Source organism: Eleginops maclovinus, chromosome 18 (genome assembly GCF_036324505.1).
Source record: "Eleginops maclovinus isolate JMC-PN-2008 ecotype Puerto Natales chromosome 18, JC_Emac_rtc_rv5, whole genome shotgun sequence".
NCBI classification, from domain to species: domain Eukaryota; kingdom Metazoa; phylum Chordata; class Actinopteri; order Perciformes; family Eleginopidae; genus Eleginops; species Eleginops maclovinus.
Genome location: NC_086366.1, coordinates 26,375,737 through 26,434,238, shown reverse-complemented (window position 1 = coordinate 26,434,238; position 58,502 = coordinate 26,375,737). Strand labels below are relative to the sequence as shown.

At 39.8% G+C, this 58,502-nt stretch overlaps 3 protein-coding genes across 5 annotated transcripts; 2 read left to right on the top strand and 1 right to left on the bottom strand.

The window, feature by feature from the left end:
* Positions 1-14,879: 14,879 nt before the first annotated feature.
* zgc:154093 (uncharacterized protein LOC777623 homolog) lies at positions 14,880-23,910 on the top strand. Its single transcript, XM_063907714.1, has 2 exons — positions 14,880-15,066; positions 20,608-23,910. Exon 2 carries the CDS (start codon positions 21,087-21,089, stop codon positions 21,972-21,974), a length of 888 nt encoding a protein of 295 aa, XP_063763784.1. The 5' UTR covers positions 14,880-15,066; positions 20,608-21,086; the 3' UTR covers positions 21,975-23,910.
* Positions 23,911-24,467: 557 nt separating this feature from the next.
* Positions 24,468-35,301, top strand: ercc2 (excision repair cross-complementation group 2). Its single transcript, XM_063907787.1, has 23 exons — positions 24,468-24,617; positions 24,961-25,060; positions 25,674-25,751; positions 25,854-25,916; positions 26,102-26,215; positions 26,471-26,587; positions 26,719-26,835; positions 27,167-27,290; positions 27,790-27,886; positions 28,236-28,369; positions 28,495-28,663; positions 28,870-28,988; positions 29,737-29,806; positions 30,769-30,838; positions 31,259-31,360; positions 31,546-31,609; positions 31,802-31,923; positions 32,643-32,735; positions 32,930-33,002; positions 33,116-33,186; positions 33,722-33,865; positions 34,013-34,156; positions 34,584-35,301. Exons 1-23 carry the CDS (start codon positions 24,613-24,615, stop codon positions 34,674-34,676), a joined length of 2,283 nt encoding a protein of 760 aa, XP_063763857.1. The 5' UTR covers positions 24,468-24,612; the 3' UTR covers positions 34,677-35,301.
* Positions 35,302-35,460: 159 nt separating this feature from the next.
* On the bottom strand, positions 35,461-48,595 carry klc3 (kinesin light chain 3). 3 transcript variants are annotated; one of them, XM_063907276.1, is made up of 14 exons: positions 48,387-48,595; positions 45,822-46,082; positions 45,196-45,261; positions 44,565-44,729; positions 43,865-43,940; positions 42,757-42,902; positions 41,970-42,052; positions 41,496-41,583; positions 41,096-41,197; positions 40,407-40,580; positions 40,140-40,239; positions 38,912-39,092; positions 38,655-38,721; positions 35,461-37,802 (listed from the first exon to the last, which is right to left on the bottom strand). In XM_063907276.1, exons 2-14 carry the CDS (start codon positions 46,029-46,031, stop codon positions 37,719-37,721), a joined length of 1,542 nt encoding a protein of 513 aa, XP_063763346.1. In that variant the 5' UTR covers positions 46,032-46,082; positions 48,387-48,595; the 3' UTR covers positions 35,461-37,718. The 3 variants fall into 3 exon arrangements, with proteins under 3 accessions (XP_063763346.1, XP_063763348.1, XP_063763347.1); XM_063907278.1 differs by having other exon boundaries at positions 45,822-46,070; positions 48,387-48,588; XM_063907277.1 differs by lacking the exon at positions 48,387-48,595 and having other exon boundaries at positions 45,822-47,372.
* Positions 48,596-58,502: the final 9,907 nt, after the last annotated feature.

Below are 58,502 nucleotides of genomic sequence, written 5' to 3'. Positions count from 1 at the left end.
GAAACGAGAGCCCAGTCTGCTCTGAATGGTTACCTGGCCGGCTCTGTTGTGATTGGTCAACCGCTTAGAGCTGTCCCGCCCCTTAGCCCACGTACAATGTGTTGGAGAAGCACGAGTGTTACATGGTGATGTCATTATGTTCCTGAAGTAAACAAAGGAGTCCAATTCGGGCCTGCATAGGAAATGAAGTATCCACTGTTGACATGAACCTTGGGAAATCCTACATTGTTCGTGGTCAAAACATATTCATCTGAAAAGTAATTGAAGCCGACTTAAGAAAGTAGTTCAATTCAATACAGTACAATATTAACTTATGACATTGTGAAGAGTACAAGTAAAAATTGTCAAAACATGGAAACTCTCAAGTAAAGAACCTCACATTTTTACTTTAATACAGCTCATGAGTTAATGTAATTAGCAGATCTTGTACTTGAGTAAAAGTAGAAGTACTCAGGTCTTGTACTTGAGTAAAGTAAGAAGTACTCAGATCTTGTACTTGAGTAAAAGTAGAAGTACTCAAATCTTGTACTTGAGTAAAAGTAGAAGTACTCAGATCTTGTACTTGAGTAAAAGTAGAAGTACTCAGATCTTGTATTTGAGTAAAGTAGAAGTACCAGAGTGTAGGAATACTCTGTCACAGTAAAAGTCCTGCATTCTAAATGTTCCTCCAGTGAAAGTAGAAAGTACTCTCATCTAAATGTACTTAAAGTAGAGACAGTAAAAGTAGTCATTGTTTGATTGGTCCATTTCAGAATAATATCTCTGATATGTTTTATAATTATTGATCATTAAAGTGTTCTCAGAGCTGGTAAAGGTGCAGCTAGTTTGAATGGCTTTGTATACTGCAGGGTAGCTGCTGGATTTACTCCAGGTGAACTAAAGTCTGATTTAAGGGCTGATTATATTTACCATCATTAATCCAGATCTGTAAAGAAACTAAAGGGATTAAATACATGTAGTGGAGAAAAAGTACACCATTTACCTCTGAATTGTAGTAGTAAAAGCACAAAGTGGCAACAAATTGAAATACTCAAGTAAAGTACTGTCACTTCCCACCTCTGGTAATTAGTCATGTGATGATAACTGAGAACCTGATTATCCAAACTAACCTATAGTGTGTGATACAGGATGAGGTCACATGTGTGGACAGGTTTAACCTCATACTGTACCTGCCTTATGAATCACTTCCTTCCCCACAAACTAATCCTGGATAAATCTGTAATATACGTTCAGTCGGTGGATTCCTGTACTGTGCAACCATCAGACCCTCTGTGAGCACATCATATGAGGAATAGTTTTGCTTTGAGTCAAACTCCACCATGTTTTGACTAGAACTCTGTGCGGGTTCATCATCATGTTCTAATGGTTTAGTTAAATCTCTTTTATCACAAAGAGTCTGTTTTTTCATTTTATTTACTAAATCATGAGGAACAACATGCTCAAAACATACAGGAGACAACCATCATGTGTGTATAATCGCACATACAAACACATAGTCACTGCAGTCAAACTAAAACAAGTTACAACTACTTTTTTATTAATGTTTGAGTATGAGTCTAAACATGTGACAAACATTTAACAGCTAAAGTTTATTGTCACCCCCCCTCCATGAAAAAACAAAAAAAGATAGTGCCTGCCGGAGGCTTATGCAATAGATAAAACAGAGCGCCAAAAAAAAACACAAGACAAAAGAAACACAAGACAGTAGAACATGAAACCGTTTATTAAAACAAAGCAATAAAGAGGAGCACAGGAACATTCAGAAACTACACTAAAGATCAGTGTATAAATCCTCTAAGTGGTTTATACACTTTACCACCCCCCCCCCCTCCTAAAGGGCATCCACTGTTTTTTAACAGCAAATATTTAACATCATTATCATTTTAATTGCGACAAATTAGTTAGATTAATCTCAAAATAGGACATCTTCTATCTGCCACAGCTGTATTTATTTATTTAGTTCATATTCTGTTCACATTTTAAAACAGCGTAGCCTTTATGCATGTCTTTCCCGTCACTTCCATTCATCTCCCAGGTGTTGCCCCCAGATAAAGACTGTAGCCAAACGATGTTAATAAAAACTAAAAACGTTCAGTTTAATGTTGTACTTTTAATATACTGTATGTTATACTTTAGTTTCTCCAGTAACAGACATTCAATTTTAGACAGCAGTGTCTCACAACTGTAGATCACAATTAAAGCATGACAATAACTGTAACATTGGGAAGTGTGTGCCTGGACAACGTTGGGAAACGATGTGAAACACTCCTGGGCCCTGCGCTGTTTCACTCCTGGTGTTTCCCTGCCGGAGTCCAGGGTGTTCATGGCATGTCTCAACAGTAATCTGCTTAGCTCATGTCCGGGGAGGCTACCTGTGTTGAGGATATATTTAGAAGAAGTGATCCTCTTAGAGGACGACTTCAGCTGGGATTTGGAGATTGCCGCCTGTCTGCTGCATTTGTGGGGGCGCCATGTGAGAATACCAACATCAATGGATGGGATTTATTTTCCATTTAAATGATGTGTCTGTGTGACTCATGTCCCTGGGAATCATTGCTTAACAAATGACGGCTTTATGGAAATAATGGAGATTTATTCCACTTAAGGCTTCCTCTGCTCGTAAACAATTAAACAGCATTTAACAGCAGCTCATCTCATCTGCGTCAAACAGAAAACAACAGCAAAGCCCACAGTGTTTCCTGTCATAGTTTGCTCGGCCCGGCGCCCACGCTGTCCGGACTAGGAGTCTGTCTGTCTGACTATGAGTTACTTTATGCAAGCTGCTCCAGATAAGAGCGTCTGAAAAATGTACAACTGTTGATTCCCACTCTGTCTCTGTCTTATTACACACGAGCTGACAAGCTCACTTCACTGTAACATAACTGACCTTCAAATCCAGAGAAACTGCATCATCAGTTTGCTGAAATATATCTCACCCTGTGTTTTCCTGTACCATTTCTAAATAATATTTAGGATTTTTTATCACTCTGTTTTGTAGGAACAGTATGTGCCGGAGCTGACATCCCAGCAGATTAAGCAGCACATACATCACTGTGTTATCAGAGATAGAAGTTATATTAGTGTGTGTAGCTGGAGAGGACCTCAAATGGCAGCTTTTTTGCTGTGTCATGTAGCCTGATTGCTTTTTTGAATGGCAATATGTAATAACATTTATTCAGTCAGAAATGTACCCCACACCAATTACATCTTTTGGTGAAGCAGTCTGGCAGAAATACATTTAATGTTATATTAGAATGGACCAGATTAAGAGTAAAACTTTTAAAATTGTTTATAATTTCACGCCAGGTCTCTACAGTTGTATCCATCAGGGCAACATTTTGTGGTTGAGGCTGTTAGAAAGTCGCATCAATAAGATGTGTTTCAGTCTGCCCTTATTTTGGATTCTGCTCTTCTGAGAAATGCACAAAGTTTTTCTTACAGTGTAAAAGTAAGCTTGTTTTGATATCCCTTTGTCTGCAATAATAAAGCATCAGTGCAAATAAAACGTTGACCTCAGCACAGCCTGTCTGCACAAACACTTCAGGGTCAGCTGTTATATTCAGGGAGAGATACACAGTTTACTGTTACCATGCAAGCATCCACACACTCTGTATCAAATCAATCACATTAGGACAAACTATTGAGTTTTACAAGGCAAGTTTTCAGATTTGAAAGTCTTAAGAACCTTAGCAACCAAAGACCTAGTTAGCGTGAATACTGTTTAAGTTTGGAATATACCTCAGTTTTTAAACGTTGTTTCCTGACTTTTCAGAAGATCTGACTTTTGATCACCTGAAAATAGTTTGTCCATAAAGTGCAGGTTCACAGATTGAGAATCAGAAATCCTTCATTTGACCCACGGTGGGGACATTAACAGTGTCACAGCAAAGGGGACAGTGCAGATAAAAAAGGCTATATAAAATGAGTAGAGTAACACGTTAGTAAAATCAAAATTCGAATAGGTACACATCCAAGGTGATAATAAATTATTAGCAGCATTATAAAAGTTAATGATGAAAGGTATTGAAGTAGCAGCAAGTAGTACCAAAACCTGAGTTTTCAATCAAAAACATGGGATGCTTTTCTCTGTTGCTGCCTTGCTTTCTTCTGTAAAAGCATTTTTACTCACAATTCTCTCCTTCTCGTTACATTGTCTTCTTTTCTGTATAAACTTGAACCATTGTTTCAAACAACACAGAGTGTTTACAACAAAACAAGGTCAGCCCTTATTCTTTTATTTCATACAAAAAATATCAGACAACAAAATGAAACAAATGAATAAACCAATGTCAGTATCTAGGAGTGGCAAAACACTGACCTTACTGGCAAACACAGGCAAGAAAATGATTTTATTGACTACTGATTTTGTTTTACAATGGCTCTATATTCTAAGATCATTGTAAACAGTACATTTAAAGTATTTGTTGTATTATTTGCATTTTTGGTGTTCTATTTAGAAGTATTTGGTGTGCTTGGGGTTGATTCAGTTTCACAGAACCTCCCACGTCATCCTGATCCAGAGAACAAATGATTGTTTGCTGCCTGAGACGCAGAAATGGGAGTTTACTGACCTTGAGAAACTGGGATAGAGAAAACCTCTAGTCAGTGTTCAGCGTGGCCTTCAGCTGCAGAGCTCTGATGAATAGATCGGCAGTCTGAGGTTGGGGTGTACAAACTGACATCACTGTGTTGGTATGTATCTGCTCCACATGTGACAGGGGCCTTTGTGGTAGCCTCATGCTTGCGGTGCCTGTGTGAGTGCCTGTGTGAGTGTGTGTACATGACATATTCCTATAAGTCTGTGCTGCTGTGTTGAACCTCACACAATTCAGTGTTTTTGCCTGCTGTATGTCTGTTTCCATCCTGCCATTTTACAGAAAATACACCTCAATCTTTTCCTATCAAAGCAACATGAACGTGTCATTTTACACCAATCAAAAGTATTTAATGAGAAATAAACATCTATTGAAATACAACTTATTCCTGACAGCAGTTAGAACGTTGAAAAAGAGAGGACTGTAATAAGTCTGTCCATTCAAGCAACAGCCTGTCTACTTACTGTCCCCCCGCATTCAAGTTCATAACAATAACTTTAGAATAGTTGTGCCAACTTCACAACTATTTTCATTGGAAAAGAGTTATAAAATTTGAAGAGTGATTCAGTAAAAATCTAGCTTACTTTAGCTGGCTTCTTCAATATTACTTCTTGAGCATTAAATGGAGATAACTACAAAATCCTGCCATTGACCAACAAATGTCTTAACAATGTGAGCCACTATGGCAAGGACGCACTGTGAAGTCCAAAACAAAAGAATCTTATGTTTGAGCTGATGATGCATCATGCAGATCTTATCAGATAATTTAAATTGCAGTGCAAAGCCTTTTGATGGGGTTCCCTGCATGTTTTGTCAGTGTGCTTACATATTTGGGTATTTTCAAGTTCGGGTTCAAGATCATTTTATACTTGTATGTACTGTACTTTTTACATTGCATTGACGGTGTTATACAGCTTAAATTTCTTTATAAATTACACTTTGTACGCACAAAAGATATATGAAGTATGATGTTTGATGTAGATTAAACTGACCCAACATTATTTGAGAACATAAAATAATGAGTTGACAGAAAATTATTTCCCTATAATATGACGTGTGTAAAAAATATTCAACAATTCCAGCTTCTCAAATGCTGCTAATCATTTAAAATATTATTATAATTATTTATTTATATTTTTGCGTTTTTTCTGCAATTACTACTTTTACTCGAATATGTTAAGTATATTTTGCTGATCATACTGAAATAATTCTGCTATTCTAACATGTACAATTCTACAAATATTATTTTTACAGGTTATGGAGTATTTTTACACCGTGGTATTAGTACATTTACTTTTGAGGATCTGAATCGGTCATCCAGCACTGAAAATAAATGTATATATCCTGACATGTGAACGGGTTGTAACCAGTGGGAAACATTCATCTTTGTTTATCAATCAAAATCAGGAATTAAAGCAGCTTTAATCAATGCATTTATTATAACAATGGAACACACAACTCTTTGTAAAATAGTATATTTTAATGTTTTAGTGAAGAAGTCACACATAAACACACTTTTTTATAGCAGCTTTTAGCTCTGTTTGGTTCACTATTGCAACTCTGATTATGGTTTGCCTGTGTTTTCAGCCCAAAAACTCAATGAAACCGCTTTATGCTTCTTGATCAGTAGAGAAGAGCAGAGATCTAAAAGAGAGTTCATATTTTATGGCTACATTCACCAGTTTGACATAAAACTTGTGTTTGCATTCCCGATGTGCTCTTCCAGTTTGCATTTAAAACCCCTGAGTAGAAATGCAGAATATCCTTGAAACAGTGCCATGTTTTTGCTCGGCTGAGGAGAGACTGTTGTTGTATTTTTTAGAGCAAAGTGTTATTTAGCTGTGTGAATTTAACAGCATGATCACTTTGGCCAAAAGAAAGTCAAGTTCCCATGTGGACCCCCCCCCCCTCCCACACACACACACACACCCTGCTTCCTGTCCATGCTGAAAGAATTTCAGCCATCCCTGCTCTCATCCTGAGAAGACTCCTCCTTTCCTTTCCTTTCCTTTCTTCAAAATCCCTTCCCTGTCCTGTCCTTTTCCTCTCCCTCCTTTCCTTTCTTTCTCTTTTCACTGAGGTTACTTTAGTTCAGGTCCATTGCTTCCACTCCAGGCTTGGTGATCACTCTCATGGCTTTCATCAAAACAAATTCTTTCCATATCTCCTCCTGTTTTCCTCTTCATGCTCTGAGCTGGTCAGAGTGGGATAACCCATTTCTCCTCCTTGATGGATCACTTTTCTAACAAACTAAACAATACTGTGCTCTACTGTCAAAAGTCAAAAGGAACATTATACTCTTAGTCAGTCTGCAGGGAAACATAGTTCCCTTTCCCTTTGTATATCTACAATCATCTATGAATTGATAGTTAATGTCGTCATTCCAGTGTTGAGGGTTTTTCAGCGTCCTGAACTGGTGAAACCTGCTAAAATCCTGCAGAAAATGTTCAGAAACCTCAGCATGACACACTATTTCTATGTTTCTGCTGCTGCTGTTGCACCACTTGGTTTTGATGGGTCAGTAAAAATTCATCTTGCGTAACTTGTTTTTATTCGAAGGTTATTCTTTGGTTGGATGAAGTCAGTTTATTAACATCTGGTGAGTGTAATACGAGAGGATTTATTTGATAGTGGCTCCGCTGGTGTTCATGCTATTTTCTTAATGTTTATCTACAAAGTAACAGTCGACAGAGCATGCTCAGAAAAACTGTAATTTCCAAAGAATCAAGGGAATGTTAATTTTCCAGAATGAGTCCACAATAAGTAAGAGTAAAACAAGAATTAAAACAAATATGTGTTATCCTTAATTTAGAGCATGATTCCCCCTCGGAAATGAGCCATTCTGGCCATGCTGCTTCTTGCGTTGCTACACTGTAGTATCAGGCTGCTACTTATATGTTTCTCAAACTGAGATTAAGTTTACCCACTGGAGGACTCAGTTTAGTAAACTCAGGGGAACAATTTTCGGTGACATTGATGCAGCTTGTGGTGTGCCGGGCCTGTGGTCGTCCTCCGTTCCCAGAGACTCCCAAAATCAACAGCTTGACTTCCTGTTGTGGAGCGGACTGAACCAATCCATGGGACAAATTTAAAGCTGCCATGTTCCCTAAATACACATTTAGTTGGAATTACCTTCAGTGAGTGTTATTTAACAATGGGCATGCACACTTTACACCCATTTTTAGTTCACAGAGCAGGGGCCCGATGTGTACTGTACACACACACACACACACACACACACACACACACACACACACACACACACACACACACACCTCATCCCTTTTGGAAGTTTTCCAGCATCAACGAGGCATGAGTTGGATGTTTGTTTGTCCTGCAGTTTGGCTGTTAAGGTTCCCAGGTCTAATCTGTCTGTCAATCACTCGCACATAAACACATGTGTTTGTACTGCCTCCCCCCGCATATTAACTAAGTGACCTTAACCCTTGAACCAAATCTTAAAGGAAAAGTTCCACATTTTGAGAAATACACATGTTCACTTTCTTGAATTGTAATGGAAGAATGAAACCTAGATGTGCAGTTACCAATCAAGTGGTACAACTGGCAATAACTGCGTATCTAGATAGAGGATAGATATCTACGTATCTAGATGTGCAGTTACCGGCAGCAGTCATCAGCTAATTTAGCTTAGCATAAAGACTGGAAGCAGGGGAAAACAACCAGCCTGGCTACGATCACCTCAACGCTCCCGAACCATCTCGTATCCTGCTGAATCTGTACAAAAAAAATATGCTTACAAACAATTCTGTCAGACAATGTTTGGTATGTACTAATAACTATTTGCAGTTTCTGCTGGTTGTGGGGCAGTAAATCCCCTGTAAATGTATATTTTCTGACTTAAAAAGAATACATATTTTATATATATGTAAATGTATTTGTTTTAAAGGTATACGGATGGATTTAGTTTCTTTAGATAGCGTCAGGCTAGCTGTTTTCCCCTCTTATCAGTCTTTATGCTGGGCTAAGTTAGCTTCTGGGGTTTGCTAATATTTAGCCTACCAGACAGATATGAGGGTCATGATTGAATCTTCTCCTTTACCGTCCCCCAAAGTGTTGTACTATTACTTAAACCATAAAACAGTGCTGCAAAGACAAAATCCTACTAGTTTCTACTTTCCAAACCATCTTCCGCTCTAAAGATACAGACTGTGTCCCTGCTTGTTTCAGACTCGGTGATAAGTAAGAGGTGATCATCCGGCCACGTCCCTTCCTCCCTTTCTCTGCCTTTGTCTATTTCTGTGTGTTTGTTCCAAGCAGGGCCAGGGCTCTGACCCTCCGTAGGACCCATGAGCCTTGACAGAGAGGAGGGGGGAGGCAAGGAAGTAGAGAGGAAAGAGAGAGAGAGATACAGGGAGGCCAGAAGAGAGGAGGGGAGGATTGTGGGAACGGAAGGAGGCTAGAAAGTTTGGAGGATCAGCCTGGATGGGGACGATGAGGAGGGACGGGTCGGAATGGGTTAACCATGTTGATATTGTGCATCTCTAAATGTGTTGGTGAATGTCTTAACCTTTGCATGCTTTCATTTTTGTTATAGCCTTCCATAAAGGCAGATGGGGAAGTGAATCGGTGCTGTTTACATGTGAGTGTTTATGTCAAAAGCAAGTATTTTAAGGCTGGCCTGACACATTTACGGTGTCCTGTGTTATTTTGCCCTCGGCCCTCTTACATCACTCATTGTTTTGCTTTCCACCGCTGGCTCAATCTGGGAAACACTGCTGGAAAATCGAAGAGGTTCTCTGCATTTACAGTCCCAGCACAGCAGCATATAAGCTTTTCATTTCCCCTGGGGTCAAAATGAAAAGCTGTAAAGCTTAATTGATAATAAATAATTGTCTAATTTGAAACATGTCACCTAAGGAGAGTAAAAGGACACTTTGGGAGCTGATAATTAGCGAAACAATTATTTGTTCCAGTTCCTTACCTCTATACATATGTATCCATAAGTGTTAGTACTCTATATTAGGACCAATCAGAGTGTTGAGACCAGTGAAGTAGCCATGTGATCATCTCTGATTGTAACATATTTATTAAAGCTGATTTAAACATTATTCTTTCTCAAATTGTCAATTTCACTAAGTGAACTTACTGCCTTTTATATTATTTTGTTATTTTCTGCGACCGAATAGTTGACATCTCACTTGAACATACAGCTCAAAAAATTAGCACTCCTTATATACGGTAATTATTCATCTTTAAAAGTCAACAGAAGGAATCTCCATGTCTGTGAATGAGTCAGGTTACAGCGCTGCTCTGACGCAGGGCAACAGCTGGAAACTACTTCCTCTCTGAGGTCATCTTTCTGGTCAGAGTGACCTTTTTCCCCTTTCTTCACTTTTCTTTCTCTGGATGTTTTTTGTGTTTATCTGTGCCAAAATGAAAACAGTAAATACGAGAATACGGCTTTTTAAAACAACTTGTACACTCCTTTTCTTGACATTTCTTTTTTCCCTGTTGTCCCTCTTTCTGCACATTATTTTCCTCTCTCTCTCTCTCTCTCTCTCTCTCTCCCCCCCCCCCCCCCCCCGAGGCTCTGCAGTTTGCTTCAATCACAGCAAACTAAATGGAAACACATGAAAGCTAATTTACTCACATTCCCAGAATTCCTGGCTGTGAGGTCACTCAGTGTCTCTGTTGAGCTCATGACTTTCACAGCTAGGAAATGGAAATACAGCCTCACGCTCAGCAGAAACCTGGGCTGGATGTGTGTCAGGACTAACCACGGTTCAGACACAATGATATCATCATTCTTTCAATGGTGATCCCCATGTTGCACCACAGAATATACTGTATTTGAAATGTGTGAGAAATGTTATAAATCTTACCATCAGCCATGCTTTGTCTGCACTAACACTGTTCACATTTGAAGAACTTTATGTTATTTTGGAGTCAAGATCCAAATGGTGAAATTAGGTTTTAGGTTAGGTTTTTGAAATAAGATGATGTAAGATGGACCTTTATTGATCCCAGTAGGGAAATTCAGGTGTTAGCATCAACAGAATAATAAAGACACACAGGTAGACATGAGAATATACACTGGGGTATTAGGAAACAATCAAATACAAATGTATTGAAAGGATGAATAACAAAAATAAGTTCAACTCTGATTAGGTGAACACAGGACACGTTATGCAACATTTGACCATTTTTTAAATAAAGTTTTAAGCAGCATGTTAGTCAACTTTCTGGGAAGCAGATTGGAAATGAGTCATCAGAGCTTTGCTTGATGTTGACTCACTATTGTGAAATCTGTGAGACTGCATCAGGACTAATTGATTCCACCTGGCTGAGGGAGTCTGTTTCATAATGACTCACAATAAGAGATTGGCTCGGTCTGCCAGGCTTGGTTTGTAGGATACCAAACTTGGTGCCATATTACAAAGAGCGAACAAGTTATCGCTTCCTTCTTTCTATAAACTTTCCCCTTTGTTAGACGATCTAAATAGCCAAACTGAATTAAGATGCTGTCCCCCCCTTTCTTCTTTTGGTTCTTACACAACTTTCTTGGGCTTAAACTCTGTCAGAGAATACACACAAACCTCCACCATCCCAACGTTGTCCCTCATGGTTGGAGAAACGCCAACCGCTCTGGGGGTCTCAGCATGGGGGGACACCTGGGGGCCTGGAGCCCTGCCATGGGGCCTGGAGAGAGAGTGATCATTCTCTCATGTGGACCCACCCGTGCTGCTCTGATTACATCTTGATTTACTTAGGTGAGGTCATGTGTGTGTGTGTGTGTAGTGTGTGTGTGTGTGTAGTGTGTGTGTGTGTGTGTGTGTGTGTAATACACTTCAGTCCCTGCTGTCTGATATAGCCTCATCTTTCAGAGACTCTATGAACATCTCTTCTTATCTGGTTTACACATTCCATTCTGCTTCAAACACTTAGTGATACTGAGAGCTGGAGAGAAAGACTGTGTGTTCTCTTTATGTTGGTCTTGTTTTAGATCCGAATTATTCTCCTACCACAGCTCTGTGGTGTGTTGCTCTCACAATAAGGTCGTTTTTTTGCTTTTCAGGCTAGGTTTATTCAGTGCTTGGTCTTTTTTAAAGGAAAAGTATTAATACAACACTGAACATGCGTAAAACTATGAAGTATTCATTGTGTAGCTAATGTTGCCAGAGTATTTTAATTTCATGTAACTGTATTCCTTTACTCCATTACGTGTTGTGAAAAAATATAGCAGTTTTTACTCTAGTGTATGACAGCTCAGGTAACTGATTACTTTTGAGATTTTGATATTCATACAAAATAATTCAACTTCAATCCTCCACCTTTACTTTTAGAGTACAAGATTTGTACTTGAGTACAGTCCTGAGTAAATGTGGGCTACATTACATCACACACGACTGACATGATGTGCTGTCTGTCCCTGATATAGACCATAAACTGTGTTGCTCTTACAATAAATAAAGGTGCTCTTTAAACCAAAGTGTTGCTGCAGTTTGACCTCTTCTGACTCTTTTCCTGCTTCATGCATTTTGGGAGTGAAGTGGAGCCAGAAACTCTAAACGCTAAAAGTAACATCTCGTGTTTTTTCACATGTCGCAGTGTTATTGTAAGATGCTGCTTCAGCGGAAAAGACGCCTGTCTTTCTTTGCTGACGAGCAGAAAGCACTCACCAGTGGATGAGTGAAGAGGGACTGGCTTTAATTTGCCGTGCAGGCGTCCTGAAGGAGCCGTAAACAAGATGCGTCTGCAGTCTGACCTACCAACAGCTAACGTCTACATTCTCCCTTGTTAAGTCCTCATTACTCGATGCAATTAAGCTCAGTGCCAACCCTGATGAGAGAGCCTCCGTACTTTGTGCTCCAGCAGGTCTCCACTGTGCCAGCAGTAGGAATTTTAAGGCCCATTTATGTGTCTAATTATTCCTTCTAACGCAGAGACTTTATGACTCTGTGGAGAAAACAATTTGTGTTGGATTGACCCAGATACTGCTGCGGTAGCAACCAGGCTGCATGGTTCCTTTATTGGTGATTTTACACAGGGTTACACCTTGCAATGTTTGAGCCCCTTCATGCTACATACCAATATAACCTAAAAACCTTTTTAAGGAATGGAATAAAATCTATTAAAAAGACAAAACTAGTTAATTTTTTACAGATTCTTATAGACGTTAGTGTAGTGGTGAGGTTAATGCAAAGGTCAGTGGTATGATAACGTAATTGCTGATTAATTCTATACAACTTTATTTTATTTAAATCTTGATATTAGCCATTATTAGATGTTTAAAGCTGCAGTTGCCGACATCAAATGTCATATTGAAATCTTCCATTAAACACAATCAAAGGGACAATAAAGATAAAATATATTCAAATGTGTTTGCTCAGTACTGATGACAGGACAGGTTTCACGTTTATTTATATATCGTTACTATAAGCATGAAATATTTCCTGACCATGTGCTTTCTGCATGGCAGAGTTTTATGTTGGCAGACCAATAAATGTTCTTTAATAGTGAGAGGAAAAGGGTTGATACTCCGTTGCAGTTTTTGTTTAAGCCTCATAAACTCTATAACCCTGCAAAGCTGACGTTTCTAACACAGCCTGACAATTATTTATTTATCCTGACGTCATCTGCTGATTGATGATTTTTTGAACAAATGGTTGTCTGTATGAACAATAAACAAGGCATGCTGGGAGGCTGTGGCGGCTCCTGTTTTTAGAATCACTGGCTTGGCCATTAGACTGTGGTTACTGTCTGCCTGCTGCTAATCACATTAAAGAACGTCTTCATCATCTGCACACCCTCTCCCAGCAGGAGGTCAACAGTAAACAGCTCTGAAATTGGCTCGATGAAGTGCATAGTAGGTCAGAAAACCACTTGCAGAGCAAAAACCTGAACTTAAACAGGTTTACTGTGGTGTACACAATGATGGAAATTGAAGGTATGTTACTCAAATACTGTACTTACATTATTTAAGTAACATGTACTTTGTCTGAGTTTTTTCATTTTATTGTACTTTATACTATCAGCAAATATAGTACTTTTTACTACACTACATTTATTTTACAGCCTAAGTTTCTTTACAGGTAACACATTCATAATCCAGCAACTTAATACTATATGATTCTGAAAGACCTTTTTCTTTTGTTATTTAAGTACATTTTGATGTCAATGCGACTTTTACTTGCAAAAACGTATTTTTCACACCTCTGAGTGCACATCATAGTCTTACATACATGGTATTAACTTCAGCAGCCCTTGTCTTGGCTGGTATTGGTCCTCACTTTTAAACTCTGATGTCCTCACAGCCGATGAACTCTATCAGCAGTCTAACTTCTCTTTATCAATAACATTGTGTTATTCCTGCTAACCCTCTCTATCAGAGCAGAGCTGATGGTTTAATTTAATAAGATATAATTGATGCATTATCAGGAGCTCTGTCAAGTCTGGAGTATTGCCCCAAAGTGATACAGGAAGCTTGGAATTTCTTTCTTTCAAAACAAACAAAACAGAACACACCTTGTATATTTTGGAAATTCAAGCATGTGCTCTTTTTTCATCTTTTTTTTTGTCGTGGAATGTTACTTTTACATGTATTCGGTGCCTTTACAAGTGCTGTACTTAATAACCATTTTGCCACACTTATTTTTCATTTATCTGTATACTTCTATTCTCTGCTATCTTATACTTATACTCATCTACATCATCTCAAATTGACCTATTGTGCTCCCTACTTGACGATATTGATCAAATAGCTTTTGTTACATATTAACTTTAACATCAATACAAAAATATATAATATGTTTTTTTTGTGATATGATGCAGTACACCTACTGTACTACTAATTTACTCAGTAGTAGTGTATGCTGCAGATTGAGGAACAGCAACATTAAAATGCTCTAACATGTATTCATTAGTGATTAAAAACAGAATTATACCATTTTAATTAATAATAAAACCCAGAGCTTTTGCATTATGAGTAGTTTTTGTAATTTAAAGTAGCCTAAAGTTTTACACTAGGGTACTTTTGGGGTACTAAGGCTATAGGATGTATTTTAGGATGTATACTTAGGCTAGTATACGTAGGCTAAAGGCGTTTATACACTGTTGTTTTAGCACTCAACAAGTCAATGAATACTTCTTCCAAGACGCCAATGAATTGATGTTTATTCTTTATTTCCATTTCACAAAGATACATTGTTTGCTGCTGCTGTTAGATGACAAAGAACTCATAACAAGCCACAGCATGTGTTCACAGGTCTTATTTTGAAATTCCTAACCGGATGTTGTCCTTGCTCACTGTATCTGACTTGTCCGCGCTCCTTGTGTGTGTGAAGCGGATCCCCTGTTCAACTTTCTCGGTGCAGAGAGCCTCAGAGACAGTAATACCCGCCAGTAAGAGGGTTATCCACCCAGGGGCTGAGCGCTGTGTCGGTGGATTTTACAACTGAACTCCTGGGTTTTTATTACCACAGGAAACACGGAGCGACGCTTTCTTCTGAAGGTAAATATCTGCTTATTTTTCGGGCTTTTTGTGGTATCTCCTCCCTGGGTTTAAACGTGGTGAGGGGTCTGTCGCTGGCCGCTGCCTACCTGCTGAATAGACCTTCTGCTTTCTATTATGTGAAAAACAAAAAGAGGAAAAACCGACCAGTGTAACTTTTTATCTGTTAACATAATGGCTTCACTGCGCGTGACACTCCCTTTGGTTTTAACGTGTGGAGAGAAAAATCCAAACAGGCTCACTTTATACACCTTTCACATACGCCATCACCAGCTGGGTTTTAGCTTAATAGTATCATCTGGTGAAGCTCCAAGTACCAGGATCATGATTTTTCTCTTGTTGCTCTTATGTATGACAATGTAGGATTTGTTTCAGCCATCAATTGAGCCTTGATAGTGTCAACATCACCAAATGATCTCAAATATGATAAGAGTTTTACAGGAGCAGTCAGAGCTGTTACTGTGGGACATTCTCCAAAAAATCAGTGATGGGTGAATATTACACAATTTGGAAACGCACACAGTGACTCAAACTACCTGCAGATCTCCAGGAATAAACTCATCCCTGTGGATAAATCCAGAGCGGGTCACAGCAGTGGGCAGGCAGCCTGATTCCCTGCTGTGACAGTGTCAGAGATACAGCATGCACACTTTCAGCAGTTCGATTTGAACGTAGGACAGCTCCACAGCTCCAGGTGCAGCATGGTTAATATCGGACAGGGGTTTGTGTGAGTCATATTTATTAAAGCCAGTCAGAAAAGCCATGTTATTATCCTGACTGTAAGTGGTTGTGCTTTTCTGTGACTAGATTAGACTAGAAAGAGACAGAATTGTTCCACTCGTACCGATCAGTCAACCGCAGAGGGAGTCTCCAGGACAGAAGGGCTGATCTCAGCTGCAGTTACATAACCGAGGGAAGGAGAACTCACTATGCTGTTTTTATAATCTGTGCGCTTCTGTAGTGGCTACACTTTGTAAAAATGTTTTTGATTACTGGTTACACTATTCTAATGAAGCTTCCGGAGAAACAGAGATAGGGGGAGAGATGTTATCTTAAACCTTTTCACGTTAACTGTTTTAACGCCCTGAGAGATGAATCACAGCCTCCGATGACTCAATTTCCTAACCAGTGTTTTACATGAATAGGAACAGTTTTTAACTCTTTTCAACTGTATAATAAACAAGCAGTGTGGTATGAGCTGGATGGCAGATGAAATCAGCTTAACTTTTTGGGGTAAAAACAAACGGATTAGCAGACAAGCAAAAGGCGTTTTGTCAACAGTCTCCTGCTGTGCGCAATTACGCATGATGCTGGACAGTGAGAGGATAACAACAATAAGAGGAGCGGCATGCTTCGTCTCTCTGTGTCTGTCCTGGAAGATGACAGGGCTCACTGACTGTCTGTCCTGTAGAGGAAACATAGCTGCACATGGAGCCTGAGAGCAGAAACAGATGTCAGGTCAGTCTCCTCTGCTGCTGGCGTGTGTGTGTGTGTGTGTGTGTGTGTGTGTGTGTGTGTGTGTGTGTGTGTGTGTGTGTGTGTGTGTGTGTGTGTGTGTGTGTGTGTGTGTGTGTGTGTGTTAGAGGATCTTATTATAAGTATAAGTAATTACAAATGTTGATATACTACTTTTCTTTGTATAACTTTTCTTTATTGAACACTGTATTGAACAGTTGTTGTGCCCCAGATGTAATATTTTTGGATGCCAAAATGTGTCTTTGATTGACATGTTTGTGTATTAATTCAGAGAGAAATGTAAAGTTGTGAGTAAGTAAACCATGAACTACTTTTGGAAACTGATATAACTAAGGACATTTAAAACACATTTTCTCTCACAGTGAGCTGTCTGCATCTATAGCTTCATTTTAGCGTTCCGCCCAAAAGTCTAAACATTTTGTTTTGGTATGAAAAAAATGTTATGCCACAAAGAAACCGTAGTGTTTGGCTGTGCAACAGTGGGTTGTGGAGCTGTGATTAGCCTACATGGTTAGCATCAGTACATTTAATGATTGATTTAGCTTATTATTATTATTTCACTAGATTGCACCAAATTAAATATTATGCCGCTTTTGAGACTAATTTGAAATATACATATAATAAATGAAATGACCATTATAGATTTTCCTCATACTTTTTATCGTGGCTGAAACCAACAGTTTTTTTTCATTATTGTTAAAACTCCTGGTTATTTTTTTTCATTCAGTCGATTCGTATCGTTTATAAAATACCACAATATAACATGTGAAAAGCTAAAGACAGCTTCTCACTGTGACGGTTTCAAATGTCTTGTATTGTCAACCATCCAAAGAGATTCAGCTTAAATGATATGAAACAAAGAAAAGCATCAAAATTGAGACATTTGACAAGCTGAGACTAAACACTGTTTAGCATCTTTCACTATTTTGCTGATTACTTTTCTATCAATCAACACTTCATTCATCGACTTGAGATTTAGTTTGAACAATACAATATAAAATGGACTAACTGATTCCAAATCACACAACTCATTCGATCTGTTTCCCTCCTGAATAATCATTGACTGCTGAAAAAAAATACAATCTCAACATGTTTGGCTTCTCCATAAGCAAAATGTGAGTCAAGGATTAATACTGTATGCAAATGTCTCGTTAATATTTTGAATGGTGACGGAGACGTGGTTCGTCGTGTTGACTTCAGCAGACAGATTTATTACTCAGCTTTCCTTATTTGAATGAATTATTCCTTCAAAGGATTTCAAGGGAATGTCGTCAACATCCCATCATCCCTCTGAGTCCAATAGCAATTTACCTCAGGGAAATATCCAGAAACTGTAACTGTAATAGTTCAACAGAATACTACTCAACCCTCTGTTCCAGTTCTGACTGGTTCCATTCTATACTGGTGGTATTTTTATGAGCATTTGTGTTGTTGTTGTTGTGGTACATTTTTGTCACGTCTGGTTGTTTTTGTGGATTTTATTGGGGCCGACTGTCTACGTCCTCCCTCCGTTAGACAGGATAGTTGTTAACACAGATGTTTGATCGTTTGTTCCACTCCTTTGCTTCTATTTGTGCGGCATAAATGTTAACTCTAAATATAGAGCTGACAAGTTAATAACCAAACTCCTCTCTGATATATCTGTGGTCCGGTGATGTGAGATGTTTTTTTTCATTCTCATTTTTTGATGGATGTCTTTGGATCATGGGGTTGGAGAGAGGCGGGGGGGAAAGACACAGTCTGATTAAAGTTTTTCACATACAAAACCTTAATCTGACCTCAAATCATTGGCTCAGTTTTAAATTAATTTACAATCTGGGATGAACCTTACAGATCAGTTTCACTGTGTTTTCAATGGATACAACCAGATACGAGCTAAGAAGGAAGTTTCATCCAGTTTTTACCTTCACATTATCTGTATTAGCCCTGAAATTAAAACTATCTATTTATAATGTTCACCTAAACCTCAACATTTTCTACATTTCACCCTATCTCAACCATGTAGAAGCTCATATCAAAACATACATGTTTTAGTGTTATGCTTAGTTGGGGAAATTCATAGTGACTCAACTAAATGGTCACTTAATTTCTCTGACAATTGGAGTTAAACGTTACTTCTCATATTAGGATTTGACATCTAAAACAACATATGATCATCAATTAGTTTAAGTGAGCCTCACCTCGATCATCTGTGAAAATTGTCTCCTACCATGCTAGAGAAGCTTTGAGCTAAATGCTAACATCAGCATGCTAACTCAAACTGACAGTACCGTAACTAACTAACATGCTAAGGCTAGGCAGTTTCAATGCTAACCAACAGTAAGGCGTGTCAGCAGCTGACATTTAGGATGCTGGGGATGTCAAAGTTATTCAGGTATTTGGTCATGAACCAAAAGCTAGGATTAAGTGAATAGAAGGCCTCATATGGAGGTAAAATGAGCGGTGGTGTTTTTTTGGAACACTTTTTTCCCCCATGAAAAATAGGCTAATGTCCATTCTGTCCATTTCCAGCAAAAGCTTAGCAACTTCAACACCTGGACTGAAGTATGCTATTCCACTTTGTGCTGGAGGTTTAACCTTAAATTCACTTTCTTGTGTCTGAAACACTTTTTTAAATGGAAAACACAGCTCATGATTCCCTGTTACTGGTCTCAGTCTTCAGTCCCTCGCACTTTAGTTGCAAAAAAATACAACTTGGTGATACTTTTGTACTACACAGATTCAGCAAATACAAACAAATAAATAATCATGCATTATAATAGTAACTTTATCTCAAATGAGCCATTTGGCATAGTGAGTTCTTTTACTGTTGATACTGTTGACTGCAGGACTTTTACTTAAAAATAAATATTTCTCACAATGGTGTCTTTAACCTAAGTAAAAGATCTGAGTATGTTGTACTTTATCTGTGTGAATTTGAGAGTCAGCTGACTGTGTGAACCTCACAGCACCGCTTCAGATGCCACTGAGACGATAACGCCATGGAAACAAGAACAGGTTGTTGCTATCAACTGAGAACGCTGTTGTCTAAGTTGTATCATTTTTAACGTTCTTCTAAAGATAAGACAGGCTGCCGGAGATAAGCATGACACTATATGTGGTAGTTTGACGGTGTGAGGATCCACGCTGTTATTAACAAACAGTCCACACATTCCTCAGAGCATCTCCTCAAGAGGCCGTGAACCCAGTGTCTCAAGATAAACATCATGACACTCTGATCTATAACTCTGTTTCTCTCCTTTTCAAACAATGGTGTGCATTCATCAAGGAAACACATGATAATGCATCACATGTCATTCTAGCAACATTTGTATCAGAGATTAAAAATCTAATATTAATGAACTTTTTCATGACAAGCTAAGAGACACTTATCTTATGAAGTTTATTGAAACATTCCTCAAGACAAAATGCTTCCCCGAGGAAAAAATAATAAGAATTCCCATCATCATCATCCAACATCTAGCACTCTTTTTGTGAAGAGAGCACTGCACATTTCAGATTTTGTGACAAAACCTCCGAACCTGAAACAGTGCACTTCTGTATGTCTGAAGGGTTAAACACAAAAAGGAATATTTGGGATGGTGATGGGATCATAAGATCACAGAGCCCTTAGGCGAGACCTGACCAACTGGCATCCCATAATTCACGGTGTTTGTCTCCGGAAAGAGACTTTGAGATGCTTCACTGATAACAGGTGATTTGTTGCAGAGGCCAAAAACCTTTTAAAGCCAACAATTTACATGCAGTAATTTGCGTTTCCACTAGCTGAGCGGAGGGCTCCTTTGGGAATGCGTGACCAATTTTCTGCATGGACTGACTCACTGTAAGCCTCGAGTCACACATTTCACACACTCCGGGGCGGTCAGACCCCTCAGCAAACACTCTGGAGTGTTTTCCGTCATATGTCTTCACTGAAAAGGAAGGTTGTAAATCTGCCCCCGCCTTCATTCCTCCTCTTCCCCAGACCCTGCCTCCTCCCTTCCCCTTCGTCCCATCCATCTATACTTCGCCTTTCCTCCCTCTCTTCATCACTCTCTGACGCCTTTTTCTGTTGTTTCTCCTCAGATCTCCAGCATTTTCGTGTCACATTCCTGAAGTTTCTGGAGACCTCCACAGCCGGGCCGACAGCAGACTGCCAGGATCCTTCCTCCCTTCAGTCTGGGGAGGGATAAAGACAGGAGTGTGTGTTTGAAGAGAAGCAGCCCCTGTGTTGGCTGGATATGGCTTTTCTGTGTTTGAGAGAAAGACACAGGGACCAGATCTGAGGTCAAGACCTTCCGCCTCCTCCCCTCCCCCGCAGAGTCCCATGACAGTGTTAGGCACAGCCCCCGGGGTTGCTATTGCTACACTTACCAACTGAAATATTTGTATACTCACAGACTGGATCTCTCATTGGGAGGGGAACGAGCCAGAAGAGCTTCTTCTCAAGTGAGTTTGAGCTGTTCATTCCCCCCCCCTCTCCTCTCTACCCACACACACAGAGGTGCGTGTTCCCCTCCTCTCAGATAAGGAGAAGTTCTCTGAATCTCCTCACATCCACCAAAATGCCAGCAAAGACACCAATGTACTTAAAAACTACAACTCCCAAGAAGGGAAAGAGGCTGAGGCTGCGTGACGTCCTCTCAGGGGACATGATCAGCCCCCCGCTTGGGGACATGCGTCACAGCGCACACGTGGGGCCCGAAGGTGAGGGCGACATGTTTGGAGACGTGGGTTTCCTGCAGGGGAAGATGAGCATGCTGCCGGGCCAGAGCCGGACACAGGACGGCCGGTCCCACAGCGTGGAGCGTCGGCTGGACGAGGGCGAGGACCCCCACAGCTACGCCTACAACGGCTTCCACTACCAGCACTCCTCCAGCGGCCTGCTGAAGACCACCATCTCCATGCCCGTGTTCATCGCCCACGAGCAGGCCCCACCCAAACCCCCACGCCTCCACCTGGACGACCCTTCCCAACAGAACCACTTTCACCCCCACCAGACCCCCGCAGACTCCAGCCACAGACAGTCTAACGGTCACAGCCGCACGGACAGCCGCAGCCAGATGTTTGAGAATGGCTTGGTGGGCCGCTTGGCATCAGAGCCCTGCAGAGACATCTCTCTACCCCCCGCTGTCCGCCGGCTCATCCCTTCCTCCGGATCCTTCTCTGAGGCCTCATCGGAGGACTCCATGTCAGAGAGCTGCGGGCCCTTGGACAATCGCCGGGGCCTCAGCCTGGACTTTGATGCCGGCCTGAGCAACGAGGATCTGAGGAGTGAGCGCAGCAACTCACCCGGTTCTCCCTGCCACCCGGCCTCTCTCACCGTGTCGGGAGGGGTGACGAGGTCAGACTCTTTGATAGGGTTAAATCTGGACCTTGGCCCCTCTATCATGGAGGACGTCCTGAGCATCATGGACCGCTACAAGACTGAGGACAACCGCTGTGAGCTGTGAGGACTCAGAAATACAGTAATCCTTAAAGACTTAATACCGATGATGAAAGAGGAGAATGGACGGAGGGCTGAGAGATTACTGAAAGATTTATACACGTTCAGTGCTTGTGAACGTGTATCTGGGTATATGGAGTGCCTACCAATCCACAAAACTGTGAAGTAAGGGAACCCAGTCTGTGTGTTTATGGGTTGCCGATCAGAAAACATGGGATTAAAAAAGGTATTCAGATTTGGTCCGTAAACCGCTAAAGCGGAGTGTTTCAGAGAGTGTGAGTACAGGTTTATTCAGACGGGCAGTATGAGAAAAATAATGTGTTTTGTGAACATTAAAGCATGTAAATATGTTTTAGTGGACCCAATGTACAAGTACGAACCTGAAAGTGTCCCCTTTATTAAAGGTGAGAAGCAGGTGGACTTTATTGTGTTGGGACGCTGCTACCCGATGGACAACAGACAAGGCAGAAGGCTGGTCCTTACAAGCCTTTAACAAAGCTGAACATCACAACCATTTGAAATGTAAGATGATAGTCACCTTCTTATCTCAAACACATTCCCCCTATCTGTGGACAAAAGACCGGCCTCCACCGACATCGCATTGTCTCTTATTCTGATGTATGCTGAGAGTTTTCTGCTTGTAAATGGTTCACAAATTGCTGACTGAGTAGATGTGTCGAGACGGGAGGAATGGGAGGAATCAGCAGCTGAGGACAAAACTCAGGAGCTGCAGGACTCACTCATCCACTGTGGAAACAACAGCCACTAATACATAATGTCCTATAACTTCAGATGGTCAAATAATACATTTAAAGTCATACTGAGCTGAACTGCAAACATCATTTGATTAATGTTTTGTCCATATTCTGTCTTTATTCATCTTGGCTGACTGTTTCTGAAGAATGAATACTGATATCTTTACTGGTTTACTGTAATGCTTCAATGCCAGAAGAAATGTGAAGAACTTCTGATTTTACTCTCCTCTCGTCAAAGAGGAAGACGTAAGTTCAAATGGTTTCTAAAGTTACATGTGGGAACAGCAGCGCTAACATTTCTTCCTTTCTTTTGATCAGAGGGAATCAGACTGAGCGTATTATTGTAGTTAAACTAATACAATGTTATTCTACTGCTTTTAGACCATTTTCAAACACTGGTCTTTAAAAACACTTCCGTGTTTTGGCTCCTCTAATGTTCACTATCTGCAATATCACAGTAGCCTATTACTCAAATGTCATGTATGCTGTACATATCTATATTACTGTAAATGTAAGAATAAATTGTTACTATCGAGAAAAACTGAGGATTCATGGACAATTCTTTACACAAAATCAACAACATAAACACAGACCTTATTGTGTCTGATAATAATACATCATTGATTTAAAATGTAACCAATATTTAGTTTCTTCATTTTGAAAATGATGATTGGCCACTCCCATTATTCTATATTTGTAAAGTGTGCTAGAGGAATGTAACCAAGTACTGTGAAATTCTTAGGTAATTGTACTTTATGTAGGCTATATTTAGATCCAAATACCTCTGTACTTTGACTTAGTTAAGATTCAAACTGCAGTACAAGTACAAAATCGGAGTACTTTAAGCTTCAAAATTATTTTACAGGTGGTCCCAGGTGTGTTTATTTTTACTGCGAAAGACTTTATTATAAAGCACCAGGGTCAGTGTAGGTTTTTCAGGCAGCAGATTTACCCTCTGAGCCTCACTACCTTGGTAAAACATACTTTATGCACTTTCTCCTCAATGTGAAGATGATAGCAGGTGGTTCTGAAGTCAAGCTGAAGTGAGGATGAAGCCCCTGGAAAGAAAAACAACATGGCAAATCACACAGTTTTTCTGCGCTGAAATGACAATGCCAAAGGTTTGCTGCATTAATTTGGAATTATCTGATTAAATAAAAATCTGTGGTGATGTGCACTATGTGAAAATGTCTAATGGCGCTGCTCTGTAATAAGATGTAGTTTCGGACTATGACCGCTAGAGGGAGGTTATCCTACGCTGCAGTCTGACTATCTATATACAGTACAGTATCAACAATACAGTTACGCACATGCGTTTATAAAATAACAGAAATAAACATGGACTGATCGAGTGAATTGTCCCATACAGGTCACATGCTATGAGGTTTGAGGGATAGACATAATGTTAGAAAAGAACAATAAAAATAAGAGCAAAAACAATACCCAAACAATACAGAACACAAATAAATTATCAAATACTTATCAACAATAAACAATACACATTATGGTATTGTTGATATAGCGCAAAAAGTGAAAAATACAATAAATTGCTAAATCCACAGAAAAGTAAAGTCATTAATGAGTCCTGGTTAGAAGTTTTTGTCATGCTCAAAGGAAACGTTCTGATACAGGGTTAACTGCACAACTAAATAATTAATGTTATCACCAACCAGTGGCCGTTTGGTAATGTTCTGTTTAAACCCCTGTTAAATCTACCAAAAAGAATTGAAGGAGAAGAAGAAAAACACCGGAAGAGGAATCGTTTGCTTCCGGTTTGCTTCGGTCCATCACTGCCATCATTTGTTGTTTTTAGTGAGTTATATATGAGAATTTCAAGACAGGAAAAGTGACTGATAAGGAAGAGGAGAGGTTTCTACACGTTTTGAAAACATGAAGTGAGTGTTTCTATTCAGACTGAAAAGAAAAAACATGCTTGCAGGTTTGTTGGTGCTAGCTTAATAGCATCAAGTTTGAACACACCTAGCTAAGTTGGCTGACATCATTAGCTAAGGTAACACCATGGCACTCACAGGTGCGGTGTTTTCAGGTTAGCCTATACAAGTCGGCCTGTTGTGTTTGTGTAATCTGCAATGAGTTTAAGAGCTAGCGTCCATGTTAGCTTAGCTACATACACATGTCTAGTTATTTAATTGTAGCTTCTTTATAGAGCTTTACAGATGTCTTTGTCTCTGCTCTGAGTCTGCAGCTGGTGAGAAGTTCCTCTCTGTTGTTTTATAGGCTCAATATCGATGGTCTGTTGGTGTATTTTCCATATGACTACATATATCCTGAGCAGTACTCCTACATGCTGGAGCTGAAGAGGACTCTGGATGCTAAGGTTGGTGTTGTATTATTCTACAGTAAATTCAATGAGATAAATAATTGACCAATTTAATATTGATAACATGTAGTTTACATATAGATTGACACAAAAATAGTGTCTGATTTGTAATATCACAGTGTTGCAACATAATACATTTAATGAAATACTGTAATACATATTCAAAGATGCAAAGGCTTTATTGTCATGTGCACAGTAGCTACAGTGTAGATATGGCAGTAAAAAAACTGAAGTCCCTGGCTCCTCCAACAATGCAACATGATATATATATATATATATATAGGACATAAAACTAATACAAATAGTGAAAGAAATAACAGAATACAAATAAAATAGTGCAAGTAAACACAAATAAAATTGAAATAGTGCAAGAAGAACTATACACACATAAATGGAATATGATATATACAAGAGATGAATATTTAGATAAATAAATTGTAAGATGACATCAGATGAAAGCTTATGGAGGGACTTTACAGAGCTCAGTGTTTAATAGTCTTATGTCCTGGGTGGAGTTTAAATTGTTGTCAGTTATCTACGACATCATTAGGAGGAAAGCTACACTGTGTTTTAACTTGTTTGTTTGTCTTCCCATGCTGCTTATGTTCAGGGTCATGGAGTCCTGGAGATGCCTTCAGGAACAGGGAAAACTATCTCTTTGCTGTCTCTCATTGTTGCCTACCAAAAGGTGAGTTGAGCTGTGTTCATGTGGCTTCCTGTGCTCCATTCTGGCTTCCCAGCAGCCCGTGCAACATGAACACAATTTAATTTGTTGGTTTCTCTCTCTCAGGCCTTTCCTTTGGAAGTGACCAAGCTGATATACTGCTCCAGGACAGTTCCTGAGATTGAAAAGGTGAGTCAATTTCGATAGAAAATCACACATCAGAAAGTCACATGAATATTTCACCGGATCTGTTGAAGTTTAATCCCAGCAACAACAATTTGTCTGGTCCTTCTGTGTGCAAATCAAACAGTATCGCTATCGACAAGACAGCGATACAGAACTTGTGTTGTATATTGGATCTGCTGTCTTATCAGGTCGTGGAGGAGCTGCGGAGGCTGATGGAGTTTTATTCCAAGCAAACTGGTGAAAGCAACAACTTCCTGGCTCTGGCCCTCTCCTCCAGAAAAAACCTGTGCATCCACCCTGAGGTACGAGCTGCAGGCCATTTCTCTCACACAGAGAGGAAGTAGAAAATATGTTCAAAACTCTGTTTTTGATGTTTTAAAGAGTGTCCTAATTTAAAAATGGACAATAAATGTTGTTGGAATCGTATAAAATGGTTTAAAAGGAGTTCCGCATAGGGTTACAATATGCATTTTTGAGGTATGTACTTTACTGGGAAGAATTTTAGTTGTTGGACCTCACCTTATATGCAAATAAATGCCTGGTCTGCTTCTATCCAGGTGAGTGCTCTGCGCTTCGGCAAAGAGGTTGATGGGAAGTGCCACACCCTGACAGCCTCGTACATCCGTGCCCAACGCCACAGCGACTCCAGCGTGCCTGTGTGCCGCTTCTACGAGGTACACATTCCCCGGATCCACCCAGTTCAGACAATTTGGTGTTTTTTTTAAAGTGGAAGTAAGGGACGCAGGTTGAGGTTGAGGTACAAAATCATAAATGAAACCCCTCTTCTCCCGCTGTGTGTCTGCAGGAGTTTGATGCTGTCGGCCGTCAGGTGCCTCTGCCTGCAGGCATCTACAACCTGGACGACCTGAAGGACTTTGGGAGGAGGAAAGGATGGTGTCCTTATTATCTGGCACGCTACTCGGTATATTGCACTTCAGATTTCTGAAAACATGTATGGTAGTATATAAAATGCCTCTCAGGTATTTGGAAAGCCATTACTAATTGGGACTAAGCTTAAAACTACTATCCAACAAGCAGATCATTTTTGAATGATTCTATCATTGAAAACCTCTGTTCTGCACATTTAGGATGCTTGTAATAGAAACCCAGTGGTTTACAATAAAATGTACAAATGTTTCTCAGCGGTAATGTGTGCTGGCTGCTGTTCACATACCTATCTGAAAAGAATCTTCCACAGTTAAACTTTACTGAAGTAACGCTTGTTCCTCTCTCCTGACTGTGTCTCCCCTCAGCTCATGCACGCTAACATCGTGGTGTACAGCTACCACTACCTGCTGGACCCTAAGATCGCTGACCTGGTGTCCAAAGAGCTCGCCAAGAGTTCTGTGGTGGTGTTTGATGAGGCTCACAACATAGGTCAGTGTCACCATCACATTTAGAGCCATCCAGTACATTTATTCTGTAACTGTGGTCTTAATCCGATTCCTCAACTATTGCAAATTAAAACATTGATGGATAAATTAAAGATATTTATTGTAATCATGTAAACAACTAAAGAAACAAGATAAGCCCTTATTGATCACAAGACAGTTGTAGCAGCATAAAGGAGTACAGATAAATAGTTAGATGAGATGGTACATACGACTAGAATGATAATAGAAACAGTGCAAGAGCATCTACAGACAACGTTAGGAGGAAAAAGGCTTACACCAGAAAAATGTGTAATGGGATTAATTAATGTTACTTTTACTTTTGATTGTATTGCCTATTTGCTATAAAAAACACACTTACAAAGATAAAATTGTACATTATACCATATTGAGTTGTTTGTATGAACGTAGCAATATCATAGGAATTTGATTTGGTTAGTAATATGATATAATGCAACAGTATTCCTCTCTGCTTTGCCCCTCAGACAATGTGTGCATCGACTCCATGAGTGTGAACATCACCAGACGGACTCTGGATCGCTGCCAGACCAACGTGGACACTCTGCAGAGCACCATACAGAAGTAAGACACTGATACATTCAGCAGCAGAGTACTGATGCTGGACTCATGGAGGGCAGCATCTACGGTCCTGTTTCTGTCCTCTTTCCCTCATGTAGGAGCCTCTTTGTCCCCTGAGGAAACAATCATTTGTGAGAGACGTCTGTCACCACTCTTTGGCTCCTTTGGTGGATTTATCTCATACAATGATTGTATGAACATGTGTCCTAATGACTGAAAAACACAAATAATTACAAAGCCTCTATTCCGGAAAGTAATGCCAGCAATACAGCATGACATGTCCTAAACAGCAATATCATTCTGATCAATAATAAAGTATTGCATTTCAACCCGGTCCTCTTCTGTCCGACAGGATAAAGGAGACAGACGCTGCTAGACTCAACAGCGAGTACAGGCGGCTGGTGGAAGGGCTGAAAGAAGCCAATGTTGCCAGGGAAACAGATGTCTACCTCTCCAATCCCGTGTTACCAGATGAAATCCTTCGAGGTACAGCAGGAGGAACACTAAGTTATTTTTTGGTTTCGTTTTTCCTCCTTTCCCTGAATCTAGAAAAAAACACAAAACTGATTCTGTAAAAAGTGAACACTGCTGCTCCTTCCTCTCTCTCTCAGAGGCGGTCCCTGGGTCTATCCGCACAGCAGAGCATTTTGTTCGTTTCCTAAAGCGTTTCCTGGAGTATCTGAAGTCCCGTCTCAGGGTCCATCACGTGGTCCAGGAGAGCACCCCACAGTTCCTCAAAGACATCTTCGACAAAGTCTGCATCGACCGCAAGCCCCTCAGGTCAGTGGAATCGCGTACCAGACCATCACAAGCTTTGGACATCAGAACCAGAAACAACAACTCAAGCCCAGAACACAAAGACTACGCACAGCAAAGTGATCATGCACTCACTTTTCGTGCTCTCTAACGTTTCATAGCAATTTCCTCAAACCACACTTTGGATATGTTTGTCTCCCTGATCTCTCTCCCTCCCTCTGTGTCTGCAGGTTTTGTGCAGAGCGGTTACAGTCGTTGCTCCGGACTCTGGAGATTGCAGACATCGCAGACTTCTCAGCTGTTACTCTCATCTCCAACTTTGCCACCCTGGTCAGCACCTACAGCCAAGGTGCTCAACTCTTTAGATTTGAATTCCTGAACCTCAGACACTTCAGTGTTCACAGTGCAGTGAGGTTAGGATTCAAAAAGGGTCAAGGGATCAGATGCACAGCAGCAACAGTGCAACATATTATAAAAGGACATAACACAAAATAATAAAGATAATGAGATAAAACTGAAAAATAGTACAAAAGGAAACAGTAGTTTAAATGATAGTAAAATAGTGCAGATATTTTGTTAGACCAGTCTAAAGTGCAGATGAAGTATATACATGTCAGAAAAACAAGTTAACACAATACGCTAAAATATGCATGGAATGTAGAAAGTGATCAAGTAATGCAGGACTCTATGAACATGTAAACAGAGTTAAATATACAATAACAGAATGTTAGATAACAGATTGTACAGTGAAGTACATTTAAATACTGTGTTCTGCTCATAACTATTAAGATAACAATTTAAATAAATAGTGAGAAACCAGATAAATGTTTTGGCTTATGGAGGCACTTTTCAGAGCTCAGGAGTTTAATAGCCTTATGTCCTGTGGAATGAAACTGTCTCTGAGTCTGGTGGTTTTGGTCCTGATGCTGTGGTACCGCCTGCCAGACGGCAGCAGACAGAACAGTTTGTTGCTGGGGTGATGGGGGTCTTTGATAATCCTGTGGGCTTTCTTCCTGAGCTGCTGGGAGTAGAGGTCCTCCATGGATGGCAGCTCAAGCCTTTAGTTTGCGTGTTTATCTCTCTCTCTCTGTCTGAAGGGTTCACCATCATCATCGAGCCCTTTGAAGACAGAACTCCCACCATCGCCAACCCCGTGCTGCACTTCAGGTGGGGAGAGTTCAGTCATTATTGTGAAAATATGTCAAATGTTGGTAGACTTTGTGTTGTGTTTCAGACGTCACCTGTGACTGATTTGGTAGGGTCATCTCAACATTTATCGAACATTATCTGAAATATTAGCATGTTAAGTCTTATACCATATCACAAAGCAAATCTATGATTCTCAAGAGGTGCTGTTATTAGTCAGAAACAGTGACTCCAGGGGAAAAGATTCCTCCCTTTAGAAGATCTCTTTTTATATTTTGGGTTGACCGCTCCCTGCCTCTCCCTACAAACCCGTTCACCACCTATTGCATTTTCTGTGGCTCAACTACCCAGAACTGTGCTGTGAAATTTCAGCAACAATGAACAACAAGTGTCTTCCTACTAAAGGCCAGAAAAGCAATCCAGAGAAATAAGATGAGCCTTTATTGATCACAAGAGGGTTGTAGCAGCATAAAGGAGGATAGATAAATAGTTAAATAAAAACAGAAGAGATGCCTACGACTAGAATGATTATGGAAACTCTGTAAGAGCATCTAAAGACAACGTTAAAAAATATGTAACGTGATTATTTATGATACTGAGTGTTGGAACACCGATTTGCTAAAAAAAACTCTTACAATGAGGGGATGGTGGTGTATTTTCCTACAGTAATATATTAAAATGAATATATATTGTAATTATTTACAATTTGACTGTAGCCTGTATTTTATTTATATAATGTTGTCTCTCCTTCCTAGGAGAAGCTTCCATCTCAGTTGCTCTTCATCAGGTGCTATTTTGTTTTCAAGGAGCTAAGAATAGATTGTGCCGTATAGATTCTATAGCCTGTGTGAAATAGAATCGACATGACTATTTCTCTGGGATCTAATGTCTAAGTTGATAACAGGTTATAGTTGGTTGAAACTAAATCTGTGTGATTTATAAACGTTGAAACCTCACGGTGTTCTGGTCTGTGGTCCTCTCAGCTGCATGGACCCGTCTATCGCCATCAAACCAGTGTTCCAGAGGTTTCAGTCGGTCATCATCACCTCTGGGGTGAGTTAGTTTCATCTCTCTCCTGTATTTCACAATCATTTTGCCTTAAGGCTTTGAAACACATTCTCAGGCTGTGTTTGTTGGGGGGGGGGGTGGACAGTACCTGCTCCTTCATTTCTCCTCTGATCAAATTATTATCTTGCTTCTTCAATTATAATCCAGCAGTTTCTTTCATGTAATGTTTGACTGAATGTCCAGGCTGCCTTTTTGTGAATCCATCTCGCTAAATTGCTCTTGAATACATTTAGTTGTATTTGTATTTATTTCTTTAACAGTCTTTAGACTTAGTGCTTTTTATTCACACTAAATATATATTTCTTTATTAAGATGTCATGAAGTCTGTTCCCTCCTGACTGTAGGTGTGTCAGGATAAATGATCTCCCCCTCTCATATTGACTCCCTTCTGTTGGACCTCTCTAGACTCTCTCTCCACTGGACATCTATCCCAGAATCCTTGACTTCCGCCCGGTTACCATGGCATCCTTCACCATGACGCTGGCCAGGACCTGCCTCTGTCCTCTGGTGTGTAACAGTCAGACACACACATTTAAAGACACTCTCACTTTTCTGGATTCTAAAATAAATGATAGGAATAGTCGAGGGTTGAACTCGACTTGTGTCATAAATAACCTTTAATCATATTGTCCCACATTTTAAATTATATTACTGAATCTTTTTGTCTTTTCTTCCTCTGTTTCGTCTCCCAGATTGTTGGCAGGGGGAATGACCAGGTGGCGCTGAGCTCAAAGTTTGAGACCAGAGAAGACTTTGGTTAGTGCCAATATAAAAGCCTGTTGGCCCAAAAGCAGCATCAGATGATATCATTTAAACCATAATAGTACAATATTTATTCAGTGAAGATGGAAGCTAAAGGCCCATTTTATTTCCTTTTGATTACATGAATGAAGACAAAAATGTATTATTTTTTGTACATATTTCATTTGAAAATGTTTGCGCTTCCAGCTGTGATTCGTAACTATGGCAACCTACTCCTTGAAATGTCTGCGGTCGTTCCGGACGGCATCGTGGCATTTTTCACCAGCTACGTCTACATGGAGAATATCGTGGCGTCGTGGTATGAACAGGTCAGTGTGGCAAGAAACAGCACACACACACACACACACACACACACACACACACACACACACACACACACACACACACACACACACACACACACACACACACACACACACACACACACACACACACACTAGAGGTGTGAATCATCAGGGTCCCTAGGATACCATCGCGATGCTTAAGCAGCGATACGATATATTGTGATATGGAGCATTTCTAATTTCTTTCTCCGCTGACTCAATCTTTGTTTTGACTTCCTGCCAATCCCCCTGACTGCACCCAGGGCCGTGACCGCACAAGAAAGAGCGCAGCAGCATCTAGTGGATTGAAAAAGCAATCGTTACCACAAACTTTCTTTTGGATTTGCAATATGTATAGTTTATATAATAACATATTGATAATTGGTGTACGTGTATAATATCACCACACAAAGTATCACAATACTATGCTGTATCGATTATTCCTCTACCCCTAACACACACACACACACACACACACACACACACACACACACACACACACACACACACACACACACACACACACACACACACACACACACACACACACACTCACTCACCTGGGAGACAGTGCTGTACTCTAAACACCGAACATCGTTTATTATTTGTGTAATTCGGTATGCGCTGTTTTATTCTTAAAGCAGAATAGAGCATGGTCTCTTTGTATATAGGAGGAAGCAGTTTCATCAACTCTTTGTCTGCAGGGTATCCTGGAGAATATCCAGAGGAACAAGCTGATCTTCATTGAGACTCCGGACGCTGCAGAGACGAGCATGGCTCTGGAGAAATACCAGGAGGTCGGAGACACTAACCTCTTACTTATTATTATATAAACCACAGCTATCTGGGTCTGCTGTGAGGGATCAAACACATCTAAAGATGCTGAGATGCTTAAAGAAAATCAATGTGGTGACATGTACTATTTGCCATTAGCAGTGTTAAAAAAAGAATAACAGCAAGCTGCTCATGGTAATATTGATCTGCTCTGCAGGCCTGTGAGAACGGCAGAGGAGCCATCCTGCTGTCTGTGGCCCGGGGAAAGGTGTCTGAGGGAATAGACTTTGGTATGCAACACATTTCTCGGGGGTTACAAACGTCATTAAAATGTATGTCACCTTACGTTGTTCTAAGTATTTCTAACATGGTAACTTCAACCCCTGTTCTGTCTTCTGTTCAGTTCACCATTTCGGGCGTGCAGTCATCATGTTCGGAGTGCCGTATGTTTACACTCAGAGCCGCATCCTGAAGGTCAGAACTGCCCCTGTCAAGCTCCTACCATCAAATCCACTACAACTAGCCTCCGCATTTAAAAAAATACACATTTTGACCAATATACATCCATCACACTGTTAGCATGCACTGTGTTGCTGAGGTGCATCCCCTCTATATTATCATTGATGGTATCTCTGTGTAATGTAACACAGCTCAACACAGCCCGAACTTCTTCCTCCAGAATGACCATGCTCTCTAAAAAGGTTTTAAAAACTCTAAAAAAGGATTGCTTTATAAGACTGCGTTATATTTAGTTAAGTTTACTATATCAAATGGTAACTTAAACTAAAATACATTTCAGGTCCTGAAAACATGGTAACCTTACATAGGTGATGATGATTAAGTAACAAAATATGCATTCTGGTTGATTGTAGTGATTTGCTTTTATTAAGGTTTCAGAGCTCATTGTACATTAATGAATCCCATTTCCTTTCCCTGAGTTAGAAATATTGTGAAGTCATGAATTGACCCAGGTTCAGAATACTTGATGCATCTTCATGTGTGGTTTCAGGCCCGGCTGGAGTACCTCAGGGATCAGTTCCAGGTCAGAGAGAACGACTTCCTGACCTTCGATGCCATGCGTCACGCGGCCCAGTGTGTGGGCAGAGTCATCAGAGGCAAGACCGACTACGGACTCATGATCTTTGCTGACAAGGTATGTGCTCCTCCTGCCCAGTGTTCATTCTCTCATCATGAGTATCTACGCATTATACAGTTTCCCAGCATCCCTGTGCTGGAGCAGTTTGGGGTTTGTTTCTAAGTAAAGATTAGACAGTATGTGATGACTGTCTCTCCTCCACAGCGGTACGCCCGAGCAGACAAACGTGGGAAGCTCCCTCGCTGGATCCAGGAGCACATTACTGACGGCAGTCTGAACCTCACTGTGGACGAGGCCGTGCAGCTCTCCAAACACTTCCTGAGGCAGATGGCTCAGCCTTTCAGACAGGTGAGCAAAATCTGTGCTTTGAAATGTTGTGCTGCGGTCCTGAGTAGTAAACGTGTCTAATGTTAGCTCAAATATAAAGAAAAAGAGCATTTATTTGATTCTACAAAGCCAGTTTATGTATGTGTTCAGGGGCTTAACCCAGAGAGCACATGCATGGACTTTAATGGTTCTGTTTAGCTGCTCTGCTGTTGCTATTGCTAAGTTAACTAAAAAGGTTGCTTACAAAAAACAGTCATTTTACTACCTACTTTTCCCACCCGGTTTTAGCATGTACTGTCGCAGCGTTCTACTGTGTCTAACCTCTGTGACTCACAGCTGCATAGTGAACAGAACCAGACATCCACAGAAGTGTCATAAAGCGAGACACTGAACATAGTTGTCAGGCACTCTGACCTCATGTTTACCTGTCTGTGTTCTCTCTCTGCAGGAGGACCAGCTGGGTCTCTCTTTGCTGACTCTGGAACAGCTAGAGTCTGAGGAGATGCTGAAGAAGATCGCTCAGATCGCTCATCAGACCTGAGACTGGCAAATATACACTGGATAATGTCATCACCGTGGCAACACCCATAATGGGATCAGCAGCATTTACAATGGCATCATGAAAAGCAGAGAAATAAAACTAGTTTTGTAACTTTGATAGAATCCAAATCGCCCAGCAGAAACAACTATGTGATGGTGGATGAATAGGGTTCCCCACATCAGGATGTTTGGACTACATGTCAGGAAATCACTAAACAAAAGAGAAATATGATGGAATGTTTGTGTCTTATACAAATATAACCTCAGTGTTTGCATTCAGTGTTACATAATGACTCTTCCATTGAGACACCTGTGCTAGTCAGTATTTTCAGAGGACTGTAATATGAACGAAAACACCTGTATTACTTTTCAAAGCAGCAATTATCAACAGTGTATGCAGTTTATTTTCAACTAAATAAGTTGTCCGCCGTCAGCATTAGTAGGTCAACACTTTGCTTGAACTAAAATAAAGATTCCTGAGGGTGTCACTGCGGTCAGAAAGCGTCTGTCATACAGACAAGACTACTGTTAGTTTCCTCTAACTGTACAGTCCCGTTTTTTACTGAACATGAATATTTGTATCTGTTTTCCTACCAGGATGCTGGAAAATAAATGTTTGTATTTAACAGACTTGTTAAGTGTTTGAATGTTGATATAATTCATTACGGAGTCACAGCAGCTATTCAAGCAGCCCTTAATATAAAAAAGCACTAATAATCAAACCCTCGAGACATAAAACACAAAGCAATATTTCCAAACAAACACATTTAACATCATGCAAAGTGTTAATGTTTTACAGATATTTATTTCAGCTCAGGTTTGCAAATATAAAATACATATTCACCAGAATAAACAGCATCAGGTGCACTCTCTACACACTTCTATCCCATTGTGTACGTAACATTCTTACAGGTGTTCCATTATCAAAGGTTCTAGTGTGCGGGTTCAGCCCTTACGGTACAGCAGTGAGCTCCTCTACCACAGCAGAAGTACAATCAGTAGTTCTCGATCAAAAACAGCTCAGAAAGTATGTCATGCTGTGTTCAGTGGGTGGAGATTTCCAAGCAGCACTCTGTTTCTGCGTCCATGTCTTTGAACATTCCAGAGGGTTGAGTAAAGGTATAGTTATTGAATGCTCTGGGCTTTTTGTCCATGCTGTGTTGTAGTCTTATCACCATAAGTCTTATTTTTTCTATAACAAATTCAGAGGATCACAATGAAATGACATGTTCATTTAAAAGCTGGTTTACTATTTTCAATAGCATGATGCAGCTAGATGTAGATTTCAGGCATTTTCCCCCAAAATGTGTCCCAGTTTGGGATTAATAAAGTAATAGAACTAGATCCAGGCCAAAGATCAGTGATCATAAAAAAACAACATTCATCTGAAATTTTGACTTAAAAACAGTAGAACAATGTTTTCATTAAAAACAAGTGTATGAAAAGGTTTTTCAGGTTGAATATTAGTTTTGATTCAGTTTAGTCATTCTCACATTTTACCTTCATATATCATTTAAGGTTTTTTTCAGTTGCAGTTGTTCGCAGCCCCTTGTGTCTCTGGTTTGCTCTTTAGCTGGTATGGCATGTCGTACAGGCCAACTCCTGTATCTGTGTGCTTTTGGCTCTGGACACATACTGTCTTTTTGGATTGTCAAAGCTGGTCTGCTGAAAAATGTATGAACTTACACACAAGGAGATTTGCTGAATTTGCACAGCATAGAGCAAACTAGCTTCTCTACAGTCGTGCTGTAGCGCTGACATGGTAATGCACTGTGTCTTTGATTCTACAACGTAGCGACTCAGTCACAAATGTTCCAATCCTGCACAGAGTGGCTTCAGTGGAAGGTGCTGCTCAGTCAAGTGTTAGCTTAAATCCTTCTCTGGTCTTGGACTGGAGTAATAAACAGTACTTTTGTTCTGCAGATAGATTAAAGATATTTTCTGAATAGTGTTAGACACATAATTGCTGGATATGGAAGTGTGTACTTTAGTATTCAACTATTGATTGATTTACCACAGCTTGAGAGTTCGATTGATCATAAATATATGAATATATATTATCTGACAATGTGCAAAAATATCCATATTTAATAGTTCCATCTTTAAAATCTTATATGTGTTCATTCAAGTTTATCAAAAGTTGGTCCTTGTTCTCGTAATGTGGAATGTCAGAACTGGACTGCGTAGCAAACAGCTGAATAACACACGTGTGATTGGACAGTCATGATTAGAATGACGCGCACATTAAAAAGGCAAACACATTTAAAGAACTCAAACGGGTTCAACGTGACAGCCTCACTGCTCCCTTGTAAACCAAATGCAACATTTAGATTTTGACAAAACATCATAATGTTGATTATCGTGCAAACAACTTTACATTCCTATGAATTTATAAAAATGTAGACACATTATCAATCTTAAAGTTTGTTTCCAGAACATTTAAACATAAATAACGGAACAGTGTTGTTAATAGAAATGTAACTAATATGAACAATGAAATATTACTGTTAATCTGCTAATGACATGGTTAACATATAGAAATGATATATAGAACACTTTGTTCTCTAACATTATAAATGCTGGTGAGGAAATCTGCAAACTGAGTTAATAAAACTAGGAATAATGATATGAACTCTTCAGTGAGCAGGAAGGAAGGAGAGGTTCTTCGCCACGATGCTCTCACCACCCTCTGGACATTCCCAGAGACAGACCTGTTATAGTATTGCACTAACTGTGAAATGTTCTCAATAGACTAGATTACAATCATGCATTATTAGTTCTTTAAATGAGAAACATTTAACACATTTGCACGTTAGATTATTGACAAAGTCTGCAGATGCAACACCTATCTCAGAGGATCCAAAGTGGGGAATCACACCTGATGTGAGCGATAGCTGTGAAGCTCTCTCTAGTTAATCTATTGAGGTGTTGTGGGATAAGGTGTGTGTGTGTGTGTGTGTGTGTGTGTGTGTGTGTGTGTGTGTGTGTGTGTGTGTGTGTGTGTGTGTGTGTGTGTGTGTGTGTGTGTGTGTGTGTGTGTGTGTTAACTGGTATCACCGAGTGAGCCTCGTCTGGTCAGGCTCTGTGTGCTGGAGCTCAGGCCTCGAACATCAGCCAGGCGGCTCGACTGAGGAGCAGACAGAGACGGGGGGTGTGAGCGAGGGACAGTCAGAGCGAGGGACAGTCAGAGGAGACCAGGGTTAAACCCCTCTGCTCTACAAAATCACCTCGAGTCCACAATGACTGAACTTTATTCCAGCCTAATTTACTACAATATTTGAATCTAATTTGGAGACATGCTGTATCACCAATGACTTTTCATTGAACAGCTTTATGATATACTATAATGCCACTTCTTTGATTATGGCTGTAAATCCTCATCTCCACATCATGTTATGTTGTGAATAAATATGATTATTTATCAGTATGCTATGGCATTTTGAATTAAACATTTATGCCAAATTGTACTTTATCACTATGATTTTTTTCAAAGCAGACCCCGCTATGACTCTTATTGATGCACTATGACTTTTCTTTGATAAATTAAACTATGACTTTTTGTCATTGAAAGGCATACTCAAACATTCTGTACGGCATTCTATAAGACTAGGACTTTTTCAATGATAAGAATACATTTTTATATATCATTTTTATGACATGCTGTAGTTTGAATGATATGATATACACTTACTTTTTCATAAGATTCCTCATGGCATTCTAAACTAGGACTTGTTATCTTTATGACAGCATATACCCTGACTTTTTAGGATATGTTCTAGGGGCATACTACATGATTAGTTCTTCCACAACTGGTAATATTGTGTAAGAGTGTTTGATAATAATAAAATGGAAGTACATCTACACTGTTCTGGGCAGAAACATCGATAATTTTCTAGCTCCAATAAATCAGTCATTTAAAACCTCTAAGGACTTCAAGCATGTACTACTCCCGGTACATGCATGTCCTCACTGTGCTCACCTGGGCCCCGTCCTGATTCTCTCTGTCCCGATCATTCAACACATTCAGAGAGTTCGCCCTCTTCATCCTGAAAACAGGAGGACAATAATAATGAGCTCTTAATCTTTAAAAAGGGATATAATATCACTAAACACACAAACTCCTACTTAAACCAGTAAATCTAGAACATAGAGTGCATCTATGAGGTATGAGTATTGGTTCTGGGTTTCAGCTCCAGTTGGACTTCAGGTTAGAGGCTAACATCAACAGAACTTTACCCAGCGTTGCTCTGAATATTGTCCTCTATTCCAACTCCTCTCAGCTTGCGGACCAGCTTCTCGCTGCTCCTCCGTATCGACTCTCTGAGTTTGGTGAAAGACCCGCTGCGCCTCAGGTTACTGAGCCCGTCCTGTCCCGACCCGCCGTCCTCTGCGCCGGACCAGCTGGGATGACCGTCACCTGGAGGATAGACAGACAGCACCAAACCAGAGTATGAAGTCAGGTAAACTCCTGCATGAACACATGAATGCTGCCCCACAGTCCACAGCAGTTCTGCAGCAGAACAGGAAAAAACTCAGGCTGGACATCGTTCTTAGATTTCTTCCAGTATTTCCAAGTATTTGTTTGTACTGTAAGCTAACTTTCTTGTGGTCACTGATGAACATTTAGGTGAACAGCAGTTAGGGAAATGGGACCTCAGATTCACTCTGATTTGGAATAAGCTTTGTCCTCTTGTGTTAGGCCTTTCTATACTTCTCTGCAGATACACAAACTTCTAGTGGATAAATAAGAGTACGGGTCTATCCATGTTTCTTATGACGATCCTACTTATTCTGACCCTCAAATGAGGCTGTGTTACTTCTGAGAGAACGTTTCTCTTCTAAATTAAAGTCAAATGTCTGCTCTTTACAGCTGCGGAAAAAATTAAGAGACACTTCAGCATTATCATTTTTCAAGAAATGTCTCTGTAAGGGATTAATAAAGTATATCTTGTTTTATTATTTATAGGCTTTGAGTTCAATTATTATTATTGTATTCTCTAAACCACTGACAATTTTTCTCGGTGTTGGAATTCAACAGACACTGGAATGGCTGCCATACATGTAGAGATAAAGATTTAAGAAAAAAATGGAGTGGTCTCTTCATTTTTCCCGGAGCTGTATAAAACTGTGTTTTTCAATTTCATTCAAAAGGCCAACTCAAATACTCTGATGTTTAACATAAACTGTAACTAAAGTGGAATAGTCTCACTAAGTAATCATTTCATGTTTCCAGTGAGTTTTATCTTCCAACATATTAGTTTAAGAAAATATGGGAAAACAGATCTCTTCTTATTAAGCACTCAATCCAAATGTAATCATAACCAATACTTTTATTTGGCTTTATCCAAATCACATGATCCAGGCGGTTCAGTAAAACATTAAGAGTTGTCCTTACTTTCCAAATGTCTCACTGTAAAATAAAACTTATGCTTAACCAAAATGAAAACCCCACGGCAATATGTACCTTCCACAGATCCAAACTCCTTCTCATGTGCTCGGGTCAGGATCTCTTTGTACAGAGACTCGGCTTGTCTGTATTTCCCCTGCTTCAGATAGCACGACGCCTGAGAGTGAACACAGAAACAAGAGGCTAGTTTGAGGTTGAGTGAGGGGAGAGTGTAAAACATAATAAATGTTGTGAAGTTCCATTAGTCTGAAGATCTGAAGAGGAAACAGGGAAACTCAGAGGAGTGACAGAAAATAAAATGCAGACGTGCAGGCTTCCTCTCACCAGGTTGTTCTTGGTCTTGGCCACGTTGGCGTCGTCCGGGCCCAGCTTGCTCTGGTAGATGTGCAGAGCGCGCTCGTAGTACTGCTCCACCTCCTGGTACTTCCCCTGGTTCTGGCACAGCAGGGCCAGGTTGTTCAGCTGCTTGGCCACATCGGGGTGGTCTGTACCCAAAACCTGAGGGGTGGGGGGGGTGGGGGGGGGGGGGGGGGGTGGGGGGGGGGGGTGTTCAGGCACAAGATACACTGAGCACAAAAATACATTATTCTTTCCATAGCAATCAGCGTCTGATACATGGAAGGTGTATTCCGATATTTAAATAGAACTAGAATCTTGAGAAAGGGAGTGAGTCACCCAGTTTTAATACTGCAAGACAATCTTCACGATGGTTTCTTCCAGTAAAAATAACAATAAATCACTGTGAAAATGCTCTGTTACATGAACTACTTCAATTATTATTATCTATGTACTTGTAGTGAAACCCTTGGTTAGAACAAATGTTTGTAAATCAAAGATCTGTAGGACATATAAAGGTTTCTGGTGCTCAAATCTCCGAAGAGCGAACATTTTACCCACTTTAAAAAGGACCCGGTTTAAAAAATGAAGATTAGTTATGTAGTGGACAGAGTTAGAAATCTTCTAAGCGCTGAAGGTTTTCATAAGAAGAGTGGAACCAGAGTGTGTCCGCTCACTTTCTCTCTGATCTCCAGAGCTCTTTTACACAGCGGCTCTGCTTCTTTGTATTTTCCTCTTTTCCCATAAAGCACTGCCAGGTTGTTGAGCGTTGCTGCCACCTGCACACACAAGCAAAAACACACAATGTACAACACACACCGACTCAGTAAGTCTGAACTGAACTACATAGACAGCACACCCACAGCAACGAAACAAGACTTTAATATCTGTTATACTGATACTAGAGCACACAAGATGTTCCAGAACATGAGTGGAAGAGGCAGCAACGTTGTATGTGTTCAAGTTTAACAAACACAATAATTAGTGAAAAGCAAGTGAAATAAATGCAAAAGAAGCAGCATTTATTCCAGGTTATTCAGCATGCGAGCGGTAGTTAAAACACTAAAGGACACTTACAGCGGGATGGTCTATACCCAGAGTTTTCTCCCTGATGGCCAACGCATCGTTCAGCAGGTTGGCTGCTTCTTTGTATTTGTTCTGATCTCTGCAGGGAAAAACACATTGCACTTTTTATCACCTCAGATCAAACTTTTTATATATAATCATTAGTTTTGGCGAATAGAGTTTCTTCAGCTCTGTGTGGGAACATTGACTTCTGCTTTCTGTTAGTAAGACCTTTCGGATTATAAAAAGGGTAAAAACATTACATGAGTTATTAGAATAGTATTACACAGTATTGATGATAAAGGTTGATACATAAATACACAGCAGAACATGTTATTCAACATTTTATCCAGCAACGTTAACAGACTGGAGACCTTTGTCAGTTAACTATGTCATTCAAATGAATTTGCTAGATAATGTCATCAGTACCAGGGACATTACTGGTGTCTAATCTTTATAAAAGTGTTGTTTGGTTAGTGCCCCCACCTGTATACCAGCGCCAGTATGTTCAGCATAGTGGCTACGTCTGGGTGGGTGTGTCCTGAGGACTTCTCTAAGTCTTCCAGAGCCTGTTGAGACATAAATAAGCATTTGATCAGTACTTAGAGATACCCAGATTAACATTATCAAACGCATGGCTTTTATTTCATTTGAGCAGATTAAGATTTCAAACCCAGGAAAAACACAGAGAGATCCGATGGGACCTTCATTAAATTAGCATATTCGTATTGGAACATTATTACTATATCAGGTGGATGTTTTTATACTTGTGATTTAGTTTTTTCTAATACAAAAGTACATCCTGATACGTCTCAATTATTCTACTCTTTTCTACTAATGTGCTGATAACAAAGTTCAGCTGTAAAACTTAAAATACTGAATGAAGCGCTGTCTTCAGCACCAGGGATGTTTGCAACTTTGTGTATTCCTCATTTGACAAAAGCTATGAACACAATGTATTAAAGCTTCAGTGTCATTTCCCATCTCTATCCGTACGTAATGTTCTATATTTTGACTGCATTTCCATAATACAATCAGAACCCTCTGTCCTGATTTCTCTGAGGAGAATTGTTCTCAGCCCTGCCGTGCACCTGGGGCTGATTACTTTAGTCTGAACACATGCAGGACAGAGGGTAAGGCTGCAGTGAGTTTCCAGAAGAGAAGCAGGATGTGGATTCAGGGACTCCAGGAGCCAGAGCTAGAGCAAGCCTCAAAACAACAACACTGAAGATTCTATGCAGGAGAGCAGTTTGAAAGTGTAAGCTCTTCTCACCTGTTTGCAGAGTGGCACAGCGACCTCGTAGCGGCCCTGGGAAGCGTACTGGATGACCAGGTTGTGCAGTGTGCGAAGGCGGGCGGGGATCTCGTAGCCGCCCTGCTGCGCTGCAGCTGCTGCACTGCTGTGGTGAGGCTGGGACCCTACGGCAAGAACAAGCATCATGCATCACATTAATGCACATCATGGACACATATTGGTCTTTATTTTTTATACTGTCAGTCGTGTTTATGCTCAACTCTCTGAATATATTTTGCACATTTCTGCACAGCCCACCACTTTAAAATATATCATGTATTCACTGTCCTACGTTTTTAGTGTTTGAAGTTTTTTAGGTTCTTTTGTATATTTACATTGAAATGTAGTTTTAAAACCTGTATTTATTATTTTTTTAAATGCTAAATTGTTTCATAAAAAGAATTTCTTTTTATTAGCCTTATGTTTTTTACTTATTTTCTTAGATGTTTATGTTCAAATTCCTTGTATGTGTAAACGTACCTGGCAATAAACTGGATTCTGATTCTAAACTAATACATTTGATTTGTAACTCAATATAATTATATGGTAGCTTTAAATTAAATCTTGCTGCGATAGAAAAAAGACCATCTCTGTAGACGAGGTGTGACTCAGAAAAAGAAGGTGCTGTTGTATTATACATCCATACAAAATAATAAATAAATTCCCTACTGAAGAAAACATTTAGCTGGATGAGGAAATCATTTTTAGATTATTTCCACTGGCTTACATCATGCATTTCTCTGAAGAGATTATTATGACGCAAGATAAAAATGTGACAGCAGACCTTGAAATGTCTATACTGTGCGTGAAAAGCTGTTACTCAAATTACACCCAGCAGCAACACAGTGACACTCTTCAGGGTTCATCTGCTATATGTAATTCAGTCACGCACATAAACATCATGTGTGATGTAGCTAATTATAATGTTCAAAGGATTAGTTCCAACACATATTTCCCCACCACTGGTACCCAGTATCTAGCAGGTTATTTCGGTTTTCTGGGATTTTGAGACTTCTTTTGCCAACCTGACAATCAGGATGAATGGAAATGTACATTTACGTTGTGAATGAGTAAAACGAAGTCTTACTCTGAGACTGTTCCTCATCCTCAGCAGGAAAGAGGTCATCCAGGGACTCTTTGGTTGTAGACGCGTCTTTGTCATCCTGAGGTGAGAAAGACACATTCAGCAAACAATGAAACTGCGGACCAATGACAATATCTATATTACATGTTGCTCAATCCTTTCTGATGGAAACTAATCTCTAAGCTCCTAGATTATACGGCACATTGATAACATGGCTCGATGCTGTTATCAAGCCCATTCCAGCAGATAACTCTTATTGATCACCAAACAAAGTTAATAGATAGCTGGGTAACAGCTACATTTTAGCAGCTAAATAGCCGAATGTTTCGCTGAAGAATGAATAAAGACCAAACTAAAGCTAAAAGTGGTTAATATTGGCCTTTTATTCACAATTCTTGTGTTTTTCTATATCTTCTAGATGTGAAAATAGGAACAACTCGGGGTAAAAAAGTATTAGGGTTATGGGTTTGTCAACGCGTGTGTTATTTCTTCAACCAAAAATGAGCTTCCAAGTCAATAAAGACTCACAGGACTGAATATATACACACACAAACACCCAGAGGATAGCCTGTACCTAAGGTTTACTGCAACACAGAGCTGACAGGTCTGGCAGGTTTGTAGGACTCTTTGTTACTTAAAGAACTACATGTAGTACACACACACACACATATTTGTTTTTGCGTGGTGTGTGTTGTCTCCTCACCAGCTGCGGCTCGTCCAGGTCGTATTTACGTATGGAGGACATGAACTGCAGGTGTCGGTTCTGCTCCTCCAGAGTCACCACCTCCTGCTCCCTGTCCTGCAGGCGCTGCTGAGCTCCGGCCAGCTCATCCCTCAACCACTGGTTCTCCTGACAGAGACGCCGCACCTGGGGAGCACAAAGATATATAAAGAGGAGGAGGAAACCAAGTTGGTGGGCAAAACAATTAAGGAGAAGAAAACAGCATATGGTGGAGAGAAAAGGAAAAGAAAAGAACACAGAGACTAAATATACTTTACAAAAGAAGCCAAAGAGGGAAAGGAAAGTAAGGGACAGGATGGATGTGGGAGAACACAAAATGAATAGGGAGGAGTAAAAATTAAGAAATGACATGAAGGAAAACAAGAAAATTAAGGACGGAGAGAGGAAGAAGAGGCGTATTTGGAGATAAAGGAAGAAACAGAGTAAAAGAGGAAAAGGGAGTGAAAGGAATTACAAGCAAGGCACGAGGAGGAGGATTTGAGACAGCATACTTTTCTTTAGAGTCAGTGACACAGTGAAGTATTTACCAAAGTCAGCGATCAGTTATTTACCTTCAGTTACTATTATTCATAATTGACCTGCAGAAACTCACCTGAGCACGCAGCTTCTGTTTCTCTGCCTCCAGAGAGCCCAGATGAGCCGACAAAGCCATCATCACCTGGAGGTACGAGAGACAACTGAGATGTGACTCCTCAGAGTTAAATCTAAAACTCTAACTTCATTTGATAATCCATTTAATTCTTCTTTGAACTGAGCATTCCTTGGAACAAAGATTTTAATTTGGATAATAAATGTTTACTGTGTCCGCATTTATTCTTTCCAATGCGCTGGTACATCAGAGCTTATTTTTAATGAAAAACATGCATACCTGTGCTGGGATGGGCTTGAGAAGAGTATTGCGACTGAACCATGTGGTCAATGTTCAGTCAAATCGAATCTTGGAGCTAAAAGGGCCTAAATATATCCATAAAGCTACAGATTTCAAAGGGATTTATTTCTGTTTGTCAGTGAGAGCCACCCCTTTTAAATGTTGGCCCAGTAGTTTCAACCAGAAGTGGCCCCATTAATAACAGCTACTGTTTATTGTACACATCAAAAACTTGTTATGGCCCTTAAAGAATTAAAAGAAATATCTAAAAGACACAAAAATGCTACGAAAAGCAAATAGAGCCTTGAATCTCCACAGAGAATACGTCACTAGAGTTCCCTTCATGGTACCTGTGCCTCGCTCAGCCCAAGCTCTATCCTCTCCAGTGATTGGCGGATGATGCCGCTCTTCTCCTGCTCCACGCTGCCGCTCTCAGGCATTGCCCGGCTCTCCAGCGCCACCTGTAGGTTGTCCAACAAACTGCGGTTCTCTCCTCTTAGCGCCTCCAGCCCGGCGATCACCTGCTGCGTGTTGCACAGAATCTCCTCCGCCGAAAACATGGCTGCAACTCTGAGGTTCCTCCTCTCACAGCAACTGACCTGGGAGCAGCACTAAGGGGTTCAACAAGCAGTAAAAGCAGCAGGAGTGGTAGAGGGAAAAGCCGTAAAAACAGGGTGTGTGGTATTAAAAGTAGAAGTAGAATATGAAATAATAGGAGCAATAAAACTGTAAAAGAGGCAGTAGTAATAGCAGTTGCAATAGTGGAAGTTTCAAAAGTTAAAAATACATTGGATACATTTGGGTTAACAGTGAATATAAGACTTGAAATATTATTAAGTATTTAACAACATAACTTGGGAAAATGTTATTTAAATAAAGGATATTTAGGAACTATTTTAATTCTTACATAGTTTTTGTTGTAGTCAGAGAGTCTGGTATTGAGGATTTACATGTTTAATTCCATAACATGTAAAATAGTTGGTTTCACATTTCAATAACAATAAGTAGTATTAGAAGTCAAAGCAGAAGCAGAAGTACTACCTATAGAATAGGTAGCAAATAGTAGCGGAAGGACTAGCAGTGACAGCGGTGTGGTACTAGTTGTAAGAGCAATAGGAGAAATAGCAGGCTAGTATTATTAGTCTTAGTAGAAGTAGCAGGAGTAACAGCAGGTAGTGATAGTCATGCCATCACTTAGTACAGTACCAAAAGCAGCAGCACGAGTACTACTGTAGTAGATGTACTAGTGAAGCGTAGTAGTAATAGGAGGAGTTTATAGTAATAACACATTGAAGTCATAGACGTCTGTATCTTCCAACATTACGTCTGAAGTACTTTCTTAACATGCAGTATTTAGAAGTCAGCACACTGTCATTATAGTATCACCTTGGCTCAAACTCAGCTGGCTCCAGTGCTAAGTCATAGGATAAAAAGTAACGAGCAGACAGTGAAGATTTAAGAAAAAACAGGGAAGGTGTCATTTGTCTGGAGCGACACTATATCTGCATCATGTAAGAGAGCTTATTTGACATGTATGGAAATGGTATGAAGATGTTCAGGACATGGTTACTTATTATAAAATTCTATATTTTTCTTTCAAGTAATCAGTAAAAGCAGGCTTTAGATGGTAAGAAAAGAATTGCAAAGATAAAACAAAAAGATCTAATCATAAAGAATTATAATGTTTTTCACTTCCTCTTTTGAGTATTAGGCGAAATAGTTGTAGTAGTAGTATGTAATACAACTGTTGGAGTTCATGCATATGTTGTGACGTTTACAGCTGTACAACGACATTAATTAACCAGCTCTGAGAACACTTTAATGATCAATAATTATAAAACATATCAGAGATATTATTCTGAAATGGACCAATCAAACAATGACTACTTTTACTGTCGCTACTTTAAGTACATTTAGATGAGAGTACTTTCTACTTTCACTGGAGGAACATTTAGAATGCAGGACTTTTACTGTGACTTTACTGGTACTTCTACTACTACCTAAGTGCCGGACCTTAGAACATCTTCAACCTCTGTAATACTCGTAGTAGTAGTTGGTATATCATACAACTGACATGCATATGTAGGAATACTCTATTACAGTGAAGCCCTCATTCGAAATGTCACTCAGTTGAAAGTAGAAAGTACTCTCATCTAAATGTACTTAAAGTAGAGACAGTAAAAGTAGTCATTGTTTGATTGGTCCATTTCAGAATAATATCTCTGATATGTTTTATAATGATTGATCATTAAAGTGTTCTCAGAGCTGGTCAAGGTGCAGCTAGTATGAATGGCTTTGTATACTGCAGGGTAGCTGCTGGATTTACTCCAGGTGAACTAAAGTCTGATTTAAGGGCTGATTATATTTACCATCATTAATCCAGATCTGTAAAGAAACTAAAGGGATTAAATGAATGAAGAGGAGTAAAAATACACCATTTAACTCTTAATTGTAGTGGAGTAAAAGTACACAGTAGCATAACATTTAAATACTCAAGTAAAGTGCAAGTCTCTCAAAATTGCACTTAAGTACATTACACTGACTTTTTACCTCTGTTGAGAAATATGACAACAAGCACACATTTACACTCACAGTCTCGAGGCACTTCGTGTTTACTGTGGGCGGAGCATCTGGCGTCTGGTCAGCGAACCAGCATGTCAGTAACCATGCATTTATCAGGATAATGTTAAACCAACACAAGCCTCTCCGACGATATAATGACGACTGCGTCACATTGAGAGGTATTACTATTCAGTTAGTTGAGAAATCGTCTTTGGCTATGCTGGACAACACTTAAACGCTCCCCTGTAACTGTGGTCGATAATTATTGGGTCTGAAACACGATGTAAACACACAGAGAGACATGAAGGCTTCATTCTGATGCTCATCCACAGTTATTTATAGCGTAACGTTACCTGCTAAATCCAGGCTCCGGCGGCGTGGTTGCGTCTTTTTGTCCACTCTGAGCTGTTAATATTATTTTTAATTTGCCGAACCGGTCATATACAGCGGATCATTATCGCTTTCAGTATCTGTCAGGTTATTTACTGTTGAGACGTTGAAAGACTAGAAACTGTTAATGATTCACCTGCTGCTCCTCGGCGCCCAGCTCCTCCTGTCATCACAAAACTCATTAGCATTAAGCTAGCATAACAAGACATTTAATTTCCGGTTGTACCTTCAAAATAAAAGTATTGTCAATAAAGGTGCATTTAAATGATATGACATGAAAAGTGCTTCATTTCCGAAAATATGCAAAAGACACAACATTACATTTTAAGGGCAACACATAGTTTGTATGCATAGTATGGTATAAATGTGTCAAATACTGTTTTCAGTTGTGGAAATTAAGTAAACTTACTTGAGTACTCCAGTTAAGTACAGGCTTGAAGTAGAAGTTGTAATTTACTTGATTATTTCAGTTTTTATTTATAAATCAAAAATTCCACTCTCCTACATCTCATTGGTAAATGTTCAACTTGTTTTGTCCGACAGCTTTTGTTATTATTTACTTTCTGGTCAATGAAACCATGTTTCTGACACTGAAAGATTGTGGATTGTCATTTGAGAAATTGTTCTTATATATTAAGCCGAATATACTATTTAACAAATATACTGGATCAGATGAAAAAAAAAAACATTTTCATTAAGCTGTTTTTCAGAAATTCTTGAAAAGGTTACTTATGTAGATTTATGTGGTTCTACCAGGACAATGCATAACAAAATAATGATATTGTAGAATATGATGCATTGCTGTAGAAAAAAACAACCCAAAAATAAATTATAAAGTTCAAAGGAGCACAACCTTAAACATCTACAGCAGGAAGTCAGCTGCATAATAATGCATAATGTCCCCAACAACGTTTCATATTGATATTAAGTGCATTCGCTGATATTTAGGCTTTCTTATATTTGAACAATGTATGCGTGACCTTTACTTGTAGTGAGGTATTTTTACATATGAGGTATCTGAATACTTTTTCAACCACTGCCCTTTGCTGCACCCTTTCATTAAAACCAGGATAAATCAACCGTAAGTACACTGTTGTCCATAAAGTTGGAATGATTTTGTTTTCAGACACATTCTTCTTTTAATTCCTATTTACACACACAATCATTTCATGAGAAGAAGTGCATTCCAACTTCATGGGCATCAGTTTATTTCAACTGTAGGGTCACTCACTGTTCTACACACGTATGGATCATATTTTATTCAAGCTTCAATAGTTCAGGTTCAACTTTGTGTTGGTGGCCAGTTTATCGTAACAGAATTAAAGACGTCAGCACAACTCCAAAATGAATCAAGAAATACTAAAATAGGCCAACAAAGTCAGTTTTGTTTGACTCTCCACAGTGATTTTATTCTGAAGACACAGGCCCAACTTCCTGTATCTTTCCAGTTATGTCCACGTGAATTGACGCATTTGAGGAGCTTACCTGATCCCAGATATCCCACAATGCACTGCGGCACCAGGGCTGGTCGTGATGTCCTGTCAAGGAGGCCATCTATCTGTCGGAGAGATGAACTGCCTGCAGGAGGAAAGACCGGTTGTTAATCACAGTTTATGAATATCAGTTTTTTAAAGACAGATTATTAAAGGACTTCTCGACAGTTAGTGTTTGATCCCCATGGAGAGTGTGTGTGTATAAATGATAAATATCTATCCTCTCACTGTGATTGAATGAAAGTGTCACCAACATACTTGTATTAGGTTTACATGTAAATGTGATATTTTTTTTATTCACTTATCATTATTTTAAAATACAGATGTGTTCAGTGAAAAAACATGTTACTGAATATTATGTATTATCGAAACATATTTCGGATGCACTTTCTTGCTTTATATTATAGTGAAGTGTGGGCACCGCAATAATCTTATTCATTTCACATTAGCCGGCCAGTGTAGCGACCGGGATTTATGAAACAATTACAGCAATTAGTGGGAGTCAGTGGGGCCGGGGCTCAGCACAGCAGCCTAATATACAGAGACAACAAAACACAGGATCTGAATAACAAACACTCAGAGTCGAGAGTGCTGTTACTTGTGAGACAATGGTTTACTCGTTACAAAGATGTAAAAGCCCCCTCAGCACCCCACACCCGTCCAAATCAGTATTCAAACACAGAGGAAGCATATGCCAGGTTCTCTTTGTAAACAAGAAATAAAAAGATAAACATTATGCAATTCAGACACTCCAAAGCGGACAAGTTGCCAAGAGGGAGGAAATGTTTAAAAGCCTTTTTTTCTGCTGCATAAATTAAAAGGCAACAGGTTTAGACCAGCTGTAGGTCTTTATCGGGGCTCATGTGAGCAACACATAGATATAAAGAGAGACAAAATGACTAAAAACAACACATCTGATCCACAGCATTCAAAATGCTGAAGTTGGTTTAAAATATGTACCTGAACATCAGTAAGTTGTTGGCTATGTGACTTCTGCTTCACAGATCCAAACTCACACTCCACTGTTTGACAAATTATAATATACTGCAGCATGAGGAATAAAATCCTTTTGTGATACTTTATCCTTTCCATTCCATTTTGGGGATAAATATGTTTCCTTTTGTACTGCACTACAATTGTCTTACAGCTTGAGTTGTTTTCAGAACACAATTCTACATATAGAAACATTCAAGCTTATAAAAAATATGTACATGTTTAACTACCCAGAAAAATAAAAAGTAGTTAAAGCTCCACTGCTCCAGTAGATACATCATAATGCAATTTAAAAAAATAATATGACAGTGACAGGGGGGCATTCTGCTGCAGATACATACATTAAGACTCATTAAGCTGTACATTTTGCAAAACCTTTCATGTTTTTCATGGTTTGCTTGGCATATATATTTAATATTAGGAGACTTTGTTCAGTGTTATAAAAACAAAACAACTAAATGTGCAATAACACAGTCTGAAAATATAAAACTTTGTGCAATACATGGAAGTGCAATGTGGCCCTCCTGCAATTTCACGCTTACTACCATGTTGTACAAATCTGCTATTTTTATTATTGTGCTATTACAGTTATAATGTGTACATACTTAGCCATTAAACATAATACTCACTCTATCTGCACTATTTGCTGTATACATTTTTTTCACAAGAGATTTGAAAGGGAGGCCCCAGGCCCAGAAACCCCTGGCCCTGCGCCCTTTAAGCCCCATCAGCTGTTCATCCACACATTAACTTCTTTTACTTTGAGTTTCCGTAGATGGCGCTCTTCCCTTTAGCCATTCAGCCATAGGGTTAGCTTGCTGTTTATGCTACTGACCATAAGATCATTCCTAAACTAAACATTCCATCAAAAACATATTCACGATCCCAGGCTGAAGGAGTCATAAAAACCCTACAAAATTATGAATCTACTAAATACTAAACACAAATTCACAGAGAGAGATACAGCCCAAACAGGAACTATTAGGAGTGTGTGTGTGACAGTTATATGAGCGGGTTGATGGACGGCTCAGCTGTCAGGTAGGCAGAGAAGCTCCAGCAACTGACTGTGGGAGTGAGCAGGCCCAGCCATATAAGGCCACAGGTCCCTGGGGAAACTCCTTTCTATACACCACCCTCCAATACCTGCTGCTCCCCACATATTAACGGTTAAGTAGACCAGGGTCAGAGGGTCAACTTCTCTCTGCAGCATCCAAAAAACTGCAGGGAAGAGATTTTTGACTCCTTATTTTGGTGTTAAGGTCTTGTGTGTCAATGACAAACTACATTGTATTTCCTGTCAGTCTTGCAACAAAATTAATGATGGGTGTTCAAACTGTAAACGGTCGCTTACATTTGTCATAACTCTCTGGAGAATCACCGGCTGAAAGAAACTGCTCGATATAAAGTAGTCAATACCTCATAATAATAATAATAATAATAATAATAATAATAAGCAGCTGGGGTGGAGTGGCGCTAAGTGAAGAGAGAAGAGGATTATGGGAAAGTTAGTTTTTAGATGAGTAAATCCTTTCTACACATTCACTTTAAGTTCTTCAGTCAACAGTGCTCAACCATGTGAGATAAGACTCAGGTTCAAAATACACCCTCCTCACAAACATCAGTATATTTAAACACAAGTATTGATCGTATGTGATAGAAGTAAGAGGAGGTTTGTTATAAGCTGTCTGGTTTTGTATCTGGATATCTGATGGTTCTGACTGCGTACCACTGCTGCTGTTGGGCTCCAGTGTTGTGGTTAATGCAAGAAGAAGGATAAGGGGCTGGCAGCAGTGGTAACGGTCCTACAGGAACACACAACATCCCAGGATAACATTAGAGTCCTGCTTTCTATCAGTACTGCCACTGGCAATCATGTATTTCATGAAGGGAAAGGCTGATGCATAAATATATATTTAAATAAACAACATACTTTTAAGGGCTTAAAATCAGTATAAACTATATAATTGTCATTTACTTGACACATGGTTTAGGATGAATGATAGACTAAATGAACCCAGAAAAAGAACTACAGTATAATAAACTAAATGAAACCTTCTAGAAAGATTTCTCTTCTCACATCACCAATAAAGAGAAGAAACATTGGCTGTTTTGGGAAACCTTTTTCAGTATTAGGGATTACTCTGCCTTCTGGGAGTCCCCACTGAGAATTGGTAAAACTTGGACTTCCAAGTCTTCTGACCACTCAAACTGTATATCAACATTTACTGTACACGCTGATGTCAAATGAATATTGGATGTTATATTTAGGTAATTTATTATCTGTTCTGCATTTGACATTAACAAAATAGTGTCTACACTGACGGCCAGAGGGAACACAAGCTGCTCCTGAGTGAAAAGCTATTGCTAAATTAGTTCAGCCCTCTAAATCTCTTCACAAACCTCTCTGACCTTGATAATAACTGCTAAGTCTTTGTTCTTAGGTGTAGTATTATTGAGTCTCTAGACTCTAGACTTCAATCTACAATGATATTTTAATTCCCTTTCTTCTTTTAATTTTTTTCAATAGTAAATGTATTCAAATATAGCAATGCTCTTCCACGTGGGGACAATAATTTGTAATTTGTGGTCACTGACTCAGTGTTTCCAAAGAGCTTCAGCGTCACACTCTGAGGACAAATTATAGTTCCCACATGGAAAAACATTTTTCCCAATATCAGCATATTGCCTGTGCAGCATTAAAGGCCCTATACTCATCTTCAGGTGTATATCAGTATGTAGAGTCTCTACTTTAAAGAGTCCTCTCCTTCTGATGTTCAGGTGTATATCAGTATGAAGTGTCTCTACTTTAAAGAGTCCTCTCCTGCTGATGTTCAGGTGTATATCAGTATGTAGTGTCTCTACTTTAAAGAGTCCTCTCCTGCTGATGTTCAGGTGTATATCAGTATGTAGTGTCTCTACTTTAAAGAGTCCTCTCCTGCTGATGTTCAGGTGTATATCAGTATGTAGAGTCTCTACTTTAAAGAGTCCTCTCCTGCTGATGTTCAGCTGTATATCAGTATGTAGTGTCTCTACTTTAAAGAGTCCTCTCCTGCTGATGTTCAGTAGAATATCAGTATGTAGAGTCTCTACTTTAAAGAGTCCTCTCCTGCTGATGTTCAGCTGTATATCAGTATGTAGTGTCTCTACTTTAAAGAGTCCTCTCCTGCTGATGTTCAGGTGTATATCAGTATGTAGCGTCTCTACTTTAAAGAGTCCTCTCCTGCTGATGTTCAGGTGTATATCAGTATGTAGTGTCTCTACTTTAAAGAGTCCTCTCCTGCTGATGTTCAGGTGTATATCAGTATGTAGTGTCTCTACTTTAAAGAGTCCTCTCCTGCTGATGTTCAGGTGTATATCAGTATGTAGTGTCTCTACTTTAAAGAGTACTCTCCTGCTGATGTTCAGGTGTATATCAGTATGTAGTGTCTCTACTTTAAAGAGTCCTCTCCTGCTGATGTTCAGGTGTATATCAGTATGTAGCGTCTCTACTTTAAAGAGTCCTCTCCTGCTGATGTTCAGGTGTATATCAGTATGTGGTGTCTCTACTTTAAAGAGTCCTCTCCTGCTGATGTTCAGCTGTATATCAGTATGTAGTGATTCTACTTTAAAGAGTCCTCTCCTGCTGATGTTCAGGTGTATATCAGTATGTAGTGTCTCTACTTTAAAGAGTCCTCTCCTGCTGATGTTCAGGTGTATATCAGTATGTAGTGTCTCTACTTTAAAGAGTCTTCTCCTGCTGATGTTCAGGTGCAGTATGTAGTGTCTCTACTGGGACATGTCTCCATGCTTTAATGTTCAAAAAGCTCTTTATGTTTCTCATACTGCCTGTGCTGCAGCACCTCTTTTCAGCCTCTGTCTGAAACCAGAGCCCAGTCTGCTCTGATTGGTTAGCTGGCCGGCTCTGTTGTGATTGGTCAACTGCTTAGAGATGTCCCACCCCTTAGCCTATCATGTACAATGTATTGGAGTGCTAGCCAATAGGAGTGTGAGTTTACCATAGTGATGTCACTATGTTACAGAAGTAAACAAAGGAGTCCAATGGAGGCATGGTGGGAGAGAAAATCCCTCTGAAAGGAATACAGGGACTTTAGCCTTTGAAGACCATTTACATGCACTAAAACTTCTTGAACACACTAAAGAAAACCCCAAAACATAATAGGGCCTTTTAATGATGATCATTTTAATGCAATAAATATCATATTCTATTCAGCGGGGTTGCTGAAGGATGATTAAAATGGAATTTGTTTAATTAATTCTGTTTGTGTGTGTGTGTGTGTGTGTGTGTGTGTGTGTGTGTGTGTATGTGTGTGTGTGTGTGTGTGTGTGTGTGTGTGTGTGTGTGTGTGTGTGTGTGTGTGAGAGAGAGAGAGAGAGAGAGAGAGAGAGAGAGAGTTGGGTTGTAGCTGCACAGAGAATGTGATCAACGCTGAGATGAGACAGGCAGTGTGTCTTCACACAGGACTAAAACTGTAGGAGGACTGACAGAGTGCAAATATATACACTACACATGTAGACAAGATGGGCATTACTCAAAGAGGACGCAGGTGTGCATTGGGCACATAGTCGCATATGCACGTAACCACATGTGATCACACACACACACACACACACACACACACACACACACACACACACACACACACACACACACACACACACACACACACACACACACACACATACACACACACACACACACACACACACACACACACACACACACACACACACACATCAGAGGACCGCTGCAGGTTTAAAATGTCACACTTGCATCCCATTGATGTAAAATTAGAACCTACAGACCATCTTGAGATGGGATTACACACGACATCCAGCCAGGGGCGTAATATAGGTGGTTAAAATGTGTGTGGGGGGGCTGTGGCTCCTTGGCCCTCCTTGATTGAACAACACCCATTTTTACCTACATTATGATCTCAACCAAACATCACTTAAGTGTCATGAGTGTATTTTGCACAGAAGGAGACAAAATCTGAACTGATTCATGTGACATATATGATGCGAGTCCGGGGTTTCCCAATCACTTCAGTCTGTTGTACCCCACAACCCCGTCAGACAGAACATTTATATTGTTGGTTACCACCGCTGGTCTTGTTTTCAGCTTGTGTGTGTGTGTGTGTGTGTGTGTGTGTGTGTGTGTGTGTGTGTGTGTGTGTGTGTGTGTGTGTGTGTGTGTGTGTGTGTGTGTGTGTGTGTGTGTGTGTGTGTGTGCGTGTCGACTGACAGATGTAGTCATAGATCAAATTTGCTTATATAATTGGCCATTGCAAGATGCAGACATGATGTGTAGCTAAGATTAACATAAAGGTTACATTTGAACTTGGGTTTTGTCTGAGGAAAGTCAAGAAGTAGGAGGAGGAGCAAACTGTCTATCTACAGTTTATTTGATATAGATAGGCTTCACTATTTAGCCAAACCATTTCTGCATTACTCAGTCGCGGGTCATTTCGACCCCAAGGCAGCTGGAGGGTTCAGACAGTCGGAGGACTAGAGGATCATTTTGACCCCGGCGCTGTGGGGTTAAACAATTTCATCAGTTTATTCATTTCTTGTTTTCCTTCAATAGAACTCCTTCTAGAGTTGTCCTTGTTGCCCTTTTAGTTCAGTAGTGAAGGCATAGAGACTTAAAGTTATAAACATGGGAAAACAAACAAAATAATGTGGGGCAGCCCGGGGGCAATGTTACTGTCTCCACAACCAGGCATGGGTTACATTCCAACTGCTGACTGTTCAGTGCCCGTCATTCAGGCCTCTCCTTATCCATCCTGCTGTTTTAGTAAAGAAATATAGATTCCTTCAGTCTGATAAAATAAAGTTGGATGAACAGATGAATGGCAGACGGAAGGAGTGGGGGCAGACAGTTGAGTCGACGCAATTCAATCGTTTGAACTGATATCTGAGATGGGAGGACCTGGAGAGGAGGCACTAAAGATAGAATCCACGCTCCACCCTTGTCAAAGCCCCACCACCCCACGAGTTACTCAGGCATCTCATGTTTCAATCTAAGCAGCGCTGTCACCTTCACAACGCTCACACAAACATCACTGCAACACGTTTGTTGTTCAGTGCAGATGACTGACTGTGTGATTCAATCATTTAGCATCCATACCAAAAACTCCAATTAATTTCACCACTTTGAACTCTGAACCCTTTGATGATCTGCAATGTTTCTCATATCAATGGTTCTATATATTGATTCATACTGTGTTTCGTTCTGTGTTTTGTGCCCATTGTCCATTGCTTAAGATATCATTTTACTAATTGTATAGACCAGGGCTGTCCAGACTATGGCCCGGGGGCCAAATGCGGCCTGTGGCCCATTTTTAATCGGCCATCAGCAAAATTAAAAAGATAATGAAATACGGCCCACAAATTAAACTTGTGCTTGTTTTATGTTCTACTTCTTAAATATATATCTTACAATATATTAAACAGTATTCACATGTTAACAAGCCCACTTTTCAAATACATTCAATCAATTAATATACTCATTATATAATAAATTATAAAATCTGAGGCTTCTATTTTAAGGAATGAGCTGCAAACACTTTTTATAACAAAATTAATTAATCCCTTAGAAAAAGCTGTAATGTAGGCTGTTTTTTTCTTACAGCTTATTCAAATATCAATCATATTTTACCTATGTTTGATTGATTTTCCTAACTCATAACTTAACTTATGAGGCAATATACCTCACCTCTTGGACACCCCTGGTATAGACGCTGAATTAATTGCCATCACTTGAGGCAATGTATTTGATTTTAAACAGCTTCCCCTGGAGACAATCATTACTTTTTTACTCCATAACACATTTCGTAAATGCTGATTCCTATAATGAAAAACTAAAGACTGGCACATTTTAATTTCCTTTTATAAATTCACTGTTGTTTTCAACCAAACACAAAGCATTATATTTTGTTGGTTGGAATAATATCACCCTTTTTATTTAGCTCCACTCATTCCTTCACTTTTCACCGTGTGTAAGATTTAACATGCTCACGTTAAAAAAAGAGTCATCTTACATGCCTGGGTCTATTTGGGGTGCTTGTCACACAGTAAACAGGATTTATTTTCTGGTCTCTCTCAGGACTTTTGTGCTTGAAAGAGTCAGTCCAGTTCAAATCAGGAATCCAGAGAAGGCTGCTGCCTCCTGAGATGAGTGATTCTTCTATAAGCAAATACTTCCCTCTGAGGTTAGGAAGTGATGTCTTTATATGTGGCGTCATATCAGCATTCATTTAAAGAACTTATGTCAAGCAAACGTGATCAAAGTCAACAAAAATATCTTATTGTAAGATCTTACAAAATATTCATAAAAAAGACCACACCTTGAGCTCATACATCCACACCCAGTGTTTGTAACTCCCTTTCCTTTCAAAACAGGAAGTGAAAGGACAAATGACGGATCAATATGTGCTGAATAATGTATTATTATATAATAATGAAACATTATCCAGCCGTCAGTGACCAAGTCTTCCTGTTGTTCCTGGCAACACCCATGTGTGAATGTGTGAATACATGTAGCCTTCAACTGCTCCCTGAGGGCTCTGCTGCAAATAAGATTCTGCCACCAAA

Bases quoted from the DNA above. Each gene is read 5' to 3' on its own strand.
- ercc2 (XM_063907787.1), top strand. The intron at 30,839-31,258 runs GTGAGTTAGTTT...GGACCTCTCTAG, and splicing joins CGGTCATCATCACCTCTGGG to ACTCTCTCTCCACTGGACAT. The intron at 34,157-34,583 runs GTGAGCAAAATC...CTCTCTCTGCAG, and splicing joins TGGCTCAGCCTTTCAGACAG to GAGGACCAGCTGGGTCTCTC.
- klc3 (XM_063907276.1), bottom strand. From the start codon at position 46,031: ATGTTTTCGGCGGAGGAGATTCTGTGCAACACGCAGCAGGTGATCGCC. The intron at 42,903-43,864 runs GTAAGACTTCGT...TTCTTGCCGTAG, and splicing joins GGATGAGGAACAGTCTCAGA to GGTCCCAGCCTCACCACAGC. The intron at 40,240-40,406 runs GTGAGAGGAAGC...GTTCACTCTCAG, and splicing joins CCAAGACCAAGAACAACCTG to GCGTCGTGCTATCTGAAGCA.
- zgc:154093 (XM_063907714.1), top strand. From the start codon at position 21,087: ATGCCAGCAAAGACACCAATGTACTTAAAAACTACAACTCCCAAGAAG.